This window comes from Chiloscyllium plagiosum, chromosome 10, assembly GCF_004010195.1.
Source record: "Chiloscyllium plagiosum isolate BGI_BamShark_2017 chromosome 10, ASM401019v2, whole genome shotgun sequence".
NCBI classification, from domain to species: domain Eukaryota; kingdom Metazoa; phylum Chordata; class Chondrichthyes; order Orectolobiformes; family Hemiscylliidae; genus Chiloscyllium; species Chiloscyllium plagiosum.
In genome coordinates, this window is record NC_057719.1 from 94,031,422 (window position 1) to 94,103,510 (window position 72,089).

Here is a 72,089-nt window from a genome sequence, read left to right on the forward strand (position 1 = left end):
TATCAGATCATATATGATAGATGTTCTCTCAACGTTTCACTCATATTACAATGACTGATCTGTAGTTACAGGATTTATTCCTCTAATAATGAGCAGAGGAACATATATATGTTCCGCCAAACCTCTGGCATTACTTCCATATCCAAAGCAGACTGAATAATTACACGCAATCAATCTGCCATCTTCAACATTCCTTCCCTCAGTTACACTCACATATCAAATCCAGAATGCATAAATGTTCAAAGTTATTTTGAAATTTAATAAACAGTATTGAATTGATAGGGGTTACCTGAAGCTATTTGTTCAGCGATTGTGATTATGTCAGTCTCCGTGGATCCTATACGTCCCAAGAGAGTTTCTCTCTTCAATCAATAAGGGAATGCTTTCAGTGTTTGATTCCATAGTGTGAGCGGGAGCATGAACAACAGCATTAACAAGGATTGGCAGCTTCAGAGAGAGTGTGAGGAGAGATCAGAAACTGGTAACAATAGACTAGACTTTTCCAACAATGGATCAGAATCTGGGAACATTAGACTGGAATGTTCCAACAATGGACAGGAGTTTATCTGATGGATTTTACTGGCTTTCTTAGCCTTGGATATCAATAGCATGGCGGATTGAAGATGTACTGATGGTTACTATCCTATCCTTGCTATGGTTGGTGTTCCTGGTCAGTCACTCTGTCTGTTTATTGAAACGGTCTGAACTGAATCGATGCTCATGATATGAAAATTTTGGAAAGGTGCAAGTCAACGTTTTCAGTTCCAATCAATTATTCCATTCCTTCGAATTTATAAAGAGCAGATTACTCAATACAAATTGCTTACCAATATGCGAGGATGAAACACATTGTTCTCAACCTCTTTGATTCATTTTCTCCTTCAAAGTTGCATCTCCATATCCTCCCCACATACCAGTCTCCTCCTCAGCCTCAGTTCAATTCCTGAATAAACCATCGTTTGTGCCTTTGTTAATTCTGTATACATCTGTTTCAAGTCCCTTCTTACCACGTGTCCATTGCAAAATAATTGCACTTAAGATATTTAACTTGTTCTCTGCACAGAATCTTAAAGATGGGAAGACAGTGTATGGTGGTCACACCATTGGCTCGTAATCTCGAACTACATAATAATAACTTGTTGATATCGGCTTGCCTAATGCCCATTAGATAAGGCAATGGGTCATCCTTCCCTGTTTAGTTCTTTGTGTAAGGAAAGATAACTCCCTTCCTCTGCTTCTATCCCATATTCCTGTAGCTGATTGCCATTCAGGTATCTGACCATTCACTGTTTTAGATGGATTATTTGTGATTCAGTCTCTCCCAAGAGGAATGCCCATCGCCATGGGCACTTCTGGTGCTGGCTTTATTTATGCTGACCTGCAGATCTAATGATGTTTTAAATTCCACATCAGTGGCAGTGCATTGTAAATGAATGATTTCCTGTGTCACACAAAAGAAATGGTGCCATCAAAGTGAGGGAAAGGAATTATTGTCATCAAACCTGAGGGTGTTATTGATTCAGTATCTGGTGTATTGTGGACTGATTGTCTCTCCTTTATAAGGAGTGATCTCCTTATCATAGAGAGAGTGCAATAGAGTTCCACCAGATTAATGACTGGGATGATAGCATAATGAGGAGTGAGTGAAGGTACATCTGCAGCGCTGTGAGAGAATACAAGTTGATTGCATTGAACTCTGAGGGGGATGGAAATCACTCCTTATATTCTAAACAGACAATGAGAAGGTGATAAATTCCATGACTTCTCTTTCACTCAGGCTGCATGATTCAGGATATTGGAAGTGCTTGATAGGACGTTATGCCCATCCACCCCAACCCCTAATCCCCAAGGCGATTGAGAGAGACAGAGAGGTCCAGGTTTTGAATAAATTCTCCCCACATTAATACAGGGCAGCGATCCTGCACTGAATGTCATATTATCCACCACCCGGACAGCAGCCACAATACCTTCATTCTAAAACAGTTAACTCTTCCCACCAGCTTCTGACCTTCATGAAGAACATGAATCCATCTTCTCAGAGATGCAAGGTGTTTCCTTAAGGATTAGACCATAAGACGATAAGGCATAGGAGTAAAAAGTAGGCTAGCTAGCCCATCGAGCCTGCTCCACCATTCAGACACCGCTGCTCGGTCTCTGAAAACAATTTTCCGACCTTCTCCCTGTAACCCTTGATTATCTAGATAATCAAAAATCTATCTATTTCCGTCTCAAATATACTCAATGACCGGCCCCCACAGCCTACTGTTGTAATAAATATCAAAGATTAACCATTCTCTGGTTAAACACTGTTCTCCTTGTCACTGTTCTAAAAGTGTTCCTTTTATTCTAAGGCTCCTCAGGTTCCAGTCCAATGGAAACATCTTATCAACATCCACTCTGTCCAAGTCATTCGGTATTCTATATGTTTCAATTATATCCCCTCTCATCCTTCTAAACTTTATCGACTATAGACCCAGAGACCTCAAACATTTCTCATACAATAAGATTTTCACTCCTATGACCATTCTCGTGAAAATCGTCTGAACACACTCCAGGGCCAGTATCCTTCCTGAGATATGGGGCTCAAAAGTGCGCGAAATACTCCAAATGTGGTCTGGCCAGAGCCGTATACAGCCTGAGCTTATATTCAATTCCTCTAGTAGTAAATGCCACAAATAATAAATGCAATTGCCCTCCTAACTACTGCCTCAATCTGCAAGCTTACCTTGAGCGGAACTTGCACTAGAACTCCCAAGCCCGTTTGCACTTCAGATTTCAGAATTTTCTCCCCATTTAGAAAATAGAACACGCCTCTATTCTTCGTGCCAAAGTGCATGATCTCACACTTTCCCACGTTAGAATGCATCTGCCGAACTCTTTAGCTGTCCAAATTCCTTCTTCAGCCTCTCGGCTTCCTTAATACGACCTGTCCATCTGCCGATCTTTGTGTCATCCGCAAACGTAACCAGAGGGCCCTCAATTCCGTCATCTAGATTGTTAACGTCCCATGTAAAATGTTATGATTCCAACACTGAGTCTTGTGGAACACCACTTGTCACCGGCTGCCATCCTGAGAAGGACCATTTTATCTCCATTCTCTGCTTTCTGCCGGATAGACAAGTTGTATTCATGCCACTAACTTGCTTCTAACACCACGGACCCTGATCATACTCAGTAATCTCCTGTGTGACACCTTGTCAAAGGCCTTCTTGAAGTCCAGTTGGATAACATCTATTGGCTGTGCTTGGTCGAGCCTGCTCATTTCCCCTTCAAAGAATTCCAACAGATTTATCAGGCATGACCTTCCCTTGAAACCATGCTGACTTTGCCCTATTTTACCAAACACTTCCAAATATTCAGAAATCTCACCCTTCACAATGGATTCCTGAATCTTACCCACGACCGAGGTTACGCTATTCATCATGGGTTTTTTTTGCCTTTTCCCTTACTCCCTTGTTAAAGAGGGGTGTCACGTCATGGATTTCCAGTGCTCTGGGATCGCTCCTTACTCTAGTGATTCCTGAAAGATCACCACTATCGCCCCCACTCCCGCTTCAGTTGTCTCCCTTATACCACTGGGATGTAGTCTATCCGGTCCAGGATATTTAACCAACTGCAGGCTATTCATTTTTTTTCGAGCACGCTCTCCATGGTGGTGGTCATCATACACAGTTCTGGCCCCTCACCATCTTGAATGTTAAGGTATTACTCGTGTCTTCCACGGTGAAGTAATTTTTCAGTTCCTCGGCCTTTTTCTTGGTCCCCACTACTATCTCTTCAGTATCATTTTCCAGCAGTCCAATGCCGACTTGTCCTCTCTTTTGTACTTTGTATATCGAAGGAACTCTTACAGACTTCCTTTACGTTACTGACTAGCTTATCCCCATATTAACCATCACCCTCCTTATTTTATTTTGTTTGCCTTCTGTTTGTCTTTGTAAGTTTCCCAGTCCTCTGATTTCCCACTGCATTTTGCCACATTATATCCTTTCTCTTTTGCTTTTATGCTGTACCTGACTTCCCTAGTCAGCCATGGTTGCTTCATCCTTCCTGTACCATGCCCCTTTTACTTGGGATAAATCTCTGCTGTATCCTGAATTACTACAAAAATCTCCTGCCATTGCTTTTGCACTGTCTTTCCTGCTGGCCCCGTCGCCCAGTCAATTCTACCCAGCTCCTCACTCATGCCTCTGTAATTCCCTTTATTCAGCTTTATTACCATTACTTCTGATTCTAAATTATCCAATTGAAATTGCAGAGTAAGTTCAATCATATTATCATCACTGCCTGCTGATTTCCTTCACCTTAAACTCCCTGATCTAGTCTCTCTGCTCCAAAATGCCATTTCATAGACATTCCACAAATTCATTTTCCTGCAAACCACTATCATCATGAATTCCCAGTCCACCTACGAAGCGAAATCCCACATTATTACTGTAACTTCGGCTTTCCCAACGGTCTTTCGAGCTCCTGGTGTATCTTGCACCCCAGCGCCTGACTACTGTTTGGAGGTCTGTAAATAACTTCAACTGCATTTTTTTCACCTTTTCGATTCCTCAAATCTACCGACACAGGTTCTACACCATCTGGCCTTATTTCATTGCTTATTATTGATTCAATTCCAGTTCCTACTAATGAGCCAATTCTATCCCGCTGCACCTGCCAATCTTTTCGACAGGATGAATATCCTTCCATATTCAGCTCCCAGTCCTTATCCTCTTGCAGCGATGTCACTGTGATGCCCACCATGCCGTACCTGCCAATTAGTGTCTGGGTCACAAGCTCAGTTACCTTACTCCTTTTACTGCATGCATTCCGATATAACAGTTCAGTCCTGTATTAACAGCCTCTCTTCTCATTGTCATTTGTTTGTCCAGCCTTTGGTACCTACACGGACCCTGACCACTGGATCATTCCTCTCCCACTCCAAGTTCTTCTGCAGCCCAGATGACAAATCCGAAACCCAAGCACCAGGTAGGCAACACAACATTCAGGACTCTCAATTCCGGTCAGCGAGAGCAGTATTTATGCCTCTATCCATACTATCTCCAATTATCCATCATTAGGCAGCACGGTGACACAGCACTCCTGTCTCACAGTACTAGTGACTCGTGTTCAATTCCAATTTCTGGACCCTGTCTGGGTGGAGATTATATATTCTTCCCAAGTCTGCATTGGGAGCATTCATTCTTTTCTCCCTCCACAGAATGCCTCTGTGTTTGCTTCGGATCTCTGCCATCTACAGTGTTTTTGCTTTTGTTTGATGGAGAAATAGAGCAAATGTTACAAGCTTTTGTAAAAGCAGCCTTGGTTCTCGGGTTCTCTGGGTGATTAGGAATCTGCTAAGCCACTTGTTCAGTGCAGTGTCCCGCGATACCCACTCCATCTCTCTCAGTCCCTCAGTCCATCGTCACTGCAGTCTTTCCTTGTGCCACCCCCGGGGCTCCCCACACCGCATCACCTGGCATTGGATCCTCCCAATGCACGACTGTGCACACAACGACACTGGGCCCTTTCTGACCCGCTACGGATGCTGGATAAAGACCCTGCCATTGAAAGGAACAGAAAAACTACATTCCAATTGAACAGCAAAGCGGAGGAAACAGCATCCATCTGCTCTGACATTTCCTAGTCTTCTGTTTATCCTCGTTCATCTCCAAATAGATGGTCCATATGTATACCTTGTCAAATAGGTTTGGTGGAGGTGAAAGATATCAGATCCTGTGCTCATTGGACTGATTCAGTGGACACCACTTTTTTAGTTAGTGATGTCACACTTTAGTTTTTAATCATCAAGTCTGTCCATTTTAATTAAAAGGTCTTGCCAGAGTTGTGCATTTTGAATACTGCATAAACTAGAATGTGTCACGTGCCAGTAATGTTAGGAATAGGAAAGTATTACAGTGAAATACACGGTCAAATAGCTGGCAGGGAGTCAGCACTTCTGATATGTGGATTATTGGGATTCCCGGGTCGGTAGGATATACACAAGAAGGAAGGGATGCATCTGAACTGGCAGCAATCTCCTGACAGGCATTTTTGCTGTTGTCACTCATGAGGGTTTAAACTAATATGGCACTGGGGAGTGGGAACCAGGGCAGTATGTCCACAATACAGTGGCTGAGGAAGAATTGGAGACTGAAAGCAATGCATCTAAGACTAACAACAAAGAAGAGAGGGTACTGAACACAATGGGAAGTCTGAAGTGTGATTAGTAAAATGTGAAGAATCTGGCAGATAAGAACTTGGAGCTTGGGTAAGTACATATAACTACAATGTAAATAATCTAGAGATTTCATTGAGAGAGAGACAAGAGAGCAGACAATCCAGTGGGTCCAGAAATAGTTGCTGAATATGAATGAGTGGCTGAAGATTGGTGTTTAAAGTAAAAGAAAATCCAGCACTTTATCGAAAACGGACAGTGTGTGATGTGATTCAATGCACAGATTGAAGTGACAAAGGCGGAAACTGAAATTGAATGTTTAAAATATATCCTCCTTTACTGACAGTCTTTTGTAATCGACTGTCACCAGAAATTAAAAGCGAAGAATTTGCATCAGGGAAACTCAAACCAAATGGAAGGTCATGATCTGATGCGTTGGACTGAAGTGTGTTTATTTCCTGAAGAAGGGCTAATGCCCGAAACGTCGATTCTCCTGTTCCCTAGATGCTGCCTGTCTCCAGCAACACATTTCCATCTCTGATCTCCAGCATCTGCAGACCTCATTTTCTCCTGTGTTTATTTCAATGCAAGGATTATTATGGGTAAACAGGTGTATTTAGAGCCTGAATCTGTACATGGGACTACGATGTTGCAAACATTATAGGGACTTGATTGAGTTATTTACAGGACTGGCTGCTCAACTTTCCAGGGTTTTGTTGTTTTGGATGAGATAGAGGGGAAGGTAAAAGAGGGGGAGGAGTTGCATTAAGAATCAGGGAGAATGTTACATCTGCACTTAGATAGGGAATACTGGAGGGCTCATCTACTGAGGCAACAGGAGTAGAGCTCAAAAATAAAACGTATACAAGCATACTGTTAGGATTATACTGTAGTCCCTCCAACAACCACGGAGAGATTGAGGAACAATCAGCCGATTATGGAAACATGCATTAAAAACAGAGTTGCCATTGTGAGTGACTTTAACATCGCCAATATTGACTGGGAGCCCTTCGATCAAGAGGCTTAGACGGGGCAGAATTTGTTACGTGCATCCAAGAGAGTTCCTTGCAACGGTATGTGGATTGTCCAAATACAGGAAGGGCCATACTGGACGTCGTAAAAGATAATGAGTCAGTCCACGTGACTGACCATTCAATGAGACAGAATTTTGGAAATTCTGGAAATTTTGGAATGATCACAGAATATTCAGTTTTAAGAAAGCTACGAACATGGGATAAGTCCGGACCTTGTGGAATTTACTAGATTAGCGGAACGCAAATTACATCAGTATCAGGCAGGAGCTAAGGAGTGTTAATTGGGGAGCTATTATCAAGGCAAATCCACATTTTGCATGGGGGAACTGTTTATGAAATCCTGATTTCAACAGCATCTGGTGAATGTACACCCAACTGCACGAATTTTAATCTACTTTGTTTGAACAGACATTTCGATGCCGCTGCATATCAGAGGCCTGGAAGAGATTGTGGATGATAGTGCAGTGTGTCCTTCGCAGGACCAGCTTGCCTCAGGGGACACCTAAAGGTTTTATTGTGGGTCAGAGAACCTCAGAATTAATGCAGCAGAGAAGGAGGCCATTCCGCCCATTGTACATCCACAAGCTCTCCAACTGCACAATATGAAAACAGAGAGACTGATTGGAGACAGATTGAGCGGGAAATAGAAATAATAAGAGAGAAACAAAGTGAAGGGAGGTAAACAGAGAAAAGGGAGTGACAGACTAAGTGAGAGGAACAGGTGTCAAACGAGAGTGAATTTGGATAAATCAGAAGACAGCATGAGGAACGTAGACAGAAGATGGAAATTTAATTTAGAAATTCCTATGCACAGCAAGCCCTTTTTCTGGGTTTTGTACCCTGAGAGAACTGAGTTGATGCTGGCTGTGATCCCAGGTCATTTATTGCGAATAACATCACAGAGCTGGGTTGCTGACAGTTAAACAGAATCCAACAGATAAATAGATTGGTTCCAGAGAGAGGATGCATTGATTTCAATAGACTGGGCGAAACACAACAGGAACTGATATCCTCCCCACTTACTGTTTGAGAGACTGAACCAGAGAATCTCAGTGAGGGGGATCACTGACAAAGGGGAAATCTGCACCTCAGCTGTGGGTGAAATAATGACTGATAAAGATTGCACACCACTTCCATGGCTTTGCAATCTACATTTCAATTTTTATAGCTCAATATCATGGCTTATTTTAACAATCTTATCTCTTTGTACTTTCCATATTTTGGAATTCACAAAACATCATTTTGTCCCTGCATTTTGTGTTGAACAAAACAGATTTTATTATTGGGGAAAAAGGCTCCTGTTCTGATGGGACGGTGAACAATGCTAGGACCAGAGTCATAGTCACATAACTAGGGCTGCGGACAGATCTTTCAACAACTTTTTAAATTTGGGATGGGGGTTCAGTTATAGGGAAAATTAGAAAACTCGAATGAAAACAGGAGGTAAGGGTGCAGAACTCAGGAGAGTTTATTAAAATTTCCAGCACAGGCACAAATAGGACAGAGTGTATTGATAATGTAAGCAATCAAACTTCAAGCACACTGGACAAACAAATGACACTAAGAGGAGGGACGGTTAATACAGGACTAAAAGGGTTACATCAGAATGCATTCCGCATAAGGAATAAGGTAAATGACTTATGGCGCAGATTGAAATTGGCAGGTATGACGTGGTTGGCATCACAGAGTCGTGGCTGCAATGGGATTAGAATTGACAGCTGAATATTCAAGGATATATATCCTATCGAAAAGATGGGCGAGAGGGTGGGGGGGGGGGGGGGGAGCTGATGCATTATTAGTAAGAATGAAAATAAGTCAATCGTAAGAATTCTGGTTTCCTTGCTATCGGAAGGATGTTGTGAAACTTGAAACGATTCAGAGAAGATTTACAATGATGTAACCAGGATTGGATTATTTCAGCTACAGGGAGAAGCTGCATAGGCTGGGGCAGTTTTCCCTAGAGGGTCAGAGACTGAGGGGTGACCCGATAGTGAGTTAGAAAATCACGAGGGGCATGCATGTGATAATTAGACAAAGTATTTCCTCTGAGGCGGGGGAGGATGAGTGGGCATAGGTTTAGGTTGAGAGGGGAAAGGTTTAAAAGGGACATAAGGAGCAGGTTTTTTCATGCACAGGGTGATGTGTGTATGGAAACAACTGTGGGAGGAAGTGGTGGATGCTGGTCCTATTCCGACAATTAACAGGCATCTGGATGGGTATGAAAACGGGGTGGGGACGGCGGTACGAAGGGTATAGGCCAAATGCTGGGAAATGGGAATAGACCAGTTGGGATATTTGTTCGCCATGGAGTTGGACCGAAGCATCTATTTCCGTGCTCTACATCTCTCTGACTGTATGACTCTTTGACTGTAGGACATGAAGTAGGGTCAGGTGGAACAAAATCTGTGTGGGTGCAATTGAGTATCCACAAAACTTGAAAAAAGAAACATAGTTAGCGTTAAATACAGGCTTCCAACAAAGTAGCCAGGAGCTGGGGCACAATACGCATCAAGAGATAGAAAACATGGGAAGAAAAGGCAAATTACAAGATCGTGGGAGATTTCAATACGCGGGGGGACTGCAAAAATTAGGTTCACAAGAAAAATAATTTGTGGAATATCTACGATAGGGTTTTTGGAACAACCTGTGTTGGACCACACTCCAAAACAGGCAATACTGGATTTAGTGTTGTGCAATGAGGCTGACTATTTAATGGGAAATTAAGGTGAAGGAACTAGTAGGAAGCAGTGAACATAATATGATTGATTTTATTCTGCAATTTGAGAGGGAGAAGATAGAGTCAAATGTCATGGTATTTCAGATGAATAAAGGCAACTACGGAGGCATGAGGGAGGAGCTGTGTAAGATTAACTGGGACAGGGGCCGAGCAGGAAAATAGTGGAATAGCAATGGCAGGAGTTTCTGGGAGTAATTCAGGCGACACAAAAGAGAATCTTCCCGAGAAAGAAAAGAAGCATGGTACACGGAGGATGAAGCAACAATGGCTGACCAGGGAAGTCAGTGATAGCACAAAAGCAAAACAGCAAGCGTATAACGTGACGAAGCGCAGAGGAAAACCAAACGATTTGGAAGCTCTCAAAGACCAACGGAGGGCAACAAAATAGTAAATATGGAGGGAGGAGATTAAATATGAGGGTAAGCTTGCCAGTAAAATAAAGGAAAACTTTAAGAATTTCTTTAGATACTTCAAGGGCAAAGACGAGACAAAAGTGGACATTGGGCTATTGGAAAATGACACAGGAGAGACAGTCAAGGGGAACGAAGAAATGGCTGAGGACACGAATAATTTCCCAATAATTCACAAGTGTGAAGGGGCAGAGCTGAGTATGTCACCCATCGCCAAGGCAAACAGGGTAGAAAAGCTAAATGGGCTGAAGATAGCTAAATCACCTGGACCAGAAGTACTGCACCACGGAGTTCTAAGGGAGAAAGCTAAGAGGTAGTGGAGGCGTTAATGGGGATCTTTCAGGAATCTTTAGAACAAAACAATGTCCCAGAGGACTGGAAAATTGTTAACGTAAACTCCCTGTTTAAAAAGGGAATAAGACAGAAGACGGAATATTACAGACCAATTAACCTAACCTCGGCTGTGGTTAAGATCCTGGAATCGACCAGGAAGGATGCGATTTCTGAATACTTAGAGGTGGATGGTAAGATAGGGCAAACTCAGCATGGTTTCATCAAGGGGTGATCATGCCTAACACATTTTTTAGAATTCTTTGAGGAAGTAATGAGCATATTAAACAAGGAGAGGCAATGGATGTCATCCGCCTGGACCTCAAGAAGGCCTTTGACAAGGCCCTTGAGCCCCGCCCCTCCAACCGCCACCAGGGCAGAACCCCACTGTCACCCCACCAATCTCAATGCACAGCGCATCATCCGCCGTCATTTCCGCCACCTCCAAACGGACCCCCAACACCAAGGATATATTTCCCTCCCCTCCCCTATCAGCATTCCGTAAAGACCACTCCCTCCGTGACTCCCTCGTCAGATCCACACCCCCCACCAACCCAACCTCCACCCGCGGCACCTTCCCCTGCAACCGCAGGAGGTGCAAGACTGGCGCCCACACCTGCCCCTCACCTCCCTCCAAGGCCCCAAAGGAAACTCCCATATCCGCCACAGATTCACCTGCACCTCCACACAATCATCTATTGCATCCTCTGCACCCGGTTGGAGGGAGAGCGCCTCATCTTCCGCCTAGGAATCCTCCAACCACAAGGGATGAACTCGGGTTTCACCAGTTTCCTCATTTCCCCTCCCCCCACCTTGTCTCAGTCAAATCCATCGAATTCAGCACCGCCTTCCTAACCTGCAATCTTCTTCCCGACCTCTCCGCCCCCACCCCAGTCTGACCTATCACCCTCACCTTGACCTCTTTCCACCTATCACATTTCCGACGCCCCTCCCCCAAGTCCCTCCTCCCTATCTTTTATCTTAGCCTGCTGGACCAACTTTCGTCATTCCTGAAGAAGGGCTAATGCCCGAAACGTCGATTCTTCTGTTCCCTAGATGCTGACTGACCTGCTGCGCTTTTCCAGCAACACATTTCCAGCTTTGACAAGTGCCACACAGGAGGCTATTGATTAAGATAAAGGCACTTGGTGTTAGAGGCAAGCTGCTAGCACGGATAGAAGTTTGGTTGTTTAGCAAAAAGCAGGTAGTGGGGATTAAATTGTCCTTCTCAGGATGGCAGCAGGTGACAAAATATGTACCGCAGGACTCCGTGTTGGGACAACTTTTCATTAAGTACATTAAATATCTAGATGACAGAACGGAGGGCATTCTGCCTAAGTTTGCAGATAATACGAAATTATGTAGAGGAACAAGTAGCACGGAGAAGGCAGACGAGCTGCAGAAGGATGTGGACAAGTTAGGAGATGGGGCGGCACGGTGGCGCAGTGGTTAGCACTGCTGCCTTACAGCGCCAGAGATCCGGGTTCAATTCCCGCCTCACTGTGTGGAGTTTGCACGTTCTCCCCGTGTCTGCGTGGGTTTCCTCCGGGTGCTCCGGTTTCCTCCCACAGTCCAAAGATGTGCAGGTCAGGTGAATTGGCCATACTAAATTGCCCATAGTGTTAGGTAAAGGGTAAATGTAGGGGTATGGGTGGGTTGCGCTTCGGCGGGTCGGTGTGGACTTGTTGGGCCGAAGGGCCTGTTTCCACACTGTAATGTAATCTAAAAAAAAGTGGCAGATGGAGTAAAACGTGCGCGAGGATGACGTCATGCACTTCGGTAGGAAGAATAAAGGCATGGAATGTTTGCTAAATGGGGAGAAAATTCTGAAGTCTGAACTGCAAAGAGACTTGGGAATCCAACTCCAGTAATCTCTCAAGGTAAACTTGCAAGTTGAGTCAATAGTTAGGAAGGCAAATACAATGAAGGAATTTGTTTCGAGAGGAATTGAATATAAAAACAGGGATGTATTTCTAAGGCACTAAAACGCTCTGGTCAGGTCAAATTTGGATTATTGTGTGCAGTGTTGTGCTCCATATCTCAGTAAGGATGCACTAGGCCCGGTGTGTGCTCAGAGGAGGTTCACTGGAATGGTCCTAGGAATGAAAAGCTTAACATATGATGAACGTTTGAGGACTCTAAGTCTATACGTGAAGGAGTTTAGAAGGATGAAGGGGATTAAATTCAAACTTACGGAAAACTGAATGACCTGGACAGAGTGGATTTTGGGAAAATGTATCCTCTGAGAAGAGAGACTAGGATCTGAGGCACCGAGATAGATTACAGAGAAGACCTTTTAGAACAGAGATAAGGAGAAATTTCTCCAGACAGAGAAATGTGAGTCTATAGAATTCACTGCCACAGAAAGCAGTGGAGGCCAGGTCATTGAGTATATTTAAGCCAGCGTAGGTAGGTTCTCGATTGTAAAAGGGCTCAACGGTGATGGGGAGAATGGGGTTGAGAAACTTTTCAGCTTTGATTGAATGTTGGAGCAGATTCGATGGGCTGAATGGCCAGGTATCTACTTCTATGTCTGCTGGTTATATGGTGTTTATTATTATTGGTTCGCCTCAGTCCTCATTGCAGATTGATTCGTGTCATGGAAATTAAATGGATGTGACTCAACTATTCGCAAGAACAAAGAAAATAGCTTTATTAATTTTTAACCTCTGCACTGCAGAGGGACCAAAATGCACTAGGCAAAAATGTTTTGTGCAAGGGCCATGAGCATAATTCAGACACTTGTCCTGTACTGTTTCTTGTCATGTTTTCAAGGGCAAAGGCTGGGAAAACTCAAGTGGTCATTTTTTTTTTCATTAAGTTGTTGTGGACATGCTGTTCTTATGTTTCCCTTGTTGAATGTTTACAAAGTTACCCTGAGACAAGCTGTCCCTCGACTGCAAACTTCAGCAAAGTTGCAAAGTGTCAGAAAAGTTTTAAATTAAATCTTATTAAACCTTTCAGATTTCAGAGTAAATGTTAATTTTGTTAATTTTCCATTGCATTTCCCCCCTTTTTGTCATTTTATGACAACAAGGAAAACAACAGAAAAGAGCCAGAGTTTTAAAAAAGTCTACTTAGCCAGATAGCTAATAATCAGCAAACTTAACAACTGTCTGTGTTGTGAGGAGCATTTGAAACAGTTTTAGCCACCTCTTCGCTTTCCAGTTTTTCCTCCAGAAATCTTTTACCACTATGCAGTCTACAGGTTTTAGATCATGCAGCTTCCCTTCTGCTGGTTGGGGTAGTGCTGCTTTCACTTGATTCTATATTTCAGACAGAAGTGTAGAGAGTTTTATACAGTAACACAATATCACACCCTCACAGCGGCCTGTTATCTGTCTCACCTTAGGTCTTGGGCCCATTCTGGTGTTGGGCGGCCCATCAAACAAAATCTCAAACAGGCTTAGGTTCGCTCTTCCTCTCCTCCTAGATCTCATATACATTACCTCAATCGGAAATGCCTTTGTCCATGTCACCCCTCGTTCTTCACAACATTTTTTCATTTTTAGTTTTTAAGGTAGCATTTTCTATTCCCACTACCCCACCACTCGCTGGGTGGTAGGCACAGTGTTGTCTCATATTTACTCCTAAATAATCATCGATCTGCTGTAGGGTATTATTGACAAATGGTGTCCCATTGTCACTACTAAGCCTTTCTGAGATGCCCCTGTATCTACCAAAAATGTAACTGGTTGACCTTCCACTTATAACATAGTGGAAGGCATTGACTTATATGAATCATCATTGTCCTGAACATACGGTCCACGATCTGCAATCTCAGCACTCAATGTGGGCGTGGGGCTTGTTTCAGTGCCCGTAAGTTTAGTAGAAGAGATTAGCATAAGCGAGTCTTCGTTGCCAAGCATTGAGGAAAGGGAGCTTACCTGTACCTTGTGGGCTGCCCACCTCCACCTCGGCCTTCTTCTGTCAGTCACCCTGATGTCCAGCCTCCAGGGCGATTGGGACTGTCTGTGTGGGCACTGCCTCACCCAGTGGTCCATTGCTCCACAAACAAAGCACCCGCCAGATCTACCTCTGCCAGTGCTTCTTCCATGACCTCTTTTTCTGCAGCACTTTCCTTCAACGGCTGGGCGACCATCTGCATCATAGTAGGTTGAGCTTTACATGCTTGCTGTTCCATCTTTAGATTCCACCTATCCTTCTCTTGGGCCAGCAATTTTTCAGCATGTATCGCATGTTGTCCTATCAAATTCAGCTTTCCTGTGACCCAGGTAACACATGTGTCTTTTACCTTTTTCACTATTTCGTCCTTCATTCCATTGATGAAGCTGTTCCTCAGGTATGCCTTATACGGCGTGATTTCTGCCGCCATTATGTCGTCGGGTGGCCTCAGTCCACTATTGGTGTTATGGAATTCAGTGAGTCAGTAAGGTACTGGGACACTCTCTCACCTTATCGTTGTTTACACATTACTCTTTGGTCATGTCCATTCGCACTGGGAATGCCTTCCTACAGGTGGTTCCCAGTGCTGCAACAAAAGCATTTAAGCCTCCATTCTATTCCGCTTGCGGGTTGGCTGCTCTGGCATGGACGTTGGCAGCTGACTATTTGTACTTAATTTGGTGAAATTGGCATCCAGATTTCGTCCCACTACCGGTGAATCAGCAGACCCTGAGGCGGCGGCCGCTGACTTGGAACCTTGACCACGCAGATCTCGTAGTGGGGTTGTAGGCCTCGGAGGGCAGTCATCGAGGTCAGGATCTGAAACAGACTTCAGACAATGTACAGCTTCATTTGGTTGTTTTCAGTATGTGTCTGCATGCGAGCTGGTGTTTGTATGTGTATTTGACGTGCATGTGGTGGGCGGTGTGGTGGCACAGTGGTTCGCATTGCTGCTTCATAGTACCAGAGATCTGGGCTCAATTCCCTCCCCAGGCAACTGTCTATGTGGAGTTTGCATGTCCTTATTTTGTCTGCGTGGGTTTCCTCTGGGTTCCTCCCACAGTCCAAAGATGTGAAGGTTAGGTAAATTGGTCATGCTAAATTGCCCATAGTGTTAGGTGAAGAGAGCAATGGGTTGCTCTTCGCAGGGTCGGCATGGACTTGTTGGGCCAGGTAAATAATCTAATTTTACTTGAGATTTCGTTTCCCTGATATCAGCCTCATCCATCCACATGTTACAAGCACTCCAATTCATAGGTTCTATTTTTCCCTTCCATTGCTCCTTCTCTCTCTCCTCGAACCTCGACCTCAATATTTCTAACTAACTTTTACTAAAAGCTCCGCCCTCCGGAAAACAACATTCCTTGATCCACAATTCTAACTGCTTTACCGACTCTGGGTCGTTATTGTTTCGCATGCATTGTGTTCTTTGTTGACCATTTCAAGTCCACTGTGGACCCTCTTTTTGTTTGGTCTCGCTGGAGCTCATTTTCAGCGCAAATGGAAAAGTGTTCAGTTCTCTCTCTCGTGCGGTACAGTTATCTCTTTCCTTTGACTTGCTTTTACCTCTGGAGGTCCCTTCTCGGATTGGGTGCGTCTGCAACAATGCCTTTGTTTTCGTAACCAAGAAACCACGTACCCGGTCCGTCCTTGCCAAGTCCAACTCAGCCAGTGATGGCTCCAAGTCTAAAACCACCCTTAAACCTGCTGTCTTTAAAACACACTAGAGACGGCAAACCCGTTCCCTTGGGCTTTGCTCGAATACCACGCGAGAGTTTACTGAACCTTTTTCTTGATTCATTTATTCTTTCAGAATGAGTCTCCATGTAGGATTACTTAAGCCATAACTCTTACCCCAACCCTATTAGATTCGAACCGAAGCGCGAGTGCGATCCACAGATTCCCAATCGTCTCATGCAAAGGGGCCAATTTAACGCTCGAGATGATGTGAAAGAGCTTCTAGGCGCTGGTGTCTGCGCCTCCTGGGAATGTTCAGAATCTCATCCAGTCGTTTGATCTCTGACGAGCCCCAAGTTTATTGGGAAATTAAATGGACTCGACTCAACTATTCGCAAGAGCAAATATAAGAGCTTTATTAATCTTTAACCTCTGCACTGCAGAGAGACCATATGCACTTGGCAAAAATGCTATGTGCAAGAGCCCTGAGCATAATTTGGATACTCGTCTTATGCTGTTTCCACTCACGCGTTCAAGGGCAAAGACTGGGAAAACTCAAGTTGCTATTTTTTTTCACTCCATTGTTGTGGACATATTGCTCTTATATTTCAGGGTAAAAGCAATGACTGCAGATGCTGGAAACCAGATTCTAGATTAGAGTGGTGCTGGAAAAGCACAGCAGTTCAGGCTGAGTCTCCTTGAATGCTGCCTGGACTGCTGTGATTTTCCAGCACCACTCTAATCTAGAACCTGTTCTTATGTTTCCCTTGTTGAATGTTTACAAAGTTCCACAGAGTCAAGCTGTCCCTCGACTGCAGACTTCAGCAAAATTGCAAAATGTCAGAAAAGTTTTAAATTAAATCTTATTAAATCTTTCAGATTTCATAGTAAATTGATTTCAGAATAAATGTTAATTTTCCATTACAACCTGAATCTGATCTTCACATGATTTATAAATATGAACGTTTCAACACTGATAATTTGATAATAACATGTCCCTCACTCTAGTCTCAGCAGCCATGTCCCCCAGTTCTCTCTGCTTTCTGTCTTTTTCCCAATGTCGTAACCATGCTAAATTGAAGTCCAGTAAATGACACTTCATCACAGTTGATTGACATCAATAACATCAACAGCGTGACCCTCACCTGTCCTCTCTGATCCTGGAATAACAATTTGGATTGCATTTGTGAGGGACAATTCTCTGTCAACATATGCATGCTGTTTGTCTGTTATAACGCCATAGTGTTTTAGGAGCATTTTCCTGTCAGATTATGGACTATAAAAGTTTTCTCAATGTATTATTGCTATTGTAATGACAGATCACTAGTTGCAGGTGTATTTTTTCAATTATAAACAGAAAACTCGTTTATGTTCTGACAATCTTTTGTCATTACTCCCATATCCAAACCAGTTTGAATGAAAATGCACAGTCATCCAACCATTTCCAACTTTCTTTCCCTCAATAACCCTCACATATCCCATTCCAAATGTGTAAATTTTATATGTTATTTTAAATTTAATAATAGGCGTATTACATTGAAAGAGGTTAACTGGAGCTATTTGTTCAGTGAATGTGAATAATGTCAGACTCTGTGAATCCTAAATGTGTCACTGAAGGATTAGCCTCTTCTTTAAATAAGGACTCGGTTCAACATGTTTTCCCAATCTATGAGCAGGCGAATCACCGATCGCACCAACAGGGATCATCAGCTGCAGAGAGAGGGAGGGAGGAGAGATCAGAATCTGAGAACAATAGACTGGAATGTACCAACAATGGATCAGAATCTGAGAACATTAGACTGGAATGTTCCAATAATAGACATGAGTTTATCCTCGGATCTTTACTATCTTTCTCAGCCTTAGGTATCGTTAGCATTGCGGATCGAAGATATCCTTTGGATTGTTCAAGGTGGTTACTATACCATCCTCGCTGTAGTTGGTGTTCCCAGTAAGTCATTCTCTTTGTCTGTTAAACCGGGTTGAACTGAGTTAGTGCTCATGTTCGGTAAATTTTAGAAAGGGGAAGTCAATGTCTTCAGTTTCAATCCAAAATTCCTTTCCTTATAAATTCCTTAAAGCAAATTACTATTTACAAATTACTCACTGACATGTGAGAAGGAACCTGACTGTTATCAAACTCCATGACCCTTCTAGCACTAACTCAGATCTATATTGCCATGTCTTCCCCACTTACCAATCCTGCCCAGTACCACCAATTTCATGTCCTCGTCCCCTCCTCAGACTCAGTGCAAATTCTGAATAAACTTCTGAATTTTTGCCCTTGTGAAACCTGGATTCACTTGATTCCAGTCTCTTCTAACCACGTGTCAATTACAAAGTTCTTGCACTTGAGATGTTTAACTTGTTCGTTCCATAGAATCTGTCGGACAGGAAGATAATGCATGGCGCTCAGATCATTGACGCTTAATCTACAGACACAGAATAATACTTTGTTGATATTTTATGAAGCACGTTGATGGAATTTAATAGAAACCATCATCATTTGCAATAAACAGAAGCCCTCCTGCTTGCTTCATGCCCTTTAGAAGGCACTGTGCCATCCTTCACTGGTCAAGTCTCCGTGTGACTGCAAACACAAAGCAATGTGTTTTACTTTTTACTGTACTGTGGAACACATGAACAAGCCACTCAGTTCAAGATCAGTATCACATGCTGGTCTGACAAGCGCTGCATACATCCCATGAGAGAATAACAAAAGTAAATATAGTTCCCTCCCTCTGCCTGTTTCCCATATTCCTACAGCTCATTTTCATTCAATTAGGTGACCCTTTCCAATTTTAGGTTTATTCTATCTCATTGAGTCTCTCCCCGAGAGTGATGTTCATCTCAACAGGCACCTCGTGTGTTTTTTTTTATTGATACTGACATGTAAAGAACTCGTACATTCCATGTCAGTGGCAGTGCACAGAGAAGGAATATTTTGTACGCCACAGGAAAGGAACAGAGCTGGAAAAGCGAGGGAAGAGAATTATTGTGATCATCCCTGAGAGTGCTGTTGCGGCACTATTTGGGGTATTATGTACAGTTTTTCTCGCCTTTATAAGGAATGATCACCTTGCCACAGAGAGAGTGAAAGTCCCAGACTCATCCCTGTGATGATGGTACCATGAGGAGTGAATGAAGATTAATCTGTAATGCTGTGAGAGAATAAGAGGCAATTGCAATGAACCCTGAGTTGGATGGATAATCAATCATTATGTTCTAAACAAACACTTATACGGTGACAAATTCTATGGCTTGCTTTTTATTTTACTCAGGCTACGTGATTCTCGATACTTTAAGTGCCTCTGAGAACATTCCTCCCAACCATCACTACTCCACATATGAATGAGAGAGGTCCAGGTTTTGAATAAATTCTCCCCACATTAATGCAGTGCATTTCGTGTGTGATCTGCCCTGAAAGTAATGTCATCCTCAATCCCGACAGCAGCCACAATACATTCATGCTAAACTAGTTAACTATTCCCATCAGTTTCTGAACTCCACGGAGAACATGGGTCTGTCTTTTCGGAGATGGAAGATGCCTCTTTGAGACATAACACGAAACATCTAGCTTTCCTCCTCAATGCCAGCAAACCACGTTAAAGTAGCACATTTTCCACAGACAATGGAACCACGAGGAACGTCATGAAGCCCTTTATCAGTACAGAATCTGGTCCTTTGAATTGACATGTTGGAGCATCAATGACATCCTCCTGTTACTGTATAAGCCTTTGATGGGCAGATGTGGTCTTAGCAATACCCTGTACAGATGCACAGTCGGATCGTGTGATGTTGGAAAAGCACAGCTGGTCAGACAGCATCAAGGAGCAGGCAACTCGATGTTTCGGTTACAATACTGATGAAGAGCCAGCGTACCATTTGGAACTCTATTGAAGGCCTTTTTGAAATCCGTATAGACTATGTATACCACCCTGCCCTCGTCAACGTTGCTGGTCACTTCATCAATGAACTCTAACAAATTTGTGAGCCATGATTCCCATGCACAAAGCCGTGCTGAAGGCTACTCATCAACCCTTCTTTCCAATTGCAAGTATATCTTATCTTCAAAATCTTCTCAAGTACATTACCGATGACAGATATTAGGTTTGTTGGTCTTCTGTTCCCACGTTATTCTTTGTAGCCCTGCTTAAATTAGGGCACAGCATTCATTAGCTTCAAGTCCTCCGGCATCTCATCCGTTGGATAGTGATGATGCAAAATATCAGCCATTTTCCCCGCAATTTTTTCTCTGTCCTCCTGCAGTGTTCTTGGATATATCTGGTCAGCACGAGTAGATATATAGAAACACTGTAAAGTCTGAAAAATACGTCTATTTATTGAAGGTACAAACACCAAAGAAATGGAAAGTGACTTAATGCTGGTTGCCTTAATAAAGTAAAGATTATATTAATCATAGGAAGTGACTTGAGAAGAATTTCAGATATTGTGTAAACCTGTGAATTCTCTGAAATTGACGATCCAGAAAAGGAGGGCCATGAAACCGATAAGGAAATCAAAAAGAGAACATGCATGCTAACAAACTAGAACATAGGGAATGCATAAATATACGATCTATACTTCAAAAAAAAATTAAAGCAAGGTCAACTGTGGAAATTTGTAATCGGGAGAGGAGAGTTGGTTGTGGAGAACAGGGAAATGGCCGAGAAAATAACCAGTAACTTTGCATCTGTCATCACGGAGGAAGATCCAAAAAATCACCCAGTAATACCAAGTGATCATATAGGGCTTGTGGAAGTAAAAACATATCAGTCAATTCATATCAGTAACAAGGTAGTACTTGAAAATGCAGCTTGATTGAGCATTGCTAAGTCTGAAAGACCAGATGTACTTCATATCAAATTGTCAGAAATAAATCAGCAATAGAAGTATTAATTGCACTGTCGTTGATTGTACTTTATTTTCCTGTGCATTCTGCAGAGGCCGGAATCTATTTTAGATATTTGGAAGGGAGTTAACGTGATCCAAGCATGGTAGATAAATGGAAGGGATCCAAGCATCTACAAAGGGAAGAAGAGAAAGTGGGGAGAAGTGAAGAACAATTAACTTGACATCTGTAGGGAAACTTGGAACCTATTTCAGGGGATGTGATATTGGATATATAGAAATTAACAACAACAATGGAGATAATCATTATGTATTTCTGATAGACAAATCTTATTTGGTAAACTTTGGAATTGTTTGAAGTTGTTTCTTACAGCATAGTTGTGGGGAACCAGTAGAAATGGCTTTTTTTGGATGTTCATAAGGCTTTCTATGAGAACTCACACAGTGCGTTCGTGAATGCAATGAATGTGAAGGGTGTTTGGAGGAATATATGCAAGTGGAAAGTTAAAGTTTAATTTGCCTTCATTTCAGAGAGTCAGAATATTGAAAACACATGTTGAAGCAGTTTCACAGCGTGTTGGTATGACTCTACCTGAAGTATTGTGTACAGTTTTGGTGACCGAATCTGAGAAAGAATATACTGACAGCAGAGGAAGTGCAATGGACATTCTCCAGATTAATCCCTCAGATGACGAGATTGTGTAATGAGGAAACGGCCTGCGTTCTCTTGAGTTTCAAAGAATGAGAGGTGGGTCACAGTGAAACTTAGAAAATGTACAAACATGTGACAAGTAGGATATTAACAGAATGCATGCCTGGCTGTTTAGTCCACATTCAAGGCAAATAATGGCAGGATATGGGAGAGGCCATTTAAGACTGAAATAAGGAGGAAATCCTTCACTTGGACGGGCCTGACTAACACAGGGACATGGAAAACTCCTGGCAGGGCAAGATTAGAGAGACTCCCCACATATCCTACAAGTGCGGCAAGTGGACCAGAATAACCAGGGAACAGGCAAGACCCATTATTGTCTCGCCAAATCAACTTCGTGGTAGGAGACAGACGGTGGAGGTAGAAGGCTGTTTGACTGGAGGCCAGTGTCCAGTGGTATACCACACCGATCAATGCTGTGTCCCTTATTATTTGTGATTCGGAGGTGCTGGTGATGGACTGGGGTGGACAAAGTTAAAAATCATATAACGCCAGGACATAGTCTAACATGTTTATTCGGAGGCACGAGCTTTCAAAGCGCAAAAACACCTGATGAAGAAGAAGCGCTTGAAAAGCTCGTGCCTCCGAGTAAACCGGTTGGACTGTAATCAGGCGTTATGCAATTTTTAATTTTGCCCACCTCAGTCCAACAACAGCACTTCCAGTTCTCCCTAATCTTGCCTGCTAGCAGGTGTCTCTGCTCCTGTGTTAGTCAGTCCTAACCGAGTGTTGAATTTCTGCCTTATTGTAGTCTTAAATGGCCTGTCCCATATCCTGCCATTATTTGCCTTGAACGTGGAGTAGATAGCCAGGCAAGCATTCTGCTAATTTCCAACTTGTCATATGTTTTGTGAATTTTCTAAGTTTCACTGTGACCCACCTCTCATTCTTTGAAATTGGAGAAAACATAGGCCGAGTTTCCTCATCACTCAATCTTGCACACTGAGGGAGGCTAATGTCCAGCGGTGTATCCCTTAATATTTGTGATTCGGAGGTGCTAGTGTTGGACTGGGGTGGACAAAGTTTAAAACCAGACAACACCAGGTTATAGTCCAACACGTTTATTCAGAGGCACGAGGTTTCAAAGCGCACAACCACCTGATGAAGAAGCAGCGCTTCGAACGCTCGTTCCCCCGAATAAACCTGTTGGACTATAACCTGGCGTTATGTGATTTTTAACCTTATCATTTGTGGCATTCATAAATGATGTAGAGGTGAATAAGGAGGAGGGTGGTGAGAAGTGTGATAAGTAAGTTTATGTTGGACACAAAGATTACAGGAAGATACAGAAGGAATGGTCAGATGTGTGGATCAAAGACAGATGGAACGTAACCCTGATAAATATGAGGTAGTGCACTTTGGATGAAGGAGCAAGACAGGGGAGGACTCAATGGATGGCACACTAGGAAGCTCAGAGGGTGCTTCGCCATACATCCATGAATGTGACTGTACAGGATGATGCACAAGTTGACAAAGCAAAGCGATCATAAACATAGCCTTTATTCATCGAGGCATAGATTATAAGAGTTATGCAGAACTTTGGTTAGGCCAAAATGGAATGCTGTGTGCAGATCTAGGAGCCACATTACAGGAAGGATGTGATTGCACTGAAGGGTGTGCAGAAGAGATTCACCAGGAGGTTCCCTGGGACGGAGCATATCAGCTATGGGGAGAAAGTGAGGTCTGCTGATGCTGGAGATCAGAGCTGAAAATGTGTTGCTGGAAAAGCGCAGCAGGTCATGCAGCATCCAGAGAACAGGAGAATCGACGTTTCGGGCATAAGCCCTTCTTCATATCAGCTATGGAGAGAGGCTGGATAAGCTCGGGTTGTTAACTTTGGAGCAGAGGAGGCAGAGGAGTCGTGATTCAGAAGGATAAGAATACGAGTAACATGGACAGGGTGGATAGACAGCAGCTGTTCCTTTCAGTGAAAGGACCAAGAACAGGGGAGCATATTTTCAATTTGAAGGAATTGAGGTTTAGTGAGGATTTGAGGATTGTTGTTTTTTAACCTCGTGGGTGTTGGGATCGAGAATGCATTTCCTGAGAGGGAGATTGTCACTGGTAACCTCACAATCGTTAAAAATACATGGTTATACATTTGAAATACGATAATATTCATGGCTATGATTCTTGTGTCACAGGGGAGCATATTTTCAATTTGAAGGAATTGAGGTTTAGTGAGGATTTGAGGATTGTTGTTTTTTAACCTCGTGGGTGTTGGGATCGAGAATGCACTTCCTGAGAGGGAGATTGTCACTGGTAACCTCACAATCGTTAAAAATACATGGTTGTACATTTGAAATACGATAACATTCATGGCTATGATTCTTGTGTCAAAACGTGAGATTAATATAGACCGCGCTCTATTTCTGATGGTACAGGGACTCTGGTCTTGTGATTCTATGATATGAAAGGTCAATCATTGAACAGCTTAAGACAGGAATTGATGGGTTTCTGAACAGTATATTTACAAGGGTTATAAGAGTGAACTCTTAGTAGCTTCTAAAAATATGTCAATGGCAAAATTAAGGGTAAAAAGGTTTAGCTTTCTTACAGTCTAATACCAGAGAATTGAAGACAGAGAAATACCAGAACTGGAGAGCAAATAATTCAGTTATGTCTTCACAGAAGAAAACAAAACAAAACAAAAAAACTTCCCAACACTACTAGGAAACTTTAGTCTGGCGAGAAAAAGGGAATAGAATGAAATTAGCAACTAAACAGTTTAGAGAAAGTATTGGGACTAAAGGTAATGGGCAACAGATATTTATGAAATGGGAACCATATTTGTGAAACTGACTTGTAACAAAATTATGTAGAAGCAATCAATGCAATGCGATTGGATTTTCAGAAAGATTTTAAATAAGCCCCGAGCCTATTGTGCAAATTCGAATCCTATGGAACTGGGGCCAATACATAGTCATGCTTTTAGAAGGGGAGAGCTAGCAGGAAACAGTGAGTAGGAATGAAACAATGTGGGTTTTTTTTAGAGTCGAAGGCTTAGGGGATAGAGCAGGGATCGGGGCTTGGTCCCATCTATTCCCAATACATATCATATATTTGGTTGATGGGATCAAATGCAATATTCCCAAGTCTCGTGATGTCACTAAACGATGCTGGATTGTGAGTGGGTGAGGAGGATGTAGAAAAGCTCCAAGGTGATTGAGACAAGTGGAATGAATGGGCAACCACGTGACAGATGACGAGTAATATGGGTAGATGTGAGGTCGTGTACTTTGGTTGGAAAAATAGAATTGCAGCCTAACATTTGAAAAGAGATTGGTTGAAAAATGTTGATCAGCAAAGGAACTTAAGCTGCATTCTTTTTCCTTCTGCGCAGACCTGCGGAAGCCACCCTGGGCAGTGAGTACCGAAGCCATAAGTCAACATTGGGAATGGCATTGGCACACTGACCAGTGTACAGAGACCCACCAAATGCGTGGCTGTAACATTGAAACGTATCTGTATCTCCCTGTTCACCAGTCACGACAAGCAATATTGCAGGAGCCGAAAGCAGTTAGGAAGGTAAACGATGTGTTGACTTTCATTGGAGGGGGATTTGAGTCCAGGAGTAAGGGTATTTTCCTGCAGCTTCACAGGGCCTTGGCAAGACCCCATTACGAACATTGTGCAGTATTGTGTGCCGTTTTGGTCTCCTTACCTAATAAAGGACAAACCTGATATTGAGGGAGAGCAGTGAAGGATGATAAGACTTATCTCTGGGTTGACATGCTTGTTGTGGGAAGCATCGTTTGTGTCGCCTGGGCCTGTATTCCATGGGCTTTAAAAATGAGTGGCGATCACAGTGAAATATATAAAACTCTGACAGGGTGAGATAGATTGTAAGCATGGATGGTAATTCCCCTTGCTAGGACATCTAAGGCAAGGGCCCACAGTATTAGATACACACAGGCCACTCTGCATTGAGATGAGAATAAATGTCGGCGCTCAGAGACTGGTGAACCTGGGCAATTGTCTGCCGGATCAGTCTGCTGAAGTAAAGATACTGAATATAAATAAGGATTTCCAGAAACTAAAGTAATAGAGAGAGCACAGGAGAATGGTGTGAAGATAGATTAGCCATCATTATGAACTGTTCTCTGATTACGTGGTAGATGTATTTCTGCACAGCACTGTGTAATAGAAAACAGTTCAATATAAATAATAGGGCCTATGGGAAGCATGGGATAAGGGTGAAACCCCCTCACCAAAATGTCAGTAAAACACACACACTCACAAAATCTAAGTAAATCTCTAAGCCATATATTGTAATAAATAAGTACAGGAAATGTAACACTTTAACACTACAGTCATTGACTCCAACCCAGTACCTTTAACCAAGCTCTTCAACAGAAACTGGGTGAGCCGACTGACCACATCATGCCGACGCGGAATTCCAGTTCTCCCCAAGATTCTGTCCCCAGTTGGAAATAAAGTTCCCTCTGAATGTAGACTACAATTCCAGTTTCAGGCTAAGTTTCAAGGCTTGCAGAGCGAATTGCATTCCTGTTTTAACTGACAACACTGAGGGTGCATTTTGGAGACAGAGGATCCTGAGGCCGAATTTTGCTGTCAGCTGGTGCCTGAGATGGAATCACGTCACAGTGAACAGGAGCTTGGTTTATATAAGAAAGGTCCGCAATTCACTAATCACATTACAGCCAAATTGTATTTAATAAACACGTGTTTAAGGAGAACTTCCCGTATATTTAATGGAGCAGCAATATTTTTGGACTGCAAGGACTACAGCAGTTCCTATTTTATATTTCCAAATGTTCAAACATATGAAGGAATGTGAACACTGTGTGGGGAAAACCACATTTCCCCATGAGCAAGATTAAGTGAGGCTCAATGTGTTGAACGGCCGACTCCTTTCCCGATGTTGTTGTGCTGTCTGTGGAAATGCTCTGTCACAATCTCTCAGATGTTAGGAAGGAGGCCTCTGCAGTGTCGTCATGACTGTGCTTCCTATTCCCTTTTCTGATACCGAGGCTCGTGCTGGGTGTTCTGTCTGGGTTAATCCTTTAAGACCCGGGGCAACTTCATACAATTGGGTGTCTTGCTTGGTCTTTTCAGAGACCATTGAAGAGTTTATCACATGTCTGTGTGTCTGGAGTCACTTTTAGGCCAGACCAGGAAAGCACGGGAGATTCACCTCTTGAAAGTACATTGGGGAAGGAAATTGGTATTTACAATCGACATTGACTTCAAGGTCACTGTTACCGACACGAGCGTTTAGTTCTCGATGTTTTATTTATTGTTATTAACTTCCACCGCCTGCCAGAGCATTAGCCTGGTCTAGATTAGTAATCCAGTGACATTTCAACAACAGCACCATCTCCACATGGGTATCTATCTGAAACCACACTGAGCAGGATATTTCTGTGCTGCTTGACAGCTCCGTCAAAAAAAGACTCCCACCAATTTGGCTTTTGTGATGGGACCGAGGGAGTGGTAAATGGTCAGATTGTAAGTATTGTCCTCTTAGGGGACTGGACATAATTGACTCATTTTCGACATTGCCAGGGAGATGTCAGAGTTGGAGCTGGAATGAAGCAGCTTCCCCAGGGACACGGCTTATTGTGCAGCACAAGTCTGCAGTCCTATTGCAGGAATGGTGTCAGAGCCCATTGCCCTTTGTCTCGTTTCTGCTGTGTTCAGCTGTTTATTCATGTCACGTGTTTTGAATCGAATTGGTTGAAGATTGGCATCTGTGATTCTGTGGGCATCATGATGAGTGTGAGGTGGATCATCCACTCAGCACCTCTGGCTGAGGATGGTGCAGATACTACATCCTTGTCTTTTGCACTGATGTACAGGTCTGTTCCGTTATTTAGGATGGGGTTAGTTCTGCAATCCACTCCTCCAGTAAGTTGCTTTATAGTCCATTGACATTTATGACTGGATGTGGCAGAACTGCAGAGCTTAGATCAGATTTGTTAGTCTTGGGATCATTTCTCCATCTTCATCAGATGTTAGTCCTGTTATTTGGAATGAAGCCAATCAAGTGCAGTAGCTTTAATGGGTTGTCATCATGTTTATTTACACATGGTTCTGACCTTGGCATGTTCACCCACACTCGTCACTGAGCCATGGATTGACGGGATGGTAATCGTAGACTGATGGATTAGCCCGAGGAAAAAAAAAGTTACAGATTGTGTTGAATACAATTCCGCTCCTGCTGCTGTGATCTATAGCATCACATGATAATCCAGTTTAAGCTGCAATATCTGCAATTCAATTCTATTGACTATCCTCCCCGTTCACACCGAGACCCATTCACCCAACAGCCCTGTACTCAGTGACCTAACCTGTTTTCTGATGTGGGAACACTTCCATTTATATATTCTCATTCTGCTGAGCATCCCTCATTGGTATCACACCTCCAATTACTCAAACATTTTATCATATTCATCTGAATCTTTTCCTTTCCCGCAATGCCATCTTCTGTGATTGAAGTGAATGTGTTTCCATCTGATTCTCTCCCTGACCACGATTCAGAACTTCGTCGTGTCAGTGATACCAGCCTAATGTAGTTTCAGAGCCAAAGAATTGTGCACCATGCGTTTTAGTTCACTTCCAGTCGTAAGGCTTTCCATGCTGTTCAGGACATTTCAGCAGCTTTGACACACGTCTTTGGAACCTATTCAGAAACAGATATTACTGAAGAAACTAAGCAGATCTGGCAGCATCTTGTGGAGTGAAAGCAGAGTTGAGCTTTCGGGTCCAGTGACTCTCCTACAAAGCTCTCGGTTTCTCCAGCAAGATTTGCAATTTTGGTTCCAGTATCCGTAGTTATTTGTTTAATTGAAAATTTGAGCTGTGCCTATTCATTTCTGGAGAAACTCAGCAGGTCTGTCAGCATCTGCAGAGACAGAGAAACAGAGTTAGCATTTTAAGCCCAGTGTGACAGTTCTTCAGAATGGAAAAGGATTGGAAACTGGGCGTTTTCATCCCTTGACAGCGGTGGTGGATGGATGACAGGGAAAAGAGGGTGTGGCAAAAGTTAAACGGTCTTTTAGCAGTGGTGAACTCGTAGATAATGTAAAATGGATTCAAATAAGGTGTAAGTGGGGGAAAGTGGTTCTCTTTATTGAGTGCAAGATAAAGAAAACACAACCATATAAGGGCATAGGGAGGCCAGGAGGGAGCATGTTGACCAGGTGGTATTATATAGATCTAACCAGAGATACATTTTCAATGTTGAGATCGTCACCCCCTTCAGGCTAAGGAGTTCAAGTGTTTACCTACTTATTGGCACTACTAAGAGTTTAATGCTACCTAAGTATTGTAACATGGAGAAAAACAAATCACAGTATGAAGTTTGGGCTGAGTGTTGTTTATCTGTCATTTTTAATGTTGTTTAAATATGCAGTGTTTACCTTTAACTGCTTGCTCTTGAAGTTAGTATCAGATGGAGTGTAGAAGGTTGTAGGGTGACATTATAGAAGTTTATAAAATCAATGACAAGCATGGATAGGGTGAATAGCCAAGGGCCTTTCCACAGGATGGGGTGTTCAGACATTGAGGATATAGCTTTAAGGTGAAAGGGGGACGATTTAAATGAGACAAAGGGAGACAAATCACCTTTTCACTGAGAGAATGATGTGTGCAAGGAATGAGCTGCCAGGTGTAGAGTGGTAGATGCATGCACAGCTACAACATTTCAAAGACAATTGGACAAGTGTATGAATGCGAAATGTTTTGAGGCATATGGGCCAAATGCATGCAGATGGGACTAGTTTAATTTGGAAACCTGGCCAGCATGGACAATGGGCCAAAGGGTCTGTTTGTGCGCGATATGACTCTATGAACCTAGAAAGCGAGAGAAAACATGAAAATATATGATGTAAGCAAATTGGCAAGAAACCAAAAAAAAAGCATAACGAGCTTTTCTGTGTACATAAAAAAAGTTCAAGATGAGTGTGGGACATTAGGTAGAAATAAAGTCAGGAAAGCATATTGAGGACATTTGGAGGGTGTGATTGCAGAATTGGCTAGAGGGAACAGGCAGATATTTTACACAAGTGTCTGACATCGTTCCTCACAGAAAAGGTACTGTAAGTATTTCAATGACATAATCAAAATGGTACTAGTGGGAAGTTCATGAACTGCCTCTATCAAAAGAAACACGGCTTTTAACACAGAGATAAGACGAAGGGTAGACAGGTCAGCTGCAATTCATGGTTGGTTTTAAAAGAAGTGGTTACAGAGTGACTGCCGGCACTGTGTGAAATATTCTATAACCCTCTGCATTACAGGCATGTTCCAGCGAAACGGGAAAACCTCCAATCTGGGTCCTGCCTTCAAGAAAGGAGCGAGACAGAAAGCAGGAACCATTTAGCCTCACCATTATTGCTGGGAATCTGCTCGAGTCTATTATTACGGAAGGAATTGCCGGCATTTAGAAAAGCTTCACATAGAGCCAGTATGGTTTTCTGAAAGGGGATGTATGTTTTGCTTGTAAAATCATGCAAAGTTTGTCTGGATATCCCTGAGAATATAAGGGGTGGATTGATCAAGGGAGACTTTCCAGTGATTTACCACATGGTATCACCAAACAGATGACGGATGATGTATTGGCATGGAATGGCGATTGATTAGCACACAGAAATCGGAGTCAGGATTAATCGATCTTTATGATAAAGACGTATCTACTGGAGTACAAATATCAGTCTTACGGCTTCAGTTATTTACAATCTATACTGATAGCCTGACGGTGGGAGCTGAGTGACACTGAGAACTAAAACGCAGGTTTTTACTTAATGAAGACGACTCACAAACTAAAGAGCAGTACAAAGGGTTTGGCGTGTTCATGTGTATGAAACATAACGTCAGCATGCTGATGCAGCAAGTAACAAGGTTGGTTCATTAGATGTGTTCCTGGAATGAGAGGGTTGAATTATTGATTGCATTTTAAATGGTGAAGCGATTATTCATTGTGGTTGAAACGAATGAGGGTGATATCACTGAAATTTACAAGATACAGAGGGGGCTTGACAAGTTAGATGTTGAGAATGTGCTTCCATTCATCGGAAGAATCTCGAACTCTGGTACATAGACACAAAATAAATGATACTGATTTCAAACTGAGATGTAAAGAAATTTCTTCTCTCCGAAGATAGTGAATATCTGGAATTCACTAACCCAGCGAGGTGTGGAGGCTGGGTCACTGAATGTACTTGCAGACCGGGTAGATTGGTTTTTGACACATCAGCGAGTTGAGGAAGACAATGGGTTAGCAGGAAAGTGGAGTTGGGCCCTGGAGTTGATCAGCCATGTTCATATTATTTGACAGTGTATACTTGAGGGGCTGAATAGCCTACTCCTGTTCCTATTTCTTACGTTCTTTTGTTGTGTTTTTGGAAAGTAACTTGTATTCCTGGAAGTCGTGTTGTACAATGTTGCATTCAGGGAGAGAAGAGGATTTGTTTGAGTTAACTCTGGGTGCGGTATGGAGGCTGTATTCACAGTGAAACTGGGTCTGTAACATGACCCACATCTAGAGCAGAATTTACAGAAAGGGGAAGCCTGGAGGGAGGGATTAGGGGTGGGCCTAATTTCAAGATCCAACCTGGATTTTCCAAGTACATTTCCGAAACTACATCCAACTATTGGCGTGGCCTCGATCTGCCCCTGTGCAGCAGGTCCAAAAGGCTGAATGGAACATCAGAACACAGGGCTGAGAGACACGAGGGGGGCATTCTTGACACTACTCCACCAGTAAGTAAGGTTGTGGCTCATCTCATTGTGGTCCCAGCTACTCTTTTCTCCCCATGCACCATTATCCCTGATTTACCTGTCTATGAAAAAGCAGGCGAATCCAGCCTCGATATAATATAAAGTTCTGGCCATCCCAAACTTCTGGGAAAGAGAATTCCCACTTGAATGGATTCCCACTTTGAGAATTTCTCCTGATTTCTTCTCTGACTGAGGTTGGAGGGTGTCACTATTTCCTTTTCTAGTCCCACTCCTCCACTGCTCTCAACAAACATTAAATGTAAACAGGTTGGTGATATGGCCGATGATAAAGGTCTCAGACTGGATAAAATCCAGTGATAGGAACAAGTCAGGCAAATTTCTTTAGTCAGAATCAAGTAACTAATATAACTAATGGAGGAACATTGTGGAGCTGTGGTTAGCACTGCTGCCTCACATTACCAGGGAGCTGGGTTCAATTCCAACCTCGAGCGAACCTCTATGTGGCGTTTGAACATTCTCCACGTGTCTGTGTGGGTTACCTCCCAGTGCCCCAGTTTCCTCCCACAGACCAAAGATGTGCAGCTTAGAGTCTATTGGCCATGTTAGGTTGTCCATAGTGCCAGGCATGTGTCGGTTAGGTGGGATAGTCATGAGAAATATAGGGTTATATGCCTGGCAGGTCTGGGTGTGATGCTTCTTAGTGGGTTGGTGTGGATGCGATGGGCAGACTGTCCTGCTTTCACATTGTAAAGATTCTATGATAATGACAACAAGTTTGGACTATACAAACACCAAGTGGGCATCTAGCTGATCCGCTCTCCTCAAAGTCTTTTATGTTTCAATAAGTTCGCCTCTCATTCAAAGAGTAACCTGTTAAGGCCTTCATAATATAAGCCCTTCATCCCTGGAATATGTGAAGCGAAGCATATCTGAACAACTTCCAATGTCATTATAACGTTACTCAGGTAAAGAGACAGAATATAATCTCAGATGATTTTTATGTTTGTTTTCTCAGAGTACTGAGTCTTTGTAAATCTCTTCACCGCAGAGTATTGGAGGCAGAGATATTGAATATTTTTTTCAGGCGCAGACGGAATGGTAGACTCTGTGTAACTGTTACAGACAAAGGGCAAGAGAAATTTTCATAACAAGAAAAAAGTTACAGTTCAGAAAACGGTCAGGATAACGGCTGAGAATTAAAAATATTCTCCGCTGGAAATTAAATTTTACAACGAGAAAATTATTTAGAAGCTGTCTTTGGCTGAATACAATAAAGTGAGACAAGTGAATTAGCTAGAATTATTAATTGTAACTTGATATCGTTAAACATAAATGTGCGTATACTTCTGAATGATCTGTGCAAAATGTGCTTATCATTACCTCGAAGTATAAAGCTGATAGAATATATTGTTAGGAGAGTGCATTCCCATTGAAAATGCCCTTGAAAAGGCTCTTGAAGATAACCAGGGTAAAAGTGTTCTCTGGTCAGAGACAGGAACCCAGGGGTTTGACTGACTAAAAATTCTTCGAACATGGAGATGAGAAAACCATCAGACCAGCTGCGATCCTATTGAATGATAGAGCACATTTGAAGGGCTGAATGGCCTCATGATGGATTTGAATTGTATGTGATTTCAGAAACGTACATCTCTACTCCTCCCCTTATGCGTTACATACTAGGTCACTGACATTTTCCTGAAAATTGGAATTATTTGGAACATTATCTGGAACACTTTATGACCAGCGTGCTTCAGTTTCGCCGTATGGGGTTATTGAAAAGGCGAGAGAGAGAGAGAGAGCGAGAGAGAGTGAAAGAGGGAATATGCTGCATGCAGTAATGAGAGTGGTGGAGCATGATCTTCGTTCGTGGGTGAATGCTATAACAGATATACAGTGAGTGTGAGGGAGCAGAGATAATACAGTGACCATTATCCTGACAGAGCAGGGAAGGTTATTGATGCTTGCCCTGTATTGTTGGATATTTCTACAGACCGCAGATACTGCACTGAGCTGGGTGGTCAGCTCAGATCATGCTCGGTGGGTCTGGTGGTGTGGCCCCCTCTGGGAAGAGAATGCTCACCCTCTGTACTAGCCCATTCACCAGGACCTCTGTGCCCCTGTCAACAAATCGTGGTGGAATTGCCCTATACCTGCCATGCTCGGAGTTAACTGCAGTGCAGCTGCAAACAAAGAAAGCTCAACCATTGGCCTATTGGCCCTTTACAGATGGTAGCAGTGCCAGTGCTTCCAGAATATCCAGGGGCATCCGGGCGATGTTGAATACCTCCAGCCATTATGGGTGGGAGAATAGGACTGGCATTGGATGCGAGTAACACAATGGGGTGGGTGGGTAGTTAATGAGGTGAGTTAGATAAGATAGCACCAGGAAACTAACTCAGCCTCGGGCAGACAATCCCTTTGTCACACTCAATGAAAATGGCACTGAGACAAATTATTGTTTGATTCAGCACAATGAGTCGAAGATTCTGCTGAGCCCACTCACAGTTACAAAGCTGCAGAACAAATGCTAATGCAAAACTCTCCATCATCTGTACTCACACGAATATCCCATTCAGTTGTCATTCTTGGGAATACTGGCTCACGTTGCACGATGCCATTAAAATATCTTCACTTCAGAATTCTGAAAGCTGTGATCTTTCATGAAATTGTCTCTCAATCTTCCTTTCTCGTTTCCCAAAAATTCTTCAGTTCTTTTGGTAATTAAACTGACTTCCCTACCATCTCTCTCTGACAGTGATGTTCACACCCACAGCACCCCCTTGGCATGGCACAATAGAGATATGGAGCTGTAAATGGATGGGAGCTGCAATTTTGCTATTTCCAACATGGGCTGCATGTTTCCCTACCCTGGGCAGTGGTCTAACACAGTGTTACTGAGCAATATACTAGCGTGATGGACACAGATCTACATGCTGGGAGGGTAATTGTTCCAGGTTTACAGATCAATTCACTGCTATTCACTGTACAGCTCCCAAATTGAACAGATAACTTAGCCACGTTTATACAACAAGGCCACTTGTGTGTGCTGCATATTATCCCATGATGGACAGACCATTTCGCTCAGGTTCCTGAATCAATGAACTTGTGTGATCTGTCATGCTCCCCATGTTGGACAGATAGATTAGTGAGCACTGCACAGTATTCCATGCTGGACAGATTGCTGAGCTGTACTGAGCCTGGCCTGCACGGTGCTCCATGCTGACCAGATATATCATCTTGTCTTTTATGTGTCCTGGCTGGGTCTGTGAGGTAGATTGTGCATCCGATATAATTCCTGATAGAGCTATGATTATTGCAGCTCGAAGCATTCAGCTTCCAAACCCTGGATTTCTGCAACTTTTTGTCCATTAAGTAGTTATCCAATTACAACATGAATATATGTCCTTCTTGTCATGGACTCGAACAGACGCCTCTCACAATATATGAAGAAGGTAGTCTCGACCCGAACATTTTCTTATTTTAAAGGTTTGGCGCTGTGCTTAAGATGCAGTTCGTTTGGTCAAAATATTCGACATTAAACAAAACACAATTTGTTCAAACACTGTGGACAAAATACAACAAAAATAAGAGTAACTTGGAAAAGCTTAATTAATAGGAAAATTCAACAGATTAATAGTTTCTTTAATTGCTAAATAGTAACTGAACCAATATTGTAACATTCTAGAAACACACGCGTGTCAAAAAACAAATTCAGGAAACATAATGTCTCAAAAGACAATTCTGCGAGAAATCTCAGGGAGAGAGAGCAGTAGTTGGGAGAGATTTATTGCCTTCCAATCCTGCTGAAACCCCAACAATAAATGGCGAAATGTAAAACTATGAATCCTTGTTCTGTGAGAGCTTGACCATCATTTCACAGGACAAGGACCACAGGGAATGGACTGTATCTACACCGTCTATGGCACTGTAATAGCGTCTCAAACATGCCTAACCCCACCTAATCCCTGCAGTTTTAGTAAGATAAATCTCAAAGTTAGATACAAATAATTAAAGCCTAAAGATGCAGCAGGCCTGGTGATCAAACACAGACGGCCTCTGGACCAACAATTCCTAACGTGCCACAACACAGTAAACTTATCGAGCTTGTGAAGAGAAAGCATCATCTCTCTCCCTCACATCTAACTTTACAATTGGAGATGTGCCATTCAACCAATAGTCACCGATACCATCAGCACTCCAAACCAAGTATTTTTGTCATACATCAGGATTGTTGTGAAAGGGACTAACTGGAGCTGTTTGTTCGGTGACTGTGATTGATGCCAGTCTCCATGGATCTTAACTGTGTCATTGGAAGTTTTCCGCTTCTATTAATAAGGGGCTTCCTTCAACGTGTTATCTCATAGTATCAGCAGCAGTGTCATCCTCAAGGTGATTGGGATCAACAGCTACAGAGAAAGGTAGAGGGAAGCAATCTTAGAACAATAGACCGGAATGTTCCAACAATGAATTAGAATTTGAGAACATTAGACTGGAATGTTTCAACAATAGATCAGCATCTGAATGTTTTAGACTGGAATGTTCTAACAATGGACAGGAGTTTATCTGCAGGTTTTTACTTGCTTTCTCGGGATTGGCCATGGTTAGAGTTGCGGATACAAGCCGTACTGATGATTATTCAAGTTGGGTACTATCCCATCCTCGCAATTATTTGTGTACCTGGTAAGCCTATCTCTGTCAATTCTATAAATAATGGTGAAGGTTATTGCTATTTCAGTTATTTATATTTAATATATGCATAAACTGTTATCTTCAGTCTCAGTCACAAACTCCACTTGATTTGCATCAATTTCAACTCCTCACTCATAAACATCTGAGAGGAACAAATTCATTCAGACACTTGAGTCTTCCTTTTACCCTCAACTGATTCTCTATATTTTCTCTGCCATTAAACCTGCCCACACCCAGCTCCGTAATATCCCCAGTCTCCAGCTCTGCCTCAATGCTGTTGTTGAATTTGCCGTCATATGCCCCCTTGTTAACTTCAGATTTTACGGCTCCAGTTCTCTCCTGACCTCTCCTCCAATTGCAAATACTTTGAACACATACTTGCTCTTGTCTCTCCAGCTATTTCATAATAGGGACCCCATATCAGAGTAATAATGCCACTGGTCGGGTAATTGAGAGGCACAGGTTATGACATTAAAGGCATTGTTTCAAATCCTATCATAGCCAATGACAGAACTTAAATTCGAATGACAAAAATTGAAATGAAATCTCATTTTACTAACTGCAACGATAAACCCTCTGGATTTCTTTCATTATTTCAGTTACAGCCTTTGATAAAGAGACTAAGTGTGACTTCAGATCCACGACCACATAGTTGGCTCCGTATTGTCTTGACAAATGGCTTCACAACCAAAGCCGTTAGTGATGTCCAAAAAATGCTGATTTTGCTGGTGATGCTGACATCCCATGAAATAAAAGCATTAAAGGTGAAATAAACCAAGAAAATGCTGGAGATTTGAAATAAAATTCTTCAGCGTCTGAAGATGTTGGAGAATCTCAGCAAATATGGTAGCCTCTGTCACGAGAAAAACAAATAAAGTTTCAAGTCTCGTGACTCTACATCAACACTGAAAACAACAGATAAATAATAGTATTTATACCAGGGATGGTTGGATGAGTGAGGGGGAAATTATTCGAATGGATGGAGAAATGTCAAGCAAGAGATAGAAAGAGGCAGAGAGAGAAATGAAATGCAAACAAAGGGACTGTTGATGATGAAGTAGTGGGATAATAAAAAGGGAGCTTCATCTATCCTTACTCCTTTCCACATATTCCTGAATATGACGTCAATCTGGGTTAAAGTGAGTTATATTCCCTATATTGCTCTTCTCTGAGTGAGATGACCAACGCCATTGGCAATACTTGTGGTGCCGTTATTGTCGCTGAAATACAGAGAAACGTAATGTCACATTGTCAACAGCTTCTTCAGAGAAAGGGGCTGTTAATGTGGGACTGTCAGAGATGTAACGGCTTTTTCTGCCAGAAATATAAACATTTTCAACAAGGAGAGGGTGCACTGTGTGTGTGAGAGGTTTTGACTTGCGCCTGTCATTAGACAGTAAGGGAAGATTCTGTGGACGCTTTTCTCGGGTGTGTATTATCAGCTGCTGCATGTGTTCAGAGAGCCAAAGGATCCGGTGACCCCACTCTGGACATTGCATTTACAGAGTGTCTCGGTGCATGGGAAACAAATGGAGCTGAGAGCATACAGAAAGGAAACTTTGTACAGGGGGAGGGGCTGGGCATTGTACTATCATCTCTGGGATTTCCAGGAATATCTTTCTTAGCTGAAACAATTCCAAACGTAAAATGTGAAACTTTCAAAAATGCGGATAGCCACTGAGCTGAGGCACCTGTAGCCTCACACCAGGGACAGAACTGTACTGACACTCACCATGAAGTGAACTGGATTAATTCTGGAATTTTCCAGTTCGTGTTGTTAACATATTCATCATCTCCATAGTGCAGTCCTCCGAAATATTCACTGGCTCTCAGAAGCCATCTGCCAGCTGAGAGGAATACATTGCGTCCATCTCCCTGAGGAAGGTACAGAAGCAAACTTCCAGATATAATAGGGAACAGGGAAACTGGTGAAAATGAGGACCTGCACGAAACGAGATTAATGAAGAGTATGTTTTCGAAATCTAATCAAATTGAAGTTTGGTAAGGTGCTGCATCTGATGAGTACCATTCTGGAGTATTGACGAGGTGGCAACAGAGCTAGCAAAAGAATTACTGATTATTTATCAAAGCTGGTTACATACTAGAAAGGATCCTGCAGACTGGAAAGCAGCAATGGTAATCCTAAATATTTAAAACAGGCCGGAGAGGGCAAACAGAAAACTAAATAGCTTCATGTCAGCTGTAAGAAAATAACACTGGGACCTTTTGTAAGAATATGGCAATTAGACACCTGGAAAATAATGATATGATTTTATAGATTTGGCCCAGATTCAGTGAAGGGAAATGAACTTTGCTAAACCTGTTGGAATTTGTGGGTTCTGTCCGTTATGTCATTGACAATTGAGAAACAGAAGAGTGGAGTAATTGAATTTTCAGAAAACGTTTGACATTGTTGAATGCAGGTTGATGGAGAATGTTAGAGTCCATGGGTAGGTAGTGGTGGAATATACGCCATATGTATTAAAAATTGGAATGTGGACAAAATGAACAGAGTAGTGTTTTTTTTTCTCTCGACGGAAGGCTTGTCGGGTCTCAGAAGGATCAGTTCTTGTGCAATAGCTGTGCATAAGGTATAAAAATGATTCAGATGTGAACAACAAATGCCATCATTGACATTTACGTTTATTAAATGATTAGAGGTTGGGAGGGCTGTTGTTGGAAAGGACTTGGATGTCTTTGGTTATAAGTCACTAACAGAATTCATATGTGGCAGTAAGTAATTATTACTGTAAAGGACATGTGGTCCGTCATGGAAAATTATTAAAGTACCAGAGTAAATATATCTTACTAAATGGAAGTGTTTTGTTGAGCTAGTATTTGGGGTAATGTGTACAGGCTGAGTCTGCTTTATAAATAATGATCTCAATGTCACCGAGATAGTGCAATGCAGTTTCACCAGACGAAACCATGGCATGACGGTACCATCAAGAGATAGTGCAGTAATTATGTGTTTAACCTGTAGCTCTGTGACAGACAAGAAATTGAAACTTGATGGCTATGGACGGACACTCATTATGTCTCAAGCAGCCATTGGTAAGGTCAGAAATTCCATACTTTCCGTAGTATGCTCGATTCTTGATAGTTTGCATGCCTGTGTAGAGCCCTCATTTCGATTGACAGTGAGGTACAGGCTCTGAATGAACTCTGAACACTTCCATGCGCAGTTACTGTGTGACTCTGCAATCAATGTAACATTGTACACAAACCTGTCAAAAGCCACAGTTTCTGACTTCCAGAGAGAACATGGGTCTGCTCTCGCAGCCATGGAAAATGCCTTTGAAACTGGTTAAAAAATTGGCGCCATTCCTACTCCCAGGAAACCATGTTAAAGTAACACATATGTATTTTGAGTAATGAAACCACGAGGAACAAGGTGGAGCAGTCTATGCAGACACTGCTCCATTTGTTTGTGATGCTGGAGCATCTCTGACACCTTCCTGTTCCTTGGTTAGTGACTAAAGAATCTGAACGACTTATTCCTTTTCCTTTTTAGTGACTCCGGGTGTGAAATGGTCACTTTCTGATCCTGTGTCAGTGATGTGTGGAAGTGAGCAGACTGCTTGTCTTCCTGTGTAATAGGCAGGAGGGGCTGGATGGGCTCTCTCTCTCTTTGTACAATAGCTTTGATGGGCTGAATGACTTGCCCATATTTTTGTGAAGACAGATTAAGGTTCTGAGTGAACGCTTCCGTTTACTGTGGAAATGTGCAGTGTCTGGCAGAGCTGGTACATGAATGTTACCAACGATTTAGCAGCACAGGCTTGATTGCTATCCAGCTCTTGTTGAGCATGGACACAGACCATTTTAGAAACTGAGGGATGACGAAGTATGGTGAACATTGTGTAACCTAGATTGAATATCCCCCACTTCTGTACGGTGTCAACTCAATGGGCTGAATGGCCTGCTTCCACATTGCAGGGATTCCCCGCTGACAAACTGGAGATGCCTGGGCTGAGGGAGCTACCTTGAGGATCTCCTGCAGTGATGTCCCACAGCTGAGATTATTGATGCCCACCGAAAATAAACATATTCCCTTGAGCTGTGAATAACTCCAAACACTGGAGAGTTTGCAATGGATTCTCATGAGGTGCAATTTCCTCAGGATCCTTGATGTCACCTTCATTTAAATATTGCCCTGATATCAGTGCCAGTCGCTTTAACCTAAGCCCTTGTATTCACCTCTATCGCTCATGCCAATAGATCATCGTGTATGAGCAGGAAGTGATTTCTTCAAACAGAGGGTAGTGAATTTCAGGAATTCTTATTCCAGAGAGTCAGGGGAGCAAGATCACGGAAAGATCTCTGAAAGGTCTTCCCTGTTGCTGTGCACCAAGTTATAGCAGTACGTAGCCTCCAAGTGCTCCTGTCTAGCAGGTTTGAGGGGCTGAATGGAACATTGGAACATCGCACTCAGGAGCAGGGTCCGGTCGCTCGATACGATGAAGCTGCTCCACGTGGCACAAAGATTGTGGAATATCGGTTTGTCGTCTCAGCCCTGCTTTTCTATCTGTATTCCATTACCCATGACTCAATCGATGTCAAATATTAATGGACTCAGTTTGAATAAATGTGAACAAAAAGGCACTATATAACTCTGTGATAGAGAATTCCCACTCAAATGGACCTTTTAGAATTTCTCCTCATCTCTTACAGTGTCCTATAGCAGGGAACCATATCCACATTACTTAGACATCCCAATCCGATCTCAACCTATTTGCCAACATTAGGTCCATATCCTTCTAAATCCTTTCTATTAATATGCACATCCAGATGTCTTTTAAATGTTGCAACGTTAGCAGCTTGCATCACCTTCTTCGACAGCTCATTCCATATCACACCATTGTTTGCATGAAAATGTTATCCCTTTTCTTTCATTCTCCTCTCACTTTAAGCCTGTGTCCTGGAGTTTTGGACTCTCCTATCCTAAGAAAAAGACATTGGTTTTTCAGATTATCCATGTTACTCATGATTTATAAACCTGTATAATGTCACGTCCATGCCTCCAATGCTCCAGTGTAAGCAATCTCCAGTCTGTCAATCTTCTCACTGTAGCTCAATCCCTCCATGCCCGTCAATATCCTTGTAAATGTTTTCTGAACCCTCTCAAGTTTAATAACATCCTTCCCATAGTAATGAGAACAAAATTACACATGATATAATAAATATGATCTCGCAAACATCCTGCTCAGTTGCAACTTGATCTCCCAAATTGCATATTCAATGCAATGACCAATAAAGGCAAGCATACCAAACCCCCTTCTTCACCAAAGTTTACCTGCGACTTCACTTTTAAGGAACTATGATCCAGCACCCATTTGTTCAACAACACTCCCCAGGACCCCACCATAAATTGTATATGTCTTGCCGTATGTTACCTTACCAAAATGCAACACTTCGCATCTATCTAAATTTACCTCCATCTGTCATCTTTGGCCCATTGGCCCATCTAATTAAAGTCCCGTTATACTCTAAGGTAAATCCTGATGGTCACTGCACCTCCAATTTTGATGTCACCTGTAAACATAATGAACAGGCAAATATTCACATCCGATTCATTTATATAAATGATAAAAACAGTGGACTCAGCACCTTTTGTTCAGCATTGGTCACAGGATTCCAGTCTGAAAAGCAGTCCTCTACCACCCTCTGCCTCCTAGATTCACTCTAATTTTGCAGTGGATTGGATAACTTATCTTGGATACATTTATGATCCTAACTTAGTAATTTGTCACGTGGAATCCTGACGAATGCCTTGCTGAACGCCAAATGCACAGCGGCTGCCACACTGCCTTCACCGATCACCATTTCCCGCCTCGAACATGTGACTGCCCTATTGTTAAAACCATGAAAAAATCCAAGGCAGGTGACCACTTTCCAACCTTTCTTCCACGGTATGATCAATCACTGGGCTGAGGAGTGGCAAATGGAGTTTAATTTCGATTGATGAAATGGATCTCAATTTGGTCAAACAAACAAGGAGAGGACATCTGCAAGTAAATGTTGGGCCATTGATAGTGTTGCAGAACAGAGAGATCTAGGGGTTCTGGTATATTTCTTTGAAGTTTGCATCATATTTCGGCAGAGTGGGTCTGAAGGCGTTGGCTTGCTGGCCTTCATTGCTCATAACTTAGAGTACAGGGGGTGGAATGTGCAGTTCATTCTTGACGTCGCCCCTGGAGTACTGTGTGCAATTCAGGTCACCCAATCACAATGAGGATATTATTAAACTGGAGATGTTTCAGAAAAGATTTCCCAGGATGTATTTGTAAAACGAGAGTTTAAGTGATAAGGATAGGCTCGATGAACTGGAAACCTTTCCAAAGCAGCATAGGAGGTTGAGATCTTATAAACCTTAAGAGGTTTATAAAACAATGAGGGGTATAGATAATGTTGAATGGCAGGTGTCCTTTCCTTAGAGTGGTGGATTTCAAGACGAGGGAGCAATTTTGAGATACGGTGAGAAAGGTTTACTAAAGACATAGTGTCATAGAGCTGTCCAGTATTGAAACAGAACCATCTATCCAACTCGTCCCGACTGACCAGATGTCCTACATTCATGCAGTTCCTTTTGCTAGCAGTTGGCCCATATCTCCTTAAACACGTCCTATTCGTCTGCCTATCCAGATGTCTTTTAAATGTTGTCATTGTACCAGCGTCCATAACTTCCTCTGGTAGCTCACTACATGCACAGCACCCTCTGTTTGAAAACGTTGCCCCTTAGATCCCTTTTAACTCTTTCCCCTCTCACCTTCAACCTATGCCGTATAGCTTTGGAATGCACTACCCTGGAGAAAAGAAACTTGGCTATTCACACTATCTATTCCACGTATGACTTTGTAATCCAATAAGATAACCTCTCAACTGCTGAAGCTCCGAGAAAATAACCCCAGCCTATTCAGCATCTCCATAAATCTCAAAACCTCTAACTCTGGCAATATCTTTGTAAATCATTTCTGAACTATATCAGGTTTCACACATTCTTCCTACATGAGTGATACCTTAATTGCACGAAGTATTCAAAAGTGGCCTAATTAATGTCCTGTACAGGCACAACGTGACCTCCTAACTCTTATATTCAATACACTGACCAACAAAGGCAAGTACACCAAACACCTTCTTCACTAGCCTACATACCTGCGACTCCACTTTCAAAGTAATATGAACCTGCACTCCAAAGTCTTGATGTTTAGCAATACTCCCCACCTACTTAACATTAAATGCATACGTAAAGCCATAATTTTCCTTTCCAAAATGCAGCATCTCACAATTATCTAAATTAAACCCCACCCACCACTCCTCAGGTCATTGGCTCATCTGATCAAGATCCTGTTGTAATCCGAAGTAACCTTCTTTTCTGTCCACTGCACCTCCAATTTTGGTGGTTTCTATAAACGTAATAACCACACCTCCTATGTTCATATCCAAATCATTTATATTAATGATAAATAGCAATGGTTGCAGCAGCGATCTTTGTGGCACGTCACTGGTCACAGGCCTCCAATCTAAAAAAGCATCCCTCCACCACCGCCCTCTGTCTGCTACCTTCGAGCCAGTTCTGTATCCAAATGGCTAGTTCTCCCTGCATTCCATGAGATCTGACCTTGCTAACCAGTCTTCCCTGAGGAAGCTTGTTGAACATCTTCCTGAAGTCTACATAAATCACATCCACTGCACATCCAATCCTGTTCGTTGCTCGTTCAAGCAAAAATAATAAAGTTTGTGAAACATGATTCCCCACGCACAAAGCATGGTCAAAATCCCTAATCAGTCCTTGCCGTACTATATATATATATATATATATGCCCACACATACATATATATAAGTACACACACACACATTCCCTTATACTGGTCCAATGTGGATAGAAATCCTCACCTTATAGATAATAATCTGATGTATACATCATTCCCATATGATATCTAAGTTCTACAATACTCCCCATGCTGGGCAGATAGTGCAGTTTACTGAGCAATACAGTAGCATGGCCTCCACAGCTCTCCATGCTGGGCTGTCATCTTGTCTCAGTTTATGTTGTTTGAAGTGTTCTGTGAAGCAAATTCAGAATATCATGAAACAATGTGTTTCAGCTGATCAGAAAACGTCTTTATTCAATGTTCTCATCTTTGCAATTTTATTCTCGAAGCGTTCATTCCTCCAATTCGTTCCACTGCCTTGTCTTTTTCTCCATATTTCCACAACATGTTTGCAGTTGACTAACTGCCTGTTCCTGTCTTTAATGTGAAGCTCTCTGTCCCTCTGTACCTTCCGTGGCCTTGATGTTTGGCTCCATGGAGCATCGAGTGCTGCATTGTGGAGCTCAGAAACAATGATATGGTGTGTGTCAAGCTATTGTTCACTTCCCGGTGTGTCCCATGTGGTGCTCCATGGACGGCGTGTGTGTGCTGGGGCTGTTGTTTACCTCCCAGCGTGGCCCATGTGGTGCTCCATGGACGCGGTGTGCGTGCTGGGCTGTTGTTTACCTCCCAGTATGTCCCATGTGGTGCTCCATGGATAGGGGTGTGTGGGTTATGCTGTTATTCACTTCTCGTTGTGGCCCATGTGGTGCTCCATGGGCAGGAGTGTATGAGTTGGGCTATTGTTCACTTCCTGATGTATCCAATGTGGTGCTCCATTGTTGGACAGTGTGTTTCAGCAGCTTTGACTCACATCTTTGAAACTTGGTCTGTGCCTGACCAATGAACGTCTGTGTTTGTTCCTCTCAGCTGATGGCATGGTCTTTAAAATGAGGAATCCCCTTGAGTATTATTGTAAAGGACCTGGTATCTACAATCTCTGACAATACTCTCATTGTAAAGAACGTTATTTTCTCCTTTTCTTTATAGAGAGATCTTAAAGACCGAACTGCCTGCTGACTCATTTAAATAACTGAGGAGGCCTTTAGGGTTTTTTAAAATATATAAACAGAGGTAACAATGGCCAGCACGCACAGACCAGGATTTCCAGTCTTTAAGAGCTCTGAAATTCACCAGATGCTTGGGGTCAGAGAAAGTTTGGATGCTTCAGTAAATTTTCCCCAGCTGCTATTCTCTCTGAAATCTGTCTTGATGCTGTTCCCTCCTCGACTGGAGAACTGTATGCAAAACTGAATGGCCTTGGATCTGTCTTTTTACCAAGGAATGAGTTTATGGGATATTAGTACATTGGAACTGTTCATTAGTAGAAAGTACTGTATCTATTATGCTGTTCAATTGCTAGCAGTTAAGTTATTCTAAATTCCTCTTCTTTTTAGTTGGATTTTTATTAGAGTACTTAAATAAATTGTGTTTGACTTAAAGTTGAGTGCTTTGTCCAGCCACATCACACCTGGAACACCGACCTCATATCTACCTTTACTATAAGACAAGGTTAGCGTCCAATGTACCACCTTAAAATATTTTTCGGCAGTCTGGTCTGGTCCATAGCATGCTTGGGACTCTTGTCCAGTTCGAAATTCACAATTCCAATTGTTGTTCAGGTTTGAATCCCTACAGTGTAGAAACAGGCCATTTGGCCCAACAAATTCACACCAACCCACCGAAGAATAAACTAGCCAGACACATTCCACTACACTTTACTCCATATTTACACCTGACTAATGCAACTAACCTACACATCCCTGAACAGAAAGGCCAATCTAACATGGCCAATTCACCTAACCTGCACATCTTTGGGCTGTGGGAGGAAAATGGAGCACCTGGAGGAAATCCACGTAGGAATGGGGAGAATGTGCACAGGGAGATTGTTGGGCTCAAAGATGGTGTCTGGTAGTTGATAGTATCTTTTATTCCGGGTGTTGAATTCGGTTGGTTTGAAAAGTGCTTTGTGAAGTAATGGTTCTTTCTGTTTCTAAGAGTTCTCTGGGTGTGGAAGAAGTGAAGTTCGGATTTTACAAAAGGTGAGCAAGGCAAAGCTGTTAGAATTGGCAGACAAGCTGGAGTTGGGTTTGTGAAAAAGGGGGAAATAATTACAGCAACAGCTTGGCATTTAAATTTTGGTAGAAACACCATCGGACTCTTTGGAAATGGCTTGTTCAATTTCAGATGAGACAGCATGAATACAAAAATGAATTAAAACAGTTTGAATTATGATTAAAAGTAGAATTGAAAGAAAATGAGAGGAAGTAGAAAGACAGAAAAAGAAAGGAGAAAAGCAGAAAGCGAGAGAGTTTCAAATTCAAGCGTTAGCAATTTGAGAGTACAATCGACTTAGCAGAGTGGAGTTGAAAGTAGATGTTAGGCCGGATGAGAAGGGTAGTGAGGATGAACAACCCTATGGGCAGCAAGGGCCTAATTTGTATCAGTTTCAATATATCAAGACATGGTCGACATTTGATGAGAAGAATGTTGAAGCCTTTTTAATTTCATTTCAGAAAGTGGCCACACGAATGCAGGAGCCAGTGACTATGTGGAGTTAGTTGATCCAAACAAAGCTGGTAGGTATAAGGAGTGAGGCATTTGCATCCCTATCAGAGGAGGTATCTGGGGAGTATGAGGAGCTGAAGAAAGCCATCTGAAGTGCATACGAGCTTGTTCCAGAAGCCTACAGACAGAGTTTTAGGTCCCTGGTTAAACGTACATTGAGTTTGAAAGAATCAAATAAGTAATTTTGAAAGGTGGATAAGGGTATTAAAAACAACACAAACCTATGGCACTATTAAAGAGATTCTCACTTTACAGAGTTCAAAAATTCACAACCTGCAGTCGTGAGAACTTTTGTGGAAGAGCAGAGAGTTAAAATGGCAAGATTAGAAGCTGAAATGGTTGATGATGATAAGTTGGTCCATAAATCAAAGTTTGGCTTTTGTGAGGGATTGAGAAGAATGTGCGAGATCTTCTTAAAACATATACCTGTGAAATTAAGGTTTACTGGCGTAGGCCAGAAGTAGCAGGTAAAGGGTTGCAGCATTAAGAGGTACAGAAGCATGTAAATCTTTTAAGTTGAGACATGAGGAGACATGTCATTCAGAAAGACTATGAGAGAGATGCGAAGTGCTCCATGTGTGGTTGATGAAATATTTCACAATTAGGAAGGAGGCCGTGAGCTTGGTGTTGGCGCTACATTTCAGCAGTTAAATTACCAATAATATGTTTGAGCCAAATCTATATATTGATCATAACGTTTATACGTTTTTGGAGAAATTTAGGGAGACACAGTGGCTCAGTGGTTAGCACTGCTGCTGCACAGCACCAGGGTCCCGGGTTCAATTCCCGACTCAGGCGACTGACTGTGTGGAGTTTGCACATTCTCCCCGTGTCTGCGTGGGTTTCCTCCGGGTGCTCCGGTTTCCTCCCACAATCCAAAGATCTGCAGTTTATGTGAATTGACCATGCTAAATTGTCCATAGTGTCAGGGACATGGGTCTGTGTGAGTTATTCGTTGGACGGTTGAAGGGCCTGTTTCCACACTGTAGGCAATCTAATCTAATCAAATACTTCCAGTCTGTCCAGATAGAAGTTGATATTGTTTGCATTCGATTTGGAAGTTATACAGGTGACAGGACGAGAAACCGTACGTGCTGCCAAGTTGTCGAGACTTGAATGAAGAAAGACAGAGGTGTTCTGTGGCAGGAGTAAACAGACTGAAATAGAATGGAGTTGTGAATTTTTGCATGCTTAGTGTCAATGTCATATATAGATATTGTAATCTACTAATATAGGAAGAATAAGGAGCTTAAAATGAAGCTCCCGTTGTATATTGATGGTTCGTTTCTTTCAAAAGGGGTGGTTTGATGATACTGTCACTTTAAAAACATTATTTTCTCTTGGTATTTTTTGAAGAGAGGAATTAAAGACAGAGATGCAGAACTGCCACCTGAAAACGGCTGAAGTAAATAACTGAGAAGACCTTTAGGTTTTATTAATAAGGTGGGAACAATGGAAGGGTAGTGGCCAGCTCTCCCAGGCCAGGTCTTCTCGTTTTGTTTTTAGCTCCAGCATTCAGAAGCTGCTCGGGGTCCCAGAAAGGTTGAAAGTTTCAATACATGATCCCTAGATGCTATTCTCTCTGAGATCACTTCTAACATTGTTTCTTTCTGGACTGGAAAACTGCCCGTAAGAATCTGTATTTGAGTTTACCATTGTTACAGGCGGTGTGTACAAAGAAGCTACGGCATCTATTGTTTGCGTATGTATTCAAACCAATAAGTTATCCCAAATTGTTCTTTTCTTTGATTTTATGTTAACTTAAGCGTTGAATTGATTATATTTTGCTTCACACTTAATATCTACTGTCAAATAAGGAAAGGTTGGGGTTGAAGCAACTTTCTTAAAGTATTTTACAGAGATCACATCTGATCTATAGCTCTCATAGCTTCGGGGTGTATGACTGCATCCTGTTATTGAAAAGTTAGTGGAGGGGCTGGGGGTGGTTTGCTGGAGGTTGTGATGTGAGCTGCCTCAGACATTCAGGGAGACCTGAGGATTTGGTGAAACAACTCTGGATGGAGTATGGGCAATGTATCTGGGTCTGTAACATGAACAACAAATGGAGGTGAGGCTGCAAAGAGGGGAAGCTCTGAAACCACGGAGTGAGTGTGTGTGGGGAAAATGATCTGCTGTATCCACCCCGGGTTTTCCAGGATCAGCTTCCTGATTGAACAAGGAGCTGGTCACAGAGCGGTGTCAACCCCTTCACCTCCTCCTGCAGCTTCACACCAGGGGGAGGACGGTGCTGCCAGTGGCTGTTCGGGTCATTATTTCAGTCAGCTTCTATGATTTGGAACATTCCAGGCAGGACTGGGTGGCATATCCATCATCTTCCATTACGTTGACATCAATGTCACCATTCAGAGACGGAGGATATATGTTGTGGATGAGGTGAATACTATGTTTTCTCTCTCATCAGCGAGCTGCGGAATGTATCCTTGTTTTCCCAGGGAAATGGGATTCCCAATGATGTATATGGCTCTGCGGGTCCCCATGTCATTGAGGAGATGTAGAGGAATTGAAGGACATCTCACTCCATTAACATTGCAGTGTGTCCCTTTACAGGACATCATGTTGGTGAATTCCCACGATCCGGGCAGCTGCCACATTCTCTTCATTCAGACGCAGTCAGACCATCCCTTCATCATCGGTCTCCATATAGAAAGAAATGCATGTATCTTAAAGGCCGTCCCCTTGCCACACGCTTCAAAACACTGTCCCCACTGCCAAGCAACAACATCAAAATATCCGATATGTACTGAGAGCAACTGGACCACTGGGAATTTCACGGAGCAGACCATCAGGGAGATGGAGCAAAACCTCCCATGTCTGAACGGGTCTGAGTGAACTCCCGAACACACACTATTAATAAGCCCGGTAATCTCTCTCCATTTCAGTAACATACTCCCTTCCATTCTTCCTGTAAATGAAATGTCAAGTTATATCATGTTATATTCTATCTGCCACTCTTGATAATTTAATGTCTTGCTTATCACAGAGTCTTCACCAAACGTATTAACAGTACATCTGTTCCATACCCCTGATCTTTGATATCGATTGCAAATAGTTGAGGACCCAGCACTGATCACTATGTGACTCTACTGGTGAAGTTCTGTCAAACTGATTTAGACTGATTGATCAGGAGTGCCTGCTTCTTATTTGATAACAAGATCTCATCCATTCCTGGGTAACACATTAAAAGGGCTAAATAAGAATAAGAAACATCCGTCAATAATTTAGCCCTTCCAACCTGCTCCACCATTGAATACAATCATGATTGATGTCATCACGGCCTCTGTTCCACTTTCCTGCCGATCTCCATCCTGAAACACTGGTCTCTTGTTGTAGATTGCGGCATATAAAAGAATATCCACTCCACATCTACCCTGTCTATGACGTTTAGCATTTTACAGACCTCAACGAGATCTCCTTTCATTATAATCAACTTGAGAGTATTGGCCTGAACTGCTCAATCTCTCTTCATAAGACAAACCACTCATCTCTGGAATCAATCTACTGAACCTCTTCTGAATTACCTCCAATGCAAATGCATCCTTCCGAAAGTCAAGGCACTGAAACAGTACTCCAGTTGCAGCCTCGCTAACTTCTTGCGTAGTTACTTCAACACTCCCTACCTTTCTTCTCTATCCTTTTGTGGGTGGCACGGTGGCACAGTGGTTAGCACTGCTGCCTCACAGCGCCTGAGACCCAGGTTCAATAACACTTACCTAGTGTTAGGTAAGGGGTAACTGGGTTGCGCTTCAGCGGGTTGGTGTGGACTTGTTGGACCGAAGGGCCTGTTTCCACACTGTAATCTAATCTAATCTAATCTAAAAACTGAACCTACGCTTGTCTTTCTCATGACTTGCTGTAGCTGCTTGCAGGTTTTCTATGAAATTCACGTGAACACATAGACCCCTCTGCTCCTGAGCACTTTGACGTTTCTCTCCATTTAGGTAATAATTTGCCTTTCTATTTCGCTGGCCAAATTAAATAATCTCTCAGTTATCCACTTTAATCTTCATTGCCAAATGTTAGCCCATTCATCCAACTTATCCATATTCACTTTTAAACTTCTTACATCTTCATTCGAAAGTAATTTCCCACCGATGTTAGTATCATATGAAAACAATGGCTATAATATATTCTAGAAGAAAGTGAGGACTGCAGATGCTGAGGATCAGAGCTTAAAATGGTTTGCTGGAAAAGCGCAGCAGGTCAGGCAGCAGCAAAGGATTCCTGAAGAAGGGCTTATGCCCGAAACGTCGATTATCCTGCTCCTTTGATGCTGCCTGACCTGCTGAGCTTTTCCAGGAACACATTTTTATAGTATTTTCTATCCTGTCAACCGAGTAATAATATTGATGCAAAATAGTTAAGGCATGAGAACTGAAATCTGTGGCACCCCACAAGGTACATTTGACAAAAGAAAATGACACCTTGCTGTGTATTATGTTGGTTCACCAATCCACAATCGGAACAAATAACTTGCTCATAAACCCATGTTGTCTGATCTTACTGCTTATTCTTTGGAGAAGTGACATATCCAATCTCTTCAGGAAGACCAGATATATTCCATCTCCAGGATTCCCACTATCCACCTTGTTTGTGACAGCTTTAAATAACTCAAGCAAACAATTCAAACACGATTTAGCCTTCATGAAACCATATTGACTCTGACGGGTTGTGGTTTAACAATGCAAAAATCCTGAACAATGGATTCTAACAATTTGCCCTAAATTACTATAGTTTATCGTTACCCTTTACTCCCTAATGTATGCCATTATTGTAAGTTCTTCCCTTTCGAAAACCTTTACGTTTTCGTTGAATTCCTGTTTAACAGATACAAGGCTTTAAGAGATCTGCTCCAATTGCTGTGAAAGAGCCATGTGTGGCTGAATGGGCTCATCATTCTTCTGGTGGACAAACTCGATGGGCTGACGTCTTTCTGGTGTTCCCACGTTGCCGTCTCCAAGAATGCCTTCCTCCTGTTGATGTGTTAGAAGGTTGGGGCATTATAGATTCTTCCTGTTGCTGTGGAACAGCTCGAGGGGCTGATGGGTCTTCTCATTTTTCTCCAAACAAGGATGGACAATCTGAATGGTATCCTCGTGCATGCCAGAGATGCGACCGAGGGGTTGATTGGTCTTCTCCTGTTCCCTTACAACAGACACCTGTCTGAATTACATCTTCCTTTCTCATAAAGAAAGTCTCAGATAGATTGTATCCTTATTCAATTCATTTGCAAAATGCTCAGTGGGGCTGAATGAGCTCCACTGGAATGTTATTCCAGCGTAACAATCGCCAGTCACTGTAAGGTCTCTTTCTGCTCCTGTGCAACAGACTTGATAGGGCTGAATGGATTGATCCTGTTGCTGTGTAATGGCATACTGGTCCGTCGTGGCCTACTCTGCGTCCAGTGTTATAGGCTCGAGGGGCTGATTGGCTTCCTCCTGTAAATGCATATCAGGGTCGAGGGGCTGAATAGACTCGTCCTGTTCTGGTGGAACAGGGTTGAATGCCTGAATATCCTTCTGTTGATTTTGTGTAACAGGCTCGAAAATGGCATGAATTTCTCCATTATGTGTGTCATTGGCTTCCGTTGCTGGCTTCTTCTGGTCATCTCTGTTGAAATAAGATCATCTTTCCTTCTTGTAAATTCCAATGTGTAATAGATCAACCTGTCCATCCTTTCATTATAAACAAACAGCTTCATTACACAAATCAGTTCAGGGAATCATCTCAGAACTGCTTCCAATGTAACAATATCCTTTCTTCAGTGAGGAGATCAAATCTGTACACACTACTCCAGATGTGGTCTCACTAAGATCCAGTAGAGCAGCAGCAACGCTTTACCAGGCTACTGTAAGTTTCCCACCCAGGTTAGAGCAGTCTCAGCTTCTGGGGGAATACACAACATTGTTGAAAGATCATTGTCATTCTCTACTCCACCAGAATAACGGGAGATCTGGAGAAAATCTCACAATAATGCTTGAGAGATGATTTCTACCATTAATCTCCCCAGAGCCAAATTCACTGAGATTTCACTGAATCATAAAAGGTGGAGCTCAGAAACAACATTGAGAAGCAAACATTGATGGGAGTTATGTATCAAAGTAAAAGCTGCATTACAAACGTTGGACGTGTTATAAAGCAGGGAATGTGATATACACGTTAGTGAGTACTGCAGTAATAATGTACTTTTTAAATTATATCTAAGCTGTGTTAACCCAACTGAATGCTAATGCTGGGGGGGAATGATTTCATAAGCATGCGTGAGGTGGCATATATTAACATTATTTCGAGCACCGAGTTCGAGATCAGGTTATTTCGGAATTGGTGTTGGAAGATCAGAAGAGTTAATTGAAAATTTTGCTGCAAATTATCTTTTGGAAGCAGTGACCTCAACTTTTTATTTGAAATTAGATTCGCTACAGTATGGAAACAGGCCCTTCGGGCCAAACTGTCCACATCAATCCTTCAAAGAGTAACCCACCCAAACAGTATCCCTCCGATTAATGCATCTACAGCTATGAGCAGTTTAATATGTCCAATTCACCTGACCTGCACATCTTTGGACTGTGGGAGGAAACCGGAGCACCCGGAGGAAACCCACGCAGTCACCCAAGGCTGGAATCAAACAGGGGTCCCGGTTGCTGTGAGGCAGCAGTGCTCGACAATGAACCGTTGTGCTGTCTCTATTGGGTTTCTGATGTTTGAGTACACCATAGGTTTTGTTTAATTTGAAGTAACCGTTATAAATCTGAGTCACGCAAGCCCTGAAGGTGTGAGAAGAAAGTGGAGACTGCAGACGCTGGAGATCAGAGTCGAGGAATGTGGTGCTAGAAAAGCACAGCCGGACAGCAAGCATATTAGTAGCACGAGAATCGACGTTTCAGGCGCAAGCCCTTCATCAAGAATGAGGCTTGTGGGCCAAAGGGGCTGAGAGGTAAATGTGAAGGTGGTGTGGCGGGTTGAAAGTGATAGGTGATGAAGGGAGACAGAACGCCTCATCTACTACATCCATTAAACCCGATATGGTCTTCTCTACAGTGGCAAGACAGGACGTCCAATTGTGGATCGTTTCAGAGACCATCTGTGGTACAGCCACATTGGCCAACTTTACCACTTTGTGGCTGAACACTTTAATTCCCCCTCCCATTCTACCAAGTACATGCAGGCCCTGGGCCTCCTCTATCGCCAAACCCTAACCACCTGAGAAATGGAGGAAGTAAGCCTCATCGTCCGCCATGGGACCCTCCAACCACAGGGGATCAATGTGGATTTCCCACCAGTTTCCCCATTTCCCTTCTTCCCACCTTATGCCAGTCCAACCTTCCAACTCTGCACCGTCCTCTTGAATGTTCCTATGTGTCCATCTTCCTTCCCATCTATCCACTCCACCCTCCTCTCCGATATATCACTTTCACACACACCCCTCATCTACCTATTAGATTAAAGGAAGTAGCTGAGAAAAATGTCAGGTATTGTAGTGAACCAATGGATTCAGAGTAATGTTGGACCAGCAAAGGAGGACAGAAATACTGAGAAAAACATCATAAAGAGAAAACGCATGCAAAAAAACAGAAAAATTGCTAACAAAACTTCAATACATGTACAAAAAAATAAAAACAAGGTCAAATGTGGAACAGTGAGTGTGCGGACAGGATAATTTATTATAAGGAACAGAGACATTACTTGAACATGATACAGTTTCTTTCTGCCTGTCTTCATGGCAGAATATCCAGAAATCCCAAGTGGCCATGGGGCTTGTGTCAGTAAAGACTAAGATCGTTCCTATTAGTGATGAGGTAGCATTCGAAAAGACAGTTGTACTGAGTGTTGATAAATCTGACAGATCAGAATTACAACAAAAATTGCAGTGGATGCAGCAAGTCAATTTGATTGCATTACGGATTTACACGTTATTTTCCAACACATTCCAGAAAGGCAGGTAGCCAATAGGTATAAGGGACGGTTATAAATATTATCCGCCAGTATAAAAAAGAATGAAGATGGAGAATGGTGAACTACAGGCCAGGTAACTTGCCATCTGCAGTCGGGTGTCTGTTGGATTTAATTACAATGAACATGCTACTGGATATATAGAAGATAATGGCAAAACTTGGGAGTATGATAATGCATCAATGAAAAGAAAACCATAAGTCGCAAACATTTTTGGGGGGAATGTTTTGAAGATGATGCTTGTAGACATCAGTAATGAGGAACCAATGGCTAACGTATAGTTGGATATTCAGGAGGGTTTTTTTTTTAAGAACCCACACACTTATATCATAAGAAAAGTTAAAGCAAAAGGTATTGGGAAGAATATATTCAAATGGGAAAGTAAAAATTATTTTTATATTCATGTGAATGTAATTGGAATATAGAAAATGTCGTGCACCCGTTGCAGAGCGGGTTGCTGAGACACAACTTACAGTAATGTATACTGTTTCGGAATCCCCATCTAAGAAAGAATATACGGAGTACAGAGGAACTGCAAAAGGCATTCTCTAGATTAATCCCTGACATGGCAAGATTGTCTGATTGGGAAACTCAGCCTGTAATCTCGAATTTCAAATAATGAGATGTGATTGTAGTGAATCTTAGAAACTTAGAAACATAGGGGACTGAATAACAGAGGGACATGGAGAAGTGAACGCAGGCGCGATAAGGGAGAATCCCATGATATTCTACACGGAAAACAAGTAGAACAGAATAATCAGTGAACACTGAAGTGTCCATCAGAGACCAAGGGGGCAATCTGTGTGTGAAGCTGGAGAACATTGATAGATTGTGACATGAGGCTTCACATCTGTTTTACATGGCAGAAGGAGGATGCAGGGACAGAATTCGAGAAGCTGGATGGGGAAGCTCTTGAGCAGATTGATGTAAAATGCGAGCAGGAATTTGAGGCTTTGGTTGGTAGAAAATTGGACTGATTGCCTGTCTGAATGAGTTGTATCGCAGGCTGCTGTTGGAGGCAAGGGAGGAAAGACCCTGACTGACAAGTTTAATTAGAATCCGACCATAGGGGAGGTGCCAAAATTCTGTAGAACAGCTAATGCATTACAGTAAGGATGGGAGAGATAGACCAGGGAACTATAGACAAACAAGTATTAAATCACTGTTAGGGAAACTACTGGAGAAAATAGAGAAAGATAAAATTGAAACCCAATCAGAATGGCAAAGCTTGATCAGGGATAATCATCATGACGTTATCAGAAGGAAGTCGCACCAAACGAATTTGAATTGGTTTGAGGAAGTCGCTTAATTAATTTTGCAACAAGGCCTTTGACAAATCTCCACATGGGAAAGTGAAAAATCAAGTAAAATCTCATGGATAACTTGACAAGTTGCAACGAAAATTGTCTTAGTGGCAGAAGACAGAGGGTGGTGGGAGAAGGCTGTTTGTGTGGCTGGAGACCAGTGTCCGTTATTGTTTGTGGTATTCAAAAGTGGTGAGATGTGAATGGAGGGGGGTTGGGTGAAGGGAGTAGGGATTGTGATAAGTAAGTTTGTGTTTGCCCGGTTGGTTGGTAGTGAGGAGGAAGGTCTTCTGTTACAGAAAGCTACACATGGATTGGTCAGATGGGCAGATCAATGACAGATGGAATGTAAACCTGAAAAATATGATGTGATGTAGTTTGGAAAAAGGAACCAGACAGGGGAGGATTCAATGAATGACAACATACTATGAAGATCAGCGGGTGCTTCTCCACATATCCCTGAATGTGACTGGACAGAGCAATACGTTAGTTAAGAAGTGGACCTTGCGTGTAGCAATTATTAATCAGGGCGGAGAGAATAAGAGCTGTACACAGATTCGGTTAGGCCAAGATGGAGAACTGTGTGCAATTATGGGAACCACATTCCAGCAAGGACGTGATGGTACTGGAGGGTGTGCTGAGGAGATTCACCAGGATGTTCTCTGGGATGGAGCACATCAGTTATGGAGAGAGGCTGGATAACCTCGGGTTGTTTAGTTTGGAGCAGAGAAGGCTGAGGGGGACGTGATTCAGAAGGATACGATTACTAGGGGCAGAGAGTCAAGAACAAGGTAGCACACTTTTAAAGTGATGGGTTTGAGATTTAGTGAGGATTAAAAGATAGTTTGTTTTAACCCAGTGGGTGTTGGGGTCAAGAATTTAATTCATGAGAGGAGAGTTATTCCGGGAATCATCACAACCATTAACAAGTGCTTGGACGAGTACTTGGAAGTGTCATAGCATTCCCAGCTATGGGTCTGGTGTAGGAAAGTGAGACTACTGTAGATCGTGCTGTATTTCTGACAGTACCGAACATATATAACTGTAAGTGTATGGCTGTACAAGGTCAATCATTGAGCAGTCTAAGGCAGGCATTGATGGGTTTCTGAAGAATATATTCACAAGGGTTATAAGAGTAAACTGTAATAGCTTGTCAAATTATGTCAATGTGAGAAGTATGAGAAAACAAGTGCAACTTCCTTACAATCTGAAACCAGAGAACGGAGAATGGGGAACAGGGAATTGGCAGAACTATGCAGCCATTACCTCATTTCTGTCTTCACAGAACTTTCTACCAATACTAGGAAAACCAAGTCTGGTGTGGAATACGATCTAGTACTTAGAACATAGAACGTAGTAAGTAAATGTTGCAGGAGAAATTCTTGAAACTGTAAGTAATGGTCATAGGCAACACTAACAGACGTTTATGAAATGGGAATTATGTTTGAGAAACAGACTGGGAGACAAATGAAAGAGAAGCATTGAATGTAAAACTTTTGGATTTTCAGAAAAAGTTTGGTAAAGCTCACAAACCTAGTTTGCAAAATCAACTCTTAGTGGATGGGGGAGAATATATGGCCATGTTTCTAGAATGGGACAGCTGGCAGGAAACAGTGAATAAAAATAAACAGACTCGTCAAGCAACAGCCTGTTGTCTGAAAGGCTTGATTCTGTGAGTATGAATATGTCACAAACACCCCATCACCTTCCCCGAATGTCTCCTGTCTCACCAGCAGGACAGACACACAGACATGGCGGCACAGTGGGATACAGTTGGAAGGGAATTGCTCTGGGAGTCCACAACAGTGACTCTATGAAGTCTCATGGCATTAGATTACACATGGGAAAGGAAACCTGTTACTGATTACCATGTACTAGTCTCTCTCAAATGATGAATCAGTACTTCTCCGTGCTGAACACCACCTGGAGGAAGCACTGAGAGTGGCACGGGCGCAAAATGTACTCTGGGTGGGGGATTTCAATGTACACCATCAAGAGTGGCTCTGCAGCAGCTTACTGAATTAGCTGGTCAGGTTCTAATGCATATAATTGTTAGGTTGGGTCTACGGCAGGTGATGAAGGAACCAACAAGAGAAAAATACATACTTGACCACATCCTTACTAACCTGCCAGCTGCAAACGTATCTGCCCATGACTGTATCGGTAAGAGTGAACACTGCATAGTCATTGTAGAGACAAAGTCACACCTTCACATTGAGAATAGCCTCCATCATTTTGAGTGGCACTGTCACCGTGATAAATAAGACCAACTTCAAACACATCTAGCAGCTCAGGTCTGGGTTTCCATAAGGTGATGTGGGTCAGCAATAGCAGCAGAATTGTACTCCAGCGCAACCTCATGGCCTGGCAGATCCCACTCACAACAATTACAATCAAGCCAGAGAATCAACCTTGGTTCAATGGAGTGTGCAGGAGGGCAGGAGCAGCACCGGGCAAACCTGAAAATGAAGTGTCAGCCTGGTGACACCACCAACCAGGACAACGTGTGTGCGAAACAGCATAAGTAATAAATGATAGACAGAGCTAAGTGATCCCACAAGCAACGGTTCAGATCTAAGCTCTGCAGTCCTTCCACGTCTCGTCGAGAATAGTTATGGACAATTAAACAAGTTATTGGAGGAGGAGATTCCACAAATATACCCATCCTTAATGATGGTAGAGCCCAGCATTCTGTGTATAAGATAAGGCTGATGCATTCGCAACAATCTTCAGTCAGAAATGCTGCGTGCATGATCCATCTCGGCCTCCTTCAGTTGGTCCTCAACAATTCAGTTACCAGTCTTCAGCCAATTCGTTTCAGTCCACGCAATATCCAGAAACGGAGACATTGGATACTCCAAAGGGGACACATGCTGACAATATTCTGGCTATAGTACTGACAACTTCTTCTCCAGACCTTGTCACTGCCCTTACTAAACTGTTCCAGTATCATTACAACAACATTTCCCCGATTATGTTGAAAATTACCCAAGTATCTATTGTACGGATAAACAGAACAAATCCAATCCGGCCAATTACCAACCCATCAGTAAAGTGATTGAAGATGTCAGCGTTTTCAAGTAGCACCTGCTCAGCAATACCCTGGTCTATGACGCTCAGTTTGGGCTTCACCAGGGCCACTCAGCTCCTGCCCTCATTACTTGGTTGAAACATGTACAAAAGAGCTGAATTCCAGAGGTGGGATGAGAGTAACAGCCCTTTAAAACAAGGCTACCTTCGACTAAGTGTGGCATCAAAGGCCTGAGCAAAAATGTAATCAATGTGTATCAGGGACAAACTCCCCTGCTGGTTAGAATCATACCTGACACGTAGGAAGATGGTCATGGCTGATAAAGTTAAGTGAACACAGCTCCACGACATGTCTGTGGGAGTCCTTCGGGCAGGGGTCTAGGCCCAAACATCTTCAGGGCTGCTTCATCAATGACCTTGCCTCTATTACAAAGTCAGAAGTGGGGATGTTCGCCAATGATTGCAACATGTTCAGCAATATTTGTAGCTCCTCAGATACGGAAGCAGGCCATGTACAAATGTTACAAGATCTGGACAGTATCCAGGCTGACAAATGGCAAGTAATATTTACGCCACACAACTGACAGACCCTGATCATCACCACTAAACCACAATCTAAACACTGCCCTTTGGCATTCAAAGGTGGTACCATCACTGAATCCACAGTGGACTGCAGCGGTTCAACAAGGCAGCTCACCACGACTTTCTCAAGGACACCTAGCGAAGGCAATAAATGCTGGCCCAGCCAGTCACACCCAGATTCACGAAATAAATGAATTGAAAAACAACATTCTTTTAACCGAGGAAGGTTGCTCAAGTATCACAGGGATCGGTGCTCGGGTCCCAGCTGGTCACAATACCAATTAAACATTCAGTTGCGGGAAACAAATATAATATATCCCAACATTGACAGAACTAAAGGATGTTGGAATGTGAGTGGGTGAGGAGGTTGTAAAAAAAACGTCAAGGTGACTAAGACTAGTGGAGTGAATGGGCAAATACATAGCAGATGGACAGCAAGGTGGGTAGAGGTGACAGTGTGCCCTTTGGCGGGAACAAGAGATTGGCAGCCTATCGTTTGAAATGGGATTGTTTGAAACATGTTGATCTACTAAGGGACACATGCTTCTGTTTGTTGTTTCCTTCTGCGCAGCCCTCCGACGTCCCTGCAGAGCAGTGAGGTTTGAACCCCGAACTAAATGGGGGGAATGGCATTAGTACGCTGCCCAGTGTACATAGACCACCAAGTGGGGAGCTGTAACCTTGCAAAGGATCTGGAACTCCCTGTAGACCAGTCACTGAAAGCAATATTGCGGGAACAGAAAACAATTAGGAAGGTACATTGTATACTGACCTTCATTTCAGGGTGATTTGAATCCAGGAGTAAGAGTGTCTTACTGCAGCTCTACAGGGCGTTGGTGAGAACCCATCTCGAACATTGTGCAATATTGTACGCAGTTTTGGTCTCCGTACCTAATAAAGGGCAAACCTGACATTGAAGGACAGCAGTGAAGGATTACCAGACTGATCTCAGGGATTAAAAGCAAATGACTGCGGATGCTGGAACCTGAAACCAGAAAAGAGAAAATGCTGGAAAATCTCAGAAAGTCTGACAGCATCTGTTAGGTGAGAAAAGAGCTGACGTTTCACGTCTTATATGACCCTTTGTGGACGCAGGGATAATACTTCCCGTGGATGTGGTGTCTAAAACAAGGGGCCACAGTATTAGGTCCAGATAGGCCATTCTGCATGACATGGGAATAAATGTCTGCACTCAGAGACTGGTGAACCTGGCGAATGCGCTCGAACCTGGAAGCCAAGACACTGAATATAAATAGGGATTTAGAGATTTAGCTGAGGGGAGAGCAGGAGTACGATGTGGAAATAAAGTGCCAGCCGTCATTATATTAAATTGTGTAGCAAACTCGACAGACCAAAGGGACTCCTGTACTTCCTATTTTATAGCTTCCCAAGGTTAATCATATTAACGGATATATACATTGTGTGGGATAAGCGCATTGTGGAGATGTTTGAACATGAACGACAATGAGGAAGGCTCACTGTGTTATATGGTCTACTCCTTTCCCGATGTTTCTGTGCAGTCTGTGGGAAAGCTCTGTAAATGCTGTCACAAGCTCTCAGATGTTAGGAAAGAGGTCTCTGCAGTGTCAACAGGACTGTGTTTCCTGTTCCCTTTTCCGATACCAGCTGGGCTGGGAGTTCTGTCCAGGTTTATCCCTTAAGAACTTAAAGCAGTTTAAGACAATAGAGTGTCTTGCTTGGCCGATTCAGAGACCATTGAAGAGTTTATCACATGTCTGTGTGTCTGAAGTCACGTTTAGGCCAGACCAGGAATGCACGGGAGACTCGTTTCCTGAAAGTACGTTGGGGAAGAGAATTAGTGTTTACAATCGACATTGGCTTCAAGGTCACTGTTACTGAAGCTAGATTTTGCATGTTAATATTTTACCAATTGTTTTTAATTTCCACCAGCTGCCAGAGAATTATCCTGGTCTGGATTTGTGATCCATTGATATTTCCACAACAGCACCATTTCCAAATGGGGAACTATCGGAAACCACACTGAGCAGGATATTTCTGTGCTGCTTGACAGCTCTGTCAAAAATAACTCCCACCAATGTGACTATCGTGATTGGACTGAGGGTGTGGTAATTGGTCAGATTGTAATTATACTCCTCTTATGGGACCGGACATAGCTGAGCAATTTTCCACATTGCCAGATGGGTGTCAGAGTTGGAGCTGGAATGAAACAACGGCTTGTTGTGCAGCATAAGTCTTCAGTCCTATTGCAGGAATGGAGTCAGGGCCCAATGCCTTTGTCGTATCTGCTGTGTTCAGCTGTTTCTTCATGTCACGTGCAGTGAATCCAATTGGTTGAAGACTGGCATCTGCAAATCTGTGGGCATCATGGCGAGAGTGAGGTGGATCATCAACTCAACACTTCGGGCTGAGATGTTTTACACTGGTGTTCAGGACAGTTCTGTTATGCAGAATGGATTATTTATGGAATCCTCTCCTCCAGTCATTTGTTTAATCATCCATCACCATTTATGACTGCATGTGGCAGGACTGCGGAGCGTCGATCAGATCTGTTGGTCAAGTGCGGTAAAATTAATGTGTTTGCATCACGTTTAGGTTCACATGGTTCTGACCCTGACATGTTCACCCACAGTCGTTACTGAAACATGTGTCGTGTTAATGGTAATGGAAGACTGAGGAGATTATCCCTTGACAAACATGTTGCAGGGTGGTTGAATGGTGTTCTGCTTCTCCTGCTGCTGTGGTCAACAGCACTACATGAATACGCAGTTTTGAGCTGCAATATCTGCAATGCAATTCTGCTGTCTGTTCCCTAGTTCACATCGAGACCCATTCACCCACCAGCTCTGTACTCAGTGACCTACTCTAGTCTCTGATGTGGAAATACTTCCATTTTCCTACTCTCATTCTGCTGAGGGTTTCTCCCCGGGCTATGCTTCCAATCTGACACATTCTGAAAATACAATTAACTAGTTTTAATTCAATTGTTTAATTAATCTGAATCTTTTTTCCTTGAGAAATACCATCTTCTGTGTTTTAAAATGAAAGTCTTTCCCTCTGTTTCTCTCCCTGACCATGATTAAGAAATCTGTAGTGTCAGTGATGCCAGCCTTATGTAGTTTCAGAACCAATGAATTCTCAATCATCTTTACCACATTGTATCCTTCCTCTTTTGATTTGATACCTTATCAATCATGACTGTCTTGTCCTCCCATGAGTATGTTTCATCTCCTTTGGGGTATCCTCCGAATTATCCCCAGAAACTCCTGCCATTGCTGCTCCATGGTCTTTCCTGCTCGGCTTCCCTACCAATTAACTCTGGCCAGCTCCTCCCACATGTCTTTGTGGTTACATTTCTCAATTATAATCACATTACATCAAGAAGAGAGCAATAGATATAAACCAAAGGAAGGAGTTTTGAGAGAAGGGATGTGAAGAATAATTGGTACATTTCTTAACTAGATACAAAGAGAGAACGAGAGAGAGGATATAGATGAGCAAATGTGAAAAAAGAGAAAACTTGATTATTGAAAGGTTTAGATGTACATCCATCAATGTTTTTGCAATACCTGTGTGCTGTGACCCTTTGTGTAGTGCGTGTACAACAGAGCAATGTGTTCAAATGCTTGGTCTGATGGCAGAATTTTTATCTCTAAATATCTGACAGACACTAGCTTTGGAAAGAACCCAGCAGACCAATATATTGAATTCCCGGTAGAAAGGGGATTAACTGAAATAAATTGGGATAACAGAAGCAAGAATTTATAGCACACATCCTGATAAGAATGAGAGATTAAAGTAGAAAATTCCAGAAAAGGAGGGAACATTGAGAGAAGGGGAACATATCACTTTAGATGAGCATCAAATAATGTTTTAATGTTTTATAAATTTTATACATCAAATGCATCACTTTTCGTTAACTGTGTCTCCGTTGTTCATTTAGAAAGTGTTGTGCACATATGAAAAATGTTATTTATCTGCACACACACACATTAATTAAACAGTGTATATAAAATCATTTTTCCGCCATTAAAATGGTCTTGTTGTCGTGTTACCAGGATACATGAACACCAGCTGGCCACCAAAGACACGACCCACTATCACTATGTTCCATACATACAGACAAAGAAGGCCACCATTTTGATTGGGACAGCACACACATCCTAAGACACGCAAGGACGTTCTTGGAGGAATGGCATTCTGACCAGAAGTCCATCAATAAACACAGCAATTTAGATCCTATCTACATTCTCTTGTAAAACAAATGAACCGGAAATGACATCACCCCTCTTAAGAAACCAAGACCTATAAACAGAGAGGCGCGATATACTACCAGCGCTTCAGCAGAGACTCTCACAATGATGTTACCTAGTCATAGTGTCGAAATATCTGAAAACACACCTTCACGCACAGCGAGCTATCTTGCATATATACAAGCTGTTATTTCTATTTTTTTCGTGGAATTTGGGAGCTCATTGCCACTCATGTTTTAACATATTACGATGTGAGGTGAGCTTTTCTGGGTTTGTGGTTTTAATTAACAGAAGGGGTCGATATTGATGTCTTAATAGTTTGGGGCCTTGCCGTATTGGATTTGGGCAGATTTAAACAGATTTCGGGCACAAAATGTCCTCGAAAATTCCAACGTGTTGCAATTAGTGATCTAGATCTTCAATTAAAACCGGTGGGAAAATTCGTTTAATTTTGTTTAATTGTGGTTGGTTAAATTAAAACTGAACGAAATGGCTTTTAAAATTACTAAAGAGGTTCCCAAATTTGCCAAGAAAGTTTACAAAGACAGGAGCAGAAATAGTTTAGAATTGGCAAAGAGTTTGGATTTGGGTTTAACCAGGGACAAAAGGAAAGCTGAAATTAAAATGGAGTTGGTCAAGCACTTTGATGTATCAAAGAAACAGACAAGTGCAGTAGAGTTATAAAAAGTTAAATTGCAAATATGGCAACTGAAGTTAGAAGATAAAGAAAGAGATGGAAACAGAGAGAGAGAAGACAGAGAAAGACAGGAAAAAGAGAGATAGAATGTGAAATCCAGAAGTTGGGAATTAGACAAGAAGGTTTAAATTAACAGGATGCAGATGAAGGGAGAACGTAGGGATATATATATCCATGTTAATAACTTGCCATATTTCAGTGAGAAAAATGTCAAAACCTTTTTTTATTTAATTTGAAAAAATGGCTCGGCAGATGACGTGTCCAGTGAACTTGCGGGTAATGCTAGTTCAGAATAAGATGGTGGGCACAGTTGGTGAGGTATGTGCAGAGCTGTCAGATGAGGGGTCAAGAGATTATGCAGATGTAAAATTGGCTATTTTGATTGGTTATGAATTGGCACTGGAAGCATATAGACAGAGGTTCATAAAAATAGAGACGGAACCAGGTCAGACTTATGTTGAGTTTGATAGAATTAAGCACAGTTATTTTGATAGATGGGTGCAGGACGTGAAAGTGGATATGATCTGTGAGGCTCGAGGGGGGATTATTCTGCTGGAGAAGTTTAAACACTCACTTCCAGAGAGGGTAAGAATTCATGTGAATGAACAGAAAGTTCAAGAACCAAGAAATGCGGCAGAAATGGCAGGTAAATATACATTGGTGCATGTGATGAAATTTGGCTTCTGGGAAGATTTTCATCCTGTGAGGGATAGAAATTGGGAGAAGGGAAGATCACACACTACAAAGCCAACAGTAGAGCACAATAGTTTACCACAGGTGAATAAAGAAGCCCAAAGAGGTTGAAAGGAGGTGAAAGGCCTCATGTGGTCTCACTATAAGGGTGTGGAACACATAGAATTACAGTGTCGATGGTTTAAGAACGGCACAAGGAAAAGGTATTTTCACTGCAGTAAGCTGGGACACACAGTACTGGGCATTGAAGGGAGACACTTTGGGGAAAGATGTGGTAGAAGAGGCTAAGCCAGTGGCGTTAGTAAAACTGATAAAGGAGACCCCATTTGGAGCCGAGGAGCTGCAGGAGAGTGCACAGCCTCGGCAGGGGCTGGGTATGGAGGCAGTGCCTGATCTCTGAATGAATTCGCCTGTGTCGATCAAGTTTACTCAGAAAGAATAGGGGCAGAAGGCCAAGAACTTATAACTTTGTGAGATACGGGATCTGCTCAGTCTCTCATAGTTGAGAAGTGATTAACATGTCAGAAAGAGTGAAAATACTTTCATCTCTGACTATTAGAGACCGAGAGAAAGTGAGGGCTGCAGTTGCTGGAGATGAGAGGTGAAAAGTGTGGGGCCGGAAACGCACAAAAAGATCAGGCAGCATCCGAACAGCAGAACAATCGAACATCAGGCACAAACCGATAGTCTGGAATGTGATGAGGGGACAATGTGGCTGAAAGATCAACACTGGGCTGGGCTGGTGGCAGGGTGACTAGGAAGGCGATAGGAAGATGTAGGTGGGATTAAAAGTGATATGTCGGAGGGGAGGGTGGTGTGAATAGTTGGAAAGGAAGATAGACAATTAGGACAATTCAAGGGGGCAGTGTTAGGTTGAACGGTGGGATCTGGGAGAGGTTGGGAGATGGGAGATTTGGAATTTGGTGAAGTTAACGTTGATGCTGTACAGTTTGAGGGTTCCAGCTTTCCCATCACCATCCACTTCGCACTCCTCTCTGACTGATCACCATCACACCGCACCTGCATCTACCTATCGCCTTCCAAGCTACCTTCCGCTCTGCCCCACCCCATCCTCCTATTTATTTCTCAACCCCCCTTCCCCCTCCCTTACCCCCAAATTTCCTGATGAAGGATTTATGCCTGAAACGTCAACTCTCCTGCCCCTCGGATTCCACCAACCTGCTGTGCTTTTCCAGCCCTATATTATTCTCCTCTCATCTCCAGCATCTGCTGTCCTCACTTTCTCTCGGCCGCTAATAGTAAGAGATAAAAGTATTTTCACTCTTTCTGGCATGTTAATCAAGAGCGTGATAATCTGTGAAATGGGGACAGAAATTAAGCATTCCCTTGTGTAACATCAGGATTGAATGCCAAATCAAGATTGGGGAAGTAACAGTGACAGTGAGTAAAAGAGTGTCAGTTCTAGGAATACAGTTTGTTCTTGGGAACGATTTAGCAGGAGGCGAGGTGGGAGAGGCACCCCTTGTGGTGGAGAAGTCAACGGAAGACTAGGGAATTAGGGTGTTAAAAGAAAAATACCCAGGAATTTTTCCAGACTGTATAGTAACAAGATCCCACTGTCATATGTTACAACAGGAAGTAAAAACGAATTAAGAAGACAAATGAGTTGATGCTTAGTGAACTGACACCCTGTTTGATGTAACGGTGCAGAAAAAAACTGAACTAGCAGTGGATCAGGCAGAGGTGTGTAGTCCAAAAAGGCTAATGGACTTACAACAGTTACATACACATACATACACACATACACATGCACACACAGAGAAAAGGAATAAGAATATATTTTCGAATGTTATTAACTTAAAGATAGAATCCTTAAAATTAAATGGAGACCCCCGATAGGTTACTGCAGAAGGAAAATGGGCCGAAGTGCACATGATTGTGTTAGCGGTAGCATACAATGTTATGGGTAGCACATAAAAATATGGCAGGCGGTCCGCTAGGTGTACAGAAGACTCAGGCTGAGGTACAGAAGCATTTATAGTGGCCTGGAATGCACAAGGACGTAGTTTTTTTTTGTACATGACACACATACCAAATGGTAGGTAAGTAACAGGCAGTAATAAAACCAGCACCTTTCTTGACAATTCTTGCATTCGAAGAACATTTCACCTGGGTTATGATGGATTGTGAAGCTCCCCTTTCTAAAATAGAAGTGGAAAACAATATTTGCTGACCATAATGAATGTGTCTACCATATTTCCAGAGGCAATTCCATGATGGTGTATAAAGATAAACTGGGAGGTGGAGGGGTTGGTAGCTTTCATTACTCGCTGTGGACTATGCAGTAAGATTCAGTCAGAGCAAGGGTCTCATTTTACCGCTCAGCTATTTAAGGAAGTCATGGATAGCTTCTGCATGCAGCAGTTTCAATCAAGTGCGTCAGATCCTGAATCCCAGGGAGCCTTGGAAAGTTGGCATCAGACGCTGATGACCATGGTAACAGCGTACTGTTATGATTACCTGAATGAGTAGAATAAAAGTGTCCCAGTATATTGTTTGCCATTACAGATGGCCCAAATAAATCTACTCAGTTTACTTCCTTTGAGTTAATATTCGTACATGAAGTGAGAGATCCTTTGAAATCAATTAAATATAAATTGACAGGACCGAAGTCGGAAACCTCACACTTAGATTATGTGCGTGAGGTGAAGGAGAGAGTAGATGGAGTAGGTGAGTTAGCTAAACAGTATCTGAAGAGCACAACATAGAGTGAAGCAGGTGGCAGATACAAACTCTGAAACTTTGAAGACTTCCCGTGGGGATGACGTATTAGTATTGCCACCAGTGGTAAGAAATCCCTTCAAAGACAGGTTTAGTGGCCCATTTCAAATTTTAAAAAAAATGGAGTCAGTTAAGCTATCGAGTAAACATACCGGAGATGACAAAAGAAGCAGGTGGCAGATACAAACTCTGAAACTTTGAAGATTTCCCGTGGGGATGACGTATTAGTATTGCCACCAGTGGTAAGAAAGCCCTTCAAAGACAGGTTTAGTGGCCCATTTCAAATTTTAAAAAAATATGGAGTCAGTTAAGCTATCGAGTAAACATACCGGAGATGACAAAAAAAATCGAGTATTTCATATGGATGAACAATGCACCAGCCACATTTAAGACTCAGGAACAGAGCTGTTGCCAAATGAACAAATTGTGCAGTTTATCTGTATGATGTCATGATCTTTAGCAAGTGATTGAAAGCTCACATGTTACAGTTGGCAGAGCATGTTGAACGATTACAAGAAGCAAACTTGGAAGAAACTTAAAGAAAACAGAATTTGCGAAGGCAGAGGGGACGTTCTTGGGACATGACATTGGACATGGAAGGTTGACCCCATGGAACACAAAGACGAAGGCTAATGAGGAATTTCCACCACCATCCTCGAAGAAAGAGGTGCTTAGATTTTTGGAACTGAGTGGATTCTATCAGAAGTTTGTTCCAAACTGCAGCAGTGTATGGGGACCACTGATGTATTTACTAAAGAAGAACATAGAATTGTGGTGTGCAGAACAATGCCTGGAGGCAGTTGAGAATTTTAAAGCAGGATTAATCACCGCACCAGTTTTAGCTACACCAAATATTTTGAAACCCTTTGAAAATTGTGTTTGAAGCTAGGGATATAGGGGTCGGAGGTTTATTGATACAGAAAGATGATGATGGAATTGAATGGTTAATTGGCTAGTTGTTGACAAAACTCAATATTCACCAGAAAAAAAAACACAAAATCTCCATTATTGAAAAGAATGATTAAGTTTGGTACTGATCGGACAATATTTTAATGTTTATGTGACAAACAGATTGTCTGAGATGGTTGTGGACAACGACAAACCTCTCGAATTTTTTGGAATATTTAAAGACCAGAATATGAGAGTATTGCATTTGGGTCTTATCGTACCGACTTTAAACTTACAAAATGTACATGCTGTGGGTCCTAAAATGTGATAGCAGATGTGTTATCGCGGATTTAAAGGAAAACATGTAGGTATGATTTGACTTATTCCAGTGTTTTATAGGTGTGTAGAATTAATTTGAATGATATAACTGAGATGAATGCTTTTGTATATCATAACAATGGGATTAAGAATTAGAGGTAAAGAAACGAAGCCATCTTTTCATTCTGCTGGTTCATTTTTTTATACTCTGAAGGGGGAAGGTGTTATGAAGCCGAAAGCACTTCCGGTCACTTTAAGAAAAATGGGTTTTGCTGAAGAGAAAGTACAGTCACAAATGCCAGATAAAGGTCAGTCTGTTCCACATTTCACCATTAGCAGGGAAATGGATACCTGTGTTTTGGTTGCTGTTTTGACAGCAATTCAAATGCAACCAAAGAGTTTAAATAACGCTCAAGATACCAGAAGCCAACGGAATTAGAATATTATTGTTTGTACATCTGGAAAGCAATCAAATTATGAGAGTTATTGTATCATGGTAAGTATATAAACCAACCATTTTGAACACTAGAGAAACTGCTGTAGAGCAGGAGTGTTAACAGGCGATCTCAAGCACTCTCTATCAAAGATACATGTTAATGTAAAACATACTTGCAGTAAAAAAAAAGCATGACCCATGAAGATCAACAGCCGGAAGAGTGAACTCAGCGGTGAAGAGAGAGACTGTGTGGTCTTGAAATTGTAATGTTTAATATGTGGGTTGTTGGAACAGCATATTTTGACAGAGTTGGAGTCAGATAGTAAGGAGTTAAGAAAAGAGGAGCATGTATTTGTGAATAGTGGTTGTTTAAAATAAAGAAACTAACTTTTTTTGTTTAAATAGTGGAATGTAGGAGATCTGAGTCGCTCATATTTTAACAGATTACAAGGTGAGGCTAGCTCTTCTGGGTGTTTGGTTTTACTTAACAGAGGGGATTGACTCCACCTTGTAAATGTCCATCCACGCTAACCCCATTTCCCTGCAGTTGGCCCATATCCTTCTAGTACTTTCCTATCCACATATTCAACCAAATGTTTTTGAAATGTTGTTAATGTATCCCTCTCAACCACATCTGCTGGCAGCTCATCCACGTACCAGACTCTGTGTAAAGAAGTGGCCCCTCAGGTTCCCTTTTATTCCTTCCCCTTTAACCTTAAACTGATTCCCTTTAATCCTTGATTCTGTACACTTTGGAAAAAGCCTGAGAGCATTAACCCTATTTATACCACTCGTGATCTTATACAGCTCTATAAGATCCCCCACCCCCTCAGCCTCCTACACCCTAAAGAAAATGTCCTAGCTTGTCCAACCTCTCCCTATAACTGAGACTATTGGGTCCTGGCAATGTCCTTGCAAATTTCTTTTGCACTCTTTCTAACTTCATAACATCCTCCCTAAAATAAGGTGACAAAAACTGAACACAATACTCCAAGTGCGGCCTTTCCGGAGGCCTGTGCAACTGCAACATAAATTCCCAACTTCTATACTCAGTTTTCTGCCTGATGAAGGCCAGTGTGCCAAAAGACTTCTTCACTGCCCTGTCTACCTGTGACTCCACGCTCAGAGAACCGTGCACCTGAACCCCAAGATCTCTCTGCCCACTATACCCCTTAAGGCCCTCCCAATCATCATGAAACTCTTACCTTGATTTCAGTTTCCAAAATGCAAGACATCACGCATCTATATTAAATTCCATTTGCCATTTCTCGGCCCACTTCCACACCTGATTAATGTCTTGCTGCAATTTCTGATAAAATTCCTCACTGATCATGCTCCCACTTACTTTCGTATCATCTGCAGACTTACTAATCATACCTTGTACATTTTCAATCAAATCATAGATAACAAAGAGCAATGGACCCAGCCTCCAGTCTGACAGGCATCCTTCCATAAACCCTCTGCTTCCTACCATCAAGCCTACTGTGTATCCAATTGGCCAGCATTCCACGTGATGGAACCTTCCAGAGCAGCCTGCCAGGTGGAACCTTATTGAAAGGCCTTACTGAAATCCATAGAGATTACGTCTACTGCTCTGTCCTGATCAACCTTCTTGGTCACTTCACCAAAGAACTCTAACAAATTTGGGAGGCATGAACTCCCACTCACATGTCTATGCTGACTGCTCCGAGGTGTGGAAGTAAGGGGATCAGTCAATGGTCTGCTGTCCTTCATTGTAAGATGATTCGAATACATAAGTATAGCCATCTTCCTGCTGTTGTCGAGCCATGCTGAGAGAGTTTGGGGCACTCTCTACAGAGTTGATCTCCTTTGTAAGGAACGATCTCCTTACCACAGACACGGACGATGGTAACATGAGAAGAGAGTTAGAAGCTGAGTGTTGTACCTATAGAGTTGTGAGACGACGAAGAAATGGTGACATTGAAACACGAGGAGTGGCAGCAATCACTTATTTCCAAAAGACACATTAATAGGGTGAGAAATTCCATACTTTACCCTGGAATGATTGGTGTGATTTATTGCCACGTGTGCCTCAGTACAGGGAAACACTTTATTTTTGAGCAGTGGAGGTAGATCATAGTAAGCATTGCCAGACAGATCATATGGTGGAAATAGGCTTGTACAGAGTAAGGCATACAGGTTACACTGCACGGGACGTGCACTCGACAAGATCAAAATGAACACGGTCAGCATTATTAGAACTTAGAGAGTCCATTCATCAGTCTAACGTGGCTTTCCTAATAGTTTATATGCCTTTACTAACTCTCCCCATGTTGTTGTGCAGTCGGCGTGTTGTTCACTGAAAGTTATGTTGTTCACAATCCCCAACAGCAGCCAGAATACGTTCATTCTGAAACAGGTAGCCATTCCCACCAGCTTCCGTTCTACATACAGAAAACTAGGCTGGCTTCTCGGAGATGAAAGATGCCTTCTTGAGACTTCACACAAAGCTTCTCTCCTCACCACCAGAAAACCAAGTAAAAGTCCCACGTGTGTATTATGAGCTACGGAGCCACGAGGAACA